This window comes from Lathyrus oleraceus, chromosome 6 (assembly GCF_024323335.1).
Source record: "Lathyrus oleraceus cultivar Zhongwan6 chromosome 6, CAAS_Psat_ZW6_1.0, whole genome shotgun sequence".
NCBI lineage: Eukaryota > Viridiplantae > Streptophyta > Magnoliopsida > Fabales > Fabaceae > Lathyrus > Lathyrus oleraceus.
Genome location: NC_066584.1, coordinates 513,409,790 through 513,481,878, shown reverse-complemented (window position 1 = coordinate 513,481,878; position 72,089 = coordinate 513,409,790). Strand labels below are relative to the sequence as shown.

At 36.1% G+C, this 72,089-nt stretch overlaps 4 protein-coding genes and 2 non-coding genes across 11 annotated transcripts; 3 read left to right on the top strand and 3 right to left on the bottom strand.

Moving 5' to 3' along the window:
* Positions 1 to 20,006: 20,006 nt before the first annotated feature.
* Positions 20,007 to 21,295, bottom strand: LOC127096500 (uncharacterized). The gene is made up of 3 exons (XM_051035061.1): positions 21,045 to 21,295; positions 20,506 to 20,915; positions 20,007 to 20,353 (listed from the first exon to the last, which is right to left on the bottom strand). Exons 1-3 carry the CDS (start codon positions 21,293 to 21,295, stop codon positions 20,007 to 20,009), a joined length of 1,008 nt encoding a protein of 335 aa, XP_050891018.1.
* Positions 21,296 to 31,479: 10,184 nt separating this feature from the next.
* Positions 31,480 to 32,226, bottom strand: LOC127096499 (uncharacterized). Its single transcript, XM_051035060.1, has 2 exons — positions 31,871 to 32,226; positions 31,480 to 31,741 (listed from the first exon to the last, which is right to left on the bottom strand). The coding sequence occupies exons 1-2, from the start codon at positions 32,224 to 32,226 to the stop codon at positions 31,480 to 31,482; spliced, it is 618 nt and encodes a 205-aa protein (XP_050891017.1).
* Positions 32,227 to 34,463: 2,237 nt separating this feature from the next.
* On the top strand, positions 34,464 to 35,363 carry LOC127096498 (uncharacterized). The gene has a single exon (XM_051035059.1). It carries the CDS (start codon positions 34,464 to 34,466, stop codon positions 35,361 to 35,363), a length of 900 nt encoding a protein of 299 aa, XP_050891016.1.
* A 163-nt stretch (positions 35,364 to 35,526) lies between these two features.
* On the bottom strand, positions 35,527 to 41,884 carry LOC127091739 (ribulose-1,5 bisphosphate carboxylase/oxygenase large subunit N-methyltransferase, chloroplastic). 6 transcript variants are annotated; one of them, XM_051030433.1, is made up of 13 exons: positions 41,549 to 41,883; positions 41,352 to 41,462; positions 41,212 to 41,271; positions 40,990 to 41,097; positions 40,223 to 40,292; positions 39,354 to 39,394; positions 39,195 to 39,275; positions 38,254 to 38,289; positions 37,300 to 37,383; positions 37,017 to 37,150; positions 36,418 to 36,506; positions 36,113 to 36,261; positions 35,527 to 35,915 (listed from the first exon to the last, which is right to left on the bottom strand). In XM_051030433.1, exons 1-13 carry the CDS (start codon positions 41,819 to 41,821, stop codon positions 35,772 to 35,774), a joined length of 1,380 nt encoding a protein of 459 aa, XP_050886390.1. In that variant the 5' UTR covers positions 41,822 to 41,883; the 3' UTR covers positions 35,527 to 35,771. The 6 variants fall into 6 exon arrangements, 3 of the variants coding, with proteins under 3 accessions (XP_050886390.1, XP_050886391.1, XP_050886392.1); XR_007791995.1 differs by lacking the exon at positions 35,527 to 35,915 and adding an exon at positions 36,754 to 36,846 and having other exon boundaries at positions 36,161 to 36,261; positions 36,418 to 36,540; positions 41,549 to 41,884; XM_051030434.1 differs by lacking the exon at positions 41,212 to 41,271.
* A 20,817-nt stretch (positions 41,885 to 62,701) lies between these two features.
* TRNAI-AAU (transfer RNA isoleucine (anticodon AAU)) lies at positions 62,702 to 62,775 on the top strand. The gene has a single exon. It is a non-coding gene; the product is annotated as a tRNA-Ile (tRNA).
* Positions 62,776 to 62,848: 73 nt separating this feature from the next.
* TRNAK-CUU (transfer RNA lysine (anticodon CUU)) lies at positions 62,849 to 62,921 on the top strand. Its single transcript has one exon. It is a non-coding gene; the product is annotated as a tRNA-Lys (tRNA).
* The last annotated feature ends 9,168 nt before the right edge of the window (positions 62,922 to 72,089 follow it).

Below are 72,089 nucleotides of genomic sequence, written 5' to 3'. Positions count from 1 at the left end.
TCCATGCTTTCATTGTCAAGTGTGATAGATGCCAACGCACAGGAAATATTTCAAGACGTAATGAAATGCCGTTAAGAAATATCCAAGAAGTAGAACTCTTCGACGTATGGGGTATAGACGTAATGAAATGTCCTTCACAGTCACACACCGCACCATCTTCCTCTAACCCTGTTGCAGGTACTGCTCCTGGATTCCATGTCACCGAGGAGATGTGGCGTGATATGACAGCTAGAGAAGAAAGGCGTGATGGCCTTCTCTCTACTATTTCACAGCAGCTGACGGACAATATGAGCTTCATGCAACAATCGCGATTGGTTTCGGATCGTGCCTATAGCAACGTTTGCCGTACCTTGAACGATATCTCATTAGAGCAGAACCGTCAGAGAGAGTTCAACAGCCAACACTACCAGCTTGTCGAGGCCACTCAGGGTTCCATCTTAGGTAACCTTCGAGAGGTTCGGAGTGCTCAGGCTGCTTTATCAGCACGACTCGACCGGAGGGACCAGCATCGTAGTAGATCCCGTCGTTCCAGACCATCACATCAGGACGGCGAAGGCACCAGTGCCCCTCCTCAGTAGTCTTTTTCAGGTTACCCCCCTTATCTTATTTCGAAACATTGGGGACAATGTTCGATCTAAGTGTGGGAGGGGATTTTATTGCTTTCTGTCATTTCCCTTTCTAGTTAATTATTTCCTTTCAGTTATTTCCTTTCAGTAATTTAATTTTCTTAGATAATGCATGAGTCTGACGAGTCACCAGTATAGTGTCTTTTTAGTTCATCTTCATTTTTTCCCATTTCCTTAGCCTTACCAGAAAATTTTTAAAAAAGAAAATGATGTTGTTTCACATGTTTTTTGGGCTTTGGGACAGGTTTAGATTAGGATGTAGTGACCTAGGTCAACTTTTTGAAACATCAGAACCATTTTAGCACCATAGACCTCTTGAATATAGGAATCACTCCTAAACCCCACCATCTTGGCCTTTACTATCATTTTAAAAATTGTCCTAAGTAGTTTATCTTAGCAGTCAGCTCCGGCTTAAGCATGCTCTACGTAGGGGGCCGATGAACATAAGTGAATGATCCAGTGCTAATACTAAAAAAAAAAAAAAAAAAAAAAAAAAAAAAAAAAAAAAAAATTTTGCAAGTCACCTATTGTTAGTTGGTTCAGAGGTATCTGGCACTGAACTTGGTAGGGCGGATTACGATCCGATCCCCCGCAGCTACATTTAGGCGAAATAAAACAGGTTTACACATGCTTATGTGCCAGAAACCTTATGTTATGGATCAGAATCACTAACCGGTCACTCTACTATGAAGCATGTACAGATAACGGGCTTAATGTGATTGCGCCTGAATGAAAAGGACACAAAAAGATGAGAAGATAGGCCTAGGTATTGTGGGATGATATGGAGTGGTTAATATAGGATTGAAGTTTGTGTTTGTGTTACTATGGTACCCTTGGTTCACTTAGTTAGTATCTGTCACTGCATCCTGACTTGAACTTAGAATCCCTTTAGCCCAAAGACAAGTGTTGACACCATATTTTCTTAAGCTTTAATGTTTGCTTGAGGACAAGCAAAGGTTTAAGTGTGGGAGAATTTGATCACACTAAAATTCACCGTATTTCTGACTCCGATTTCGCATGCATTCTTAGCTTTTATTGTTGTTTTGCTTTGTTATTTCTTTGTTTTCTTATGTTTTCAGGTTTTTATAATAATCGGAGCTGGAATCGGGAAAAGAAGCGAAAAAGGAGTGAAAACGGGCGAAAACCTAGAAATTCAGCGTTTTGCACTTACGGCACCCACCGTGGCGGGCGCCATGGGGTTAGCCATGACGTGGCCACGTCTCAAGACCACTCCTCAACCGTCAAGACCCACGATCCCCACTCCATCATCCCCTGTAGGGACCATGGCGGGCGCCATAGGCCTGTGGCGGGCGCCACAAGGCCAAAATCAGTAACCTCCACTTTTTAGTGGAGGGGCGTCCCTGTCATTTCATGCTTTCAGTTTTTACTATAAATAGGACCTTAGATTTTCGTTTTTCTTCATCCAGAATTAGAATTCTCTAGGCATATATCAGTTATAAAGCAGTTGCCATTCCACATCGGGGTGCCTCTGCAATCGAGTGATCGAGTCTGTAATCTGTCTGTGGTTCGAGTTTTTGGAGCACTCTGGAGGAAGTTAATCCTGCCGCCATTTTAATTCAAGTTCGTATTTTACTTTTATTTATTTCCTGCACTCGCACATTTACGTTGTTTATTTCCTGCACTCGCACTTTACGTTGTTTATTTCCTGCACTCGCACATTTACGTTGTTTATTTCCTGCACTCGCACATTTACGTTGTTTATTTCCTGCACTCGCACTTTACGTTGTTTATTTCCTGCACTCGCTTTAAATTACTTTTATGAAAAACTATAAAAAGAATATTTACTTTATCATGTCTAACTAATTCTATAAAGGTTAGAATGTAAGGATCGTAATTAAACCAGTAATCAGTATAATTGTTCGTGGAAACACCTAAGGGCTATTTTATCTTTCAATTCAAGTAATTGTTTTTAACTATTTCAAAAACAGCCAAAAGCGCTTTGTCTAGTTTATTAGGAGATTTTAGATTAAAAAGAAAAGAGATTTTAAAACGATTTTCGGACGCGTTAGGAAGTTTAAACTCTGGTTCGTAAGAACCTCTTTTTGCTAAGAAGTCCAGGTTAAAATACTTTTCAACTTAGTTAAGATACTATATTTCTTAAAATAGGTTTACTACTCTAACGCAGTACGCACCTTTTTATCCGTGACAATAGGAGGGGTTGATTAGAGAGTACAACTCGGTTCTGAATACGCGAAAGCGACAGTTCCTGTTAAATTAGTTCTTTTCAAAGGAGAAAACATTGCCCATAAGTAGTTCCACTAACAAGTACTGGATTATCATTGATTGCGTGAATTACATTCGAGCCTGTCTTTATTTATTATTTAAAATTATAATTTTATTTACCATTGCACCCTTATTAAAACCCTTAAAAATAGTTGCCTTAGATACACACCATAACAACAGGTTTGATAGATTGACACTTGGTCTCTGTGGATTCGATAATCTTTTATATTACTTTGACGTGATTCGTACACTTGCGAAAAACACGCATCAATAACTCAAGGGGAGCGGTTCCATCCAGATAACCAATTGGGGAGGGAACTGAAATAATAATCATCCTTGAGGAAATAACTCAGTGGGGAAAGGAGAAAGGTTAAAGTCTTTCTGTTTAAGGGGCTGACACTCTACAATTGAAGGAGGACAGACACCAAACTCGTATGGGGATGAAGTACCGCCATAATAGAGAATCAAAATCACAAGAGGATAAACACAATATCATATGGGAGACAACCACAAAGAGGATAAACATAAATAACTGCTCAGAAACCAGGAGGAAACTCTGACTAGGAGAGGATCTGATGGCGATTGGCAAGGAAAAACCGAAATTTTGTTGCAACCACGCGAGCTGCTGAGGAAACCTGCTCTTACTTCAGTGGAGACCAAAATCGGTTGGGGAATAAACACTCTGTAGGAGACTAAACAATCAACTTAGCTGGTTACTTCTCTAGGGAAATGGCAAACAAAATCGTCCGGAGAAATCAACAAACGCCGAGCGCTAAATAATGATGTCGGGGATGAAAAGAAAATGGGCCTACTGCTTGGGAAGAATCAAAGCACCACCTGAAAAGGCTCTCTTAACTGCATCTGTGTTCATAGGACGAGTGAACTCTTCACCATCCATAGTTGTAAGAATCAAAGCACCACCTGAAAAGGCTCTCTTAACAACATATCGGCCTTCATAATTAGGAGTCCATTTTCCCCTAGAATCTGGTTTGAAAGATAGAATCTTCTTGAGCACAAGGTCACCTTCTCTGAACACACGAGGTTTAACCTTCTTGTCAAAAGCTTTCTTCATTCTCTGCTGGTATAATTGTCCATGACACATGGCAGTCAACCTCTTCTCTTCAATCAAATTCAACTGACCAAATCTGGTCTGACACCACTCAACCTCAGTCAACTTGGCTTCCATCAACACAGGCAATGATGGTATCTCAACCTCTACTGGGAGCACAGCTTCCATACCATATACAAGAGAGAAAGGGGTTGCCCCTGTTGAAGTGCGGATGGATGTACGATACCCGTGCAAAGAAAATGGGAGCATCTCATGCCAATCCTTGTATGTTACAACCATCTTCTGAATAATCTTCTTGGTGTTCTTGTTTGCAGCTTCAACAGCCTCATTCATCTTAGGTCTGTAGGGAGAAGAATTATGATGTGCAATCTTGAAGTCTTTACAAAGAGCTTTCACCATGTTATTATTCAAGTTCAATCCATTATCAGTAATGATCTTACGTGGCACACCATAACGGCATATAATCTGATTCTTGATAAACCTTACAACAACTTTCTTGGTCACATTTGCATATGATGCCGCTTCAACCCATTTTGTGAAGTAGTTAATTGCCACCAAAATGAAATGATGTCTATTCGAAGCTTTGGGCTCAATCATGCCAATCATATTGATTCCCCACATGGAGAAGGGCCATGGGGAGGAAATGATGTTCAACAGTTTCGGAGGAACATGAATCTTATCTGCATATATTTGACACTTGTGGCATTTCTTCACAAACTTGCAACAGTCAGATTCCATTGTCAGCCAATAGTAACTTGCTCACAACATCTTCTTTGCGATTGCATGTCAGCCAAGACACTACCTTTGATCGCTTTCTGAGATCGGTATTCGATATCATACTCTGATAACAACATCTGCCAACGGGAAATCCTCCTAGTTAAAGCAGGCTTCTCAAATATATACTTGATTGGATCCATTTTGGATATCAACCAAGTGGTATGGTTCAGCAAATATTGACGCAGTCGCTTAGCAGCCCAAGCCAATGCACAACAAGTCTTCTCTAGCATAGAATACCGAGTCTCACAATCGGTGAATTTCTTACTGAGGTAGTAAATTGCAAATTCTTTCTTTCCAGTTTCATCTTGTTGACCAAGAACACAACCCATACTATCTTCAAGCACAGTCAAATACATGATCAACAATCTTCCTTTAACAGGTGGAGACAAAATCGGAGGCTCAAGCAGATATTCCTTGATATTATCAAAAGCTTTCTGGCAATCTTCGGTCCAATCACAAGACTGATCTTTCCGAAGAAGCTTGAATATAGGCGCACATGTGGAAGTCATGTGTGAAATGAATCTTGAGATATAATTCAAGCGGCCGAGAAAATCTCTGACTTGCTTCTCAGTTCTAGGCACAGGCATCTCTTGTATTGCTTTGACCTTGGCAGGATTAACTTCAATACCCTTCTCGCTGACAATAAAGCCCAACAACTTACCAGAATGAACACCAAAAGTACACTTATTGGGATTCAAGCGGAGTTTATACTTCCTCAAACACTGGAATAGCTTCAACAAATGCTCAACATGTTCCTCTTCATCAATGGATTTAGAAATCATGTCATCAACATAAACTTCAATCTCTTTGTGCATCATATCATGAAAAAGAGTAATCATTGCTCTTTGGTAAGTTGCACCAGCATTCTTCAAACCGAAAGGCATCACTCTATAACAGAATGTTCCCCAAGGTGTAATGAATATGGTCTTCTCCATATCTTCGGGTTCCATCTTGATCTGATTATATCCGGAAAATCCATCCATAAACGAAAAGACTTTGAATTTAGTTGTATTATCTACCAACATATCAATGTGTGGCATAGGGAAATCATCTTTCGGACTGGCTTTATTCAAATCTCTATAATTGATGCACATGCAGACTTTTCCATCTTTCTTTGGCACAAGCATAATATTAGCCACCCATTGAGAATACTCGGCAGTCACAAGGAAACCGACATCTATGCTTCTTCACTTCTCCTTTGATCTTCACTTTCATATCAGGATGCGTTCTCCTCAAATTTTACTTGACTGACGGGCATTCTGGCTTCAACGATAATCTATGCTCCACAATCTCAGAATCGAAACTAGGCATGTCTTGATAGGACCAAGCAAACACATCTAAATATTCTCTGAGAAGATCAACCAACCCCTTCTTAACATCAGGACACAATCGAGACCCAATCTTGACTTCCTTCACCTCATCTTCGGAACCCAAGTTGACTAGCTCAATCTACTCTTTGAATGGCTAAATGGTTTTTCCTTCATGCTCAAGAAGACAAGACAATTCATCACTCACTTCTTCATCACTTTCCTCCTCAGCCTCAAACACAGGGAATTCAAAATTTGGAGAAGGAGAAGGATCATTATATTCAATGGGGTTAGAAACCAACCTGTATAATGATTTGATATTTTGATTTTAGAGAAGGGAATTTGTGACCAAATATTATGCAGATGGAAAATTATATTGTTTATTTATGTTTTTTGTGATTACCATTTTCAGAATAAAGCAAAAAGTAAAAACAAAACATCATAGATGTGGATGAATAGAATTATATTTTATTAATGATCAATTTGAAATGCCCAAACAATGTTCACTTCTCCCTTAGGCATAGGAGAAGGATTTTCAAAAACAAATAAAAGCAATTACTTAGATCGATGCATAATAATAGGAATATCAACGGTAATCCAATTGTTGCAAGCCTTTCCATGCGTCACAAAATTGGTGCAGTCTTCCTCTTCATCATCCTCTACCACAGCAGCTAAGTGTTGTTCATTGCCAAGAATGAACCCTCCGCTACAGAACCTGAGTTGCACATCTTCTGATCTAGCAGTTGACGAACCTTGTTGAAAACCCAGACCGATTATGTTCTTGTTATCGGAGACCTCTACCATTCGCCCCCACTGATCAACATTTCCTTCTTCCACAATCTTCCTTACATCCTTAAATGAGGACATGGATGCCCCAACTTTCTTTTCAGCAACAATAAATAAGGCTTGGAACGGAGTTCTAACCTCATCCTCAGCTTTAACATAAGAGAACGATGACAGGTGGCTGACTAGCCGTGCCTTCTCCCCACCAACAATAACTAGCTTCCCATTCTTGGTAAACTTGAGTTTCTGATGCAACATGGAGGTAACAGCTCCTGCCTCATGGATCCATGGCCTTCCCAACAAATAACTGTAGGTCGGGTGGATATCCATTACTTGAAAAGTAATTTTGAAGTCACTCAGACCTATCTTCACTGGAAGGTCCACTTCACCAATCACTGTCTTGCGTGAACCATCAAAATCCTTGACGATCATGCCACTATATCTCACAGGCACTCCTTGATATGACAACTTCGACAATGTTGACTTTGGCAGCACATTCAACGAAGATCCGGTGTCAACTAGTACATTTGACAAAGCGTCACCTCTGCAATTCATAGAGATATGCAGAGCCAAGTTATGATTCCTACCCTTCTCAGGGAGTTCTTCATCATAGAAACTGAGATTATTACAGGAAGTGATGATAGCCACAATATGATCAAACTGATCCACCGTAACATCATGTTCCATGAAAGCTTGCTCTAGAACTCTCTGCAGTGCTTCTCTATGTGCTTCTGAATTCATCAACAGAGACAGTAATGAGATCTTCGAGGGGGTTTGGAGCAACTGCTCTACCATGTTTAACTCACTTTTCTTGATCAGTCTAAGCACCTCATCATCGTCATTAGGCTTCAAGCTGATGGATTCACCAGACTGACACCTTGGAGCACTAATAGATTCTACTATAGGCACTTCCATCTTCTTGTTAACAGATATATCCTCCATATTCTTTGGGAATACCGGCCCAAACACACGACCACTGCGGGTCACCTTAGTAACATCAGCAATGCTTACAATAGAAATGGTCGTAGGTAAAGGAACCTCTTGACCATCTTTCACCATAGTTGCATTATACTAATAAGGAACGGCTTTATCGGATGCATACGGCACTAGACCCGCCAACCGTATAACCAACGGCGATACCGATCTCTTGCTGATATTGTTACTACTGCTGCTATCAAATGAAATCACCACTCTCTATGGTGTCTTGAATACTGGCACTATTACATTGACATCATCATCTATGTGACGGGATTGAACAATCTGAATCAAGCCTTCATCCATCAACCGTTGGATGTCCCTTTTCACAATCACACAACCCCTCGGGTTGACACTGCATATAGCACAACCATCATGGTCATGCTCATAATCGCTCACCAAGCAAATATCCTTATGCATCGTCACCAAGGACCTTCTAATGAAGCATACATCAAATACCTTGAACTCCCTTAGACAATCGTCCACCATATTAACAGATGAATTTCCATGGGCAGGTAGTTGGTTTGCTTTCACATTTGGTGCACGGTCCTCAAAGGACATGATCCCACTATTTACCAGCTTCTAAACTTCATACTTGAGAGGGTAGCAGTTCTCGATATCATGACCGGGAGCTCCTTGGTGAAAGGCACAGTGAGGTTCTGGTTTGTACCACCACGGAAGTGGTTCGGGTATTTGCGGAGGATTTCTTGGTTGTAGTAGGTTCTTGAGAACCAACGAGGGATATAGTTCTGCATATGTCATAGGAATAAGGTCGAAAGAGACCTTCTTCCTCTCAAAATTTGATTGCTGGTGATTGTTGGTATTGTTGTTGTTGTAGGTGTTTGTACGTTGTTGTGGTTGTTGTTGTTGACGTTGTTGTTGTTGTTGAATTGGTGTTGACTGATTTGCTGAAAATACAGGAATTACGGAAGATACTTGATGATGATGTTGAAGGGGTGGTTGACTTCTTCTAATATGAGGCCTCCTTTGCCTCCCACTAGAAATTGCATTAGCTTTGTTGTCCTTCTTCTTGCTGAAACTGTTGTCGTGCCTCTTGTTGGACGACACCTCCTCTCTAGACAATCGTCCTTCTTGGACACCTTCTTCGAGCCTCATCCCCATGTTTACCATTTCGGTAAAGTCACCGGGGGCACTGGAAATCATCCACTCATAATAAAATGAGCTCAGGGTCTTCAAGAAAATCTTGGTCATCTCCTTTTCTTCTAAAGGAGGGGTAATCTGAGCAACGAGTTCTCTCCACCTCTGCACATACTCCTTAAATGTCTCCTTGTCCTTTTGGGACAACGATCTCAATTATTCCCTATCGGGAGCCATATCAACATTGTATTTATACTGCTTCACAAATGCTTCGCCTAAGTCGTTGAATATGCGGACGCTCGCACCATCCAACCCCATGTACCACCTCAGCATAGCACCGGTCAAATTGTCTTGAAAGTAGTGGATCAACAGTTGATCATTATCCGTTTGAGTAGACATCTTGCGGGCATACATCACCAGATGACTGAGTGGACATGTATTCCCCTTATATTTTTCAAAGTCAGGCACTTTGAACTTTATTGGAATCTTCACATTGGGAACCAAACACATTTCAGCAGCACTCTTTCCAAATAGGTATTTACCTCTCAAAGTTTTCAACTCCTTGTGCAGTTCAAGAAATTGATCTTTCATTTCATCCATCTTCTCATACACATCAGAGCCCTCAGACAGCTCGGAATGATAGATGGTGTCTTCCACTCGAGGCAAGCTATGCACCATGGGCGGCGGCACAGACATGATCAGGCTAGATGTCGGCATAGAAGCAAAGGTAGGCACAAAGCCTTCAGGCACGAAGTTCAGAGGCATTCCCCACGAGAATCCGGCAGGCATATTGGGTACGGAGTGAGCAACAGTTTCAGGAACAGTAGAGGTAGCCACCTCTGAAATAACGGTCCTCTGAGGAGGAGGAGTTGCAGGCATTAGCGAAGACTAGCTCTGTGCAGCTAACACTGACTCTATCATGGAAGTCAGGCGGGCGATCTCCTCTTTCAAGTCTCTATTCTCTTGCTCAAGATGTTCCATGATTCTGGAGTGATTGGTGCGAGTATTGTATCGATAAGTCAGCTTGGCTGACGCACAGAAGAAACACCAATGAGACATCTGGCAAAAGAGAAACCTGTTTATGCAAATGATGCATGAAATGCAAAGCTTGATTGTTTTTATTTTCAAGGAACTTACCATTTTATTTGCAAATATATATATATATATATATATATATATATATATATATATATATATATATATATATATATATTATATATATATATATATATATATATATTATATATATATATATATATATATATATATATATATATATATATATATATATATTTTAACAACAATTGCAACAATTTGATATGACCATAAAAATCTCTTTTATTTATATAATTGGAAGGATTACACTGAGTACAAATTCAGAAACCAAATAAAAATACAAGAGAAAATGAGACTAGTCATCCTAAGGATCCCTAACAACAATGTCAGAAGATCTGGATGTAGGCGCGTACTTCCTTCGAATGCGTCAGATCTCGGTCTCAAATTAAGCCTTCATCTGAGTCTTCTCGAGGATTAGCTAATCAACAATCTTCTTCCAAGCAACGGAAGGCTGAGGCATACTAGAGGAAGATGAAACCTCCGACTCTCTCTGTCACTTTGTCACTCGATCTTCAAGTAGATCAATAAGTTCATCTTTGTCCTTAGACTCAAGCTGCAACTCCTAATGCTTTTTCTTCAAAGCATGGAAATTCTCTTCCCACATATCCTTCTCTCGCTTCATCTTGGCGAGTGCGTCTTCCAACTCCTCTACATCTTGGTTAGGGAGAGTTAATGGCTCAACCACAACCATAGACATAGGTCTTTCACAAGGGTAAGGCATATTCAACTCCAAAGCTCTCTTCTTCACCCAAAGAGTGTAAACTTCCAAAGCTACACAATTGCGCGGACCAAGCTCGGATCTTCCTTTCCTATGCACATTATGCCAAGCATACACAATCTTCTGCTTCAAATGTTGGGGATCTTTACCCTCTTGATAGAAAAGACCTTCTAACAAAGTGTTATTAGGTTTGTCTCTCAAGGGGAACCCAAGTTGATGACGAGCCAAAGTAGGGTTGTAGTTAATTCCTCCTTGTGTACCAATGAGAGGCACATTAGAGAATTCACCACACCTATCAATAATCTTCAAACTGCTCAAAGAAGGATCATACCAAACTATATCATCATTAGTGAGAGACATGAATCTCAGGGACCACCGTAGACATTGTTTGTTCTCCATAAAAGCAGGTGTCTGAGGCAAGTGCAAAATAAACCACTTGTACAGAAGAGGAATGCAACAGACAATAGTTCCACCACCCTTAGAATTCCTCAAATGCAAAGAGAAGTACATATCACCCAACAAAGTAGGCACGGGATTCCCAATCAAGAAAATTCCAATGGCGTTAACATCAACAAAACCGTCAATGTTAGGGAACAAAGATAATCCATAGATGAGCAACACAAAGATAGATTCAAAAGCATCCACACTACCGGCTTGAGCAAAGACAGTAGCTTCCTTGATGAGGAAATCAGATGGCAATCCAAACAATCCTCCTTTCTTCACCCAATGAGCCTTTATCTCAGACTTCTTCAAGTGAAGAGCTTCAGCAATAAGATGAGATCTGGGAATCTCTTCCTATCCACTAAAAGGCACTTTGCTAGAAACAGGTATCCCCAAAAGATGGGCATACTCTTCCAACATGGGAACAAGCTGATAATCAGGAAAAGTGAAGCAACGGTAGAGAGGATCATAGAACTGAACCAACACACTCAGAAGTCCCTCAACTACATCAGCAGACAAGATAGACAGAAGCTTCCCATGGTGTTGTTTGAAGTCCAAGGGATCTAATACAAAAGATGCTAGCTTCCTTAACTGTTTCAAGTCGGGACATCTGAAACTGTACTTCTTAGTGTTCCTTCGTCCACAATCCATGGTCTGAAAATATTTGCAAATAATACCTTAGTTCCTTGAAATTTTCATGTGATGAATGTTATAATGCGCATGAATGCATGAATGCAACAATCACAAATAAGGGATCACACACAAGGCAAACAAACAAAGGTTAAGGGATGAATCAAATCATTGTTAAGATCAACCATCCATTTTGGTGGATTATAGTTTACACCTTATCAACACCCAAGTTCCATTGATATTGACAAGACTTGATTGGATCAACCAAGAATCAAGGGTTTGTTGTAAGTCACGAGCATGGAGTCTGGGTAAGAACCATCCCAAAGGAGTGAACTAAGGATAAAAACATGTAGATCATGTTCTAAAAAGTTCCCAGAGTCTTAATTCCATCTATCGGATATTACAGGTTAGGATGACTGACTCATCCATCCATAATATTCTCAAGAGAAACTCGTCTGAGTGTAGTATCACATAACAACTGTTATCAAGTCTACACTTGAACAGTCTCTGCAGTACGTCCTAAATAGGCACAAAGGGGTTAAATGTTCTACGGTCCTCAGCTTCTCGGACTCTAAATCAGAGATAGTAATGCCTAACCATAAATACTTGTGTGACATTTACAAATCCAAAAGGGTCTCCACTGAGTAGATGGGTCTCAAGCCAACTTGTTAAGGACTACTCCACACAAGTCGAACATGACTATTCCATCCTCTTATCTTAATTGCATTCAAGTTCGGGTTAGAACTTATCTCACCACTCAGAGATCACCAAGCACAACAAGCAGATTATATCACACAAACAAATATACATACATCAAATATACAGTTATATACATAAACAAAAAAAGTAGGCTAAACCCACTGGAGACTACTCCCCAGCAGAGTCGCCACTTAATTTCTGTAGTGGGAAATTCATGATCATCAAGCTATGGATAAGCAAGATATCAAATAACAAGAGTCGCCACCGCGCTATTAATGTTTCCAAGGGAAAAGGGAAAAAGAATGAACAAAACCCAAGAATAAGAAGTTTTCAAATCAAAACTAATAAAATGCCAGAGATTACAGGTAAGGGGGTTGGTTACACATAGGGAAGGTGTTAGCACCCAAAGTGTCCTAGGTACTCCTAGGGAGCCCTTTTTTGTGTGTGCATATGTGTTTTTGTACAAATGATGTTTCCAATAAAATAGAATGAGGGGATGAGAAAAGAATTCATTAATTATATTTTTTGGGTTTGACCAGACCTTCGGACTTGTGCCTACGTACCAACATAAAAATGAGGGATCAAAACCTCGTAGTTCGTGGTATAAATTTCAAAGTGGGTGCATTGCTTTTTTTAACAAAATTTTAAGTTTGAAAGGCAAAAAGGCCTAAAAAATGGTTTGAATGAGTTAGTTCTTTTTGGCTTTTTTTGAAAATTTTAAGTCAAGTATAGTTAAGTCTATTTACAAGTTTGATTAAGAAAAGAAGTTTGAAAATGCAATGGCATAAGGCCAAAGTTTCTAATTTGCAATATGGTCTAAGTTTAGAAAACAAGCACAAACAAAGAAGTTTTTAAAAGGAGGGAGAGATTTGAAATTTAAGAAGTGGGGAGAAGATGAAGAGACTAATCCTAAGCATAAATTTAAAAGTTAAGAGTTGAAAAGATCTGACCAATGGGCTGCAATCCAATAGACAAGAATGTCATATAGAAACCCAAATTCCCTTGGACAATAGAATCAAGCAACAAATAATGCACAACATATCAACTTGAAGAGAAAGGCATCAAATAAAGATAGCCACATCCAAGCTTAGCAACTCCATGATCTTCTTCAAATTTGTCTATGTAGCACATGAATTACACAATGCATAAATCACAGGTTCAAACTAACAGCTTCACAATGATCATGTTGCAGATGAACTTAAAATAGATCTTCAATGATGTATCAGGTGAAGTTTCAATTCTCAAGCACTTGGTTACATGAAAGTTGGCATTGGCCAAGTCCTTTGCATAGGGAGTGTTGCCTAAATTCTAAATCCAATTGTCTCAGATCAAACCAACAGTCCACACAAGATATTTTTTAGGGTTTTTGTTCTTGTTATGCACATTAAGGTCAAAAGACCACACAATCAAACAAATATATACAAACAAAATATATCACAAAATATGCTCCAAGTGGACAAAGTGAAAATGACATTAATATAAACAATTACAATGGTATGAATAATGACAAATGAATAGAGCTTAAAAATTAAATTGCATTGAAAGTAAAGGACTTGAAATTAAATGTTAGTTGTTAATGAGTTAGAAGTTAGTATTGCTTTTGCTTTTGTTTAAGTCATTCTTTGGAGAACACTCAACCCACTTATCACAAGCATGGATCCTTGAACCAAGACATCTTCCAACGGTAGGAAAAAAGGCCAATTTTCCACACAATACCATGAAAGATGGGAGACTTACAATCTCACTAACTAAAATGCTATGCCTTTTGTGTCAAAATTTAGCACTATGTTAAGCAATCATAATTGGACTTATGCAGAAGTCACAACTATTTGAGGTCGGGCAATAGAATTTTGGTGTTAATGCATGTTAGAGACATAGTATGATGAACTATGCTCATGAAACATACCACACACAAAAAGAATATGCAAAGTGGGGGACATAATCTCATCCATACTTATGTTGATTTTCCAATCAACTAGTCTTAGGATATTGACATATCATAGTTCCAATGACATGAATGCATAAAGAAGAGGAATGAGATGAAGAGGGAGGGGAAATAGATCAAACTCAAATTGGACAAAGGAGGACTTTTACCAAATTAAGATCATTCATTCATTTTGGGAGATAGAATGTACATTCCATCAATCCCCTAAATCCAATGATCTTAACCTAGCATAGTCAAATCAACCTTGACCAAGGCCCAACAATACAAGTTAAACTCACAAAGTCAATTAAAATGGCTATACACAATTAATTTGGCATTTAAACAATTAAAAATAATAAAAATAATGCATTAAATTAAATATTGTGGGTCAATTTCCTAAAACCTCATCAAAACACCAAAGAAATGGCCATGAGATTTATCATAGGTCAAACAAGGTCAAAGGACCTTGGAGAAAAAAATTCAGAATTTTTGGAGACTTAAAAGTATTTTTAAACAATTAAAAATATTCACAAAATCAATTAAATCATGAAAAATATTAATAATGACCCAAAAAATAATTCTAATTCAGAAAATGAAAGAGGATTTTATTTTTAAAAAAATTGGTGAAACTCTCATATTTTTTGGATCAATATTAAAATTAATATGAGTTAATGAAAATCAAAGGAATAAAAAATAAAATCAGATAATAAAAAAAACGTGGACCACTTGATCTGCCTCATTAATTTAGGTGGCAGATTAAGTGGTTGAGCGCGCGCGTTGCATGATACGCTTGAGTCAACATGTTGTACCAATGGTAATCACAATGTGCACTCATGATTAAAACAATTTAAATCAGATCAATGGCTCTGGATCACGCCACATCATTGTCGGAGCAAAGCGTCGGTCGTCTTCTCAGGCGACCTTGGCCAGACTGATCCACTCATCACCATCATAAAATGAAAAATGAGGACATGATCTGAAAGATAAAATGGCGTAGATCACGAATATCACCTCAATTTTAACTAATCTAAATATATAGAGAGATACGTGGAGTTCAATTTTGAGGTGTGTCAACTGAGTTGCTTCGATTTAACCTCAAAGCAACTCAATCTTCTTGCCTATATTGGTAGGACTTCAGACAACCAAGGATCCAAGAGAATTGATGAGTATTAAGAGAAAATCGAAGAGAAGAAAAATCTAGAAAATTACCTTTAATGTTGTGTAGAAATGGATCTCTCTTGCTTCAATTCGTGTTTGATCTTGCTTATGAAGCTTGTGGAAGTGGCATAAGAACAATGCAAAGCTTTGGATCCTGGAGTTTTTGAATCTCCAAACAGTGAGATTCAAACTCAATTTTCAAATGAAAATTCTCAGGTTTTCCTTTCAAATGTGAGGGTTTGAAGTGTGGAGGCAAAGCTGGCGCGCAAGGGTCCTTTAATTGATGCATGAAACCTCTATTTATAGCCAAGAGAAGTGTTATTTACACACTTGAAAAATTGTCCAAATTTGGTAATGCAATGCACATGCTTGCATGGGCATGTGCAGGCCTATGAAGCAATCCAATTAGATCCATAATCAACTGAAATAAGGTCTGCATGAGGCTTGAATGGACAGGCAAAGTTATTTGGACATTTGGATCATGAATCTTGCCAACTGATACAGGTTTGTTTACACCATGCGCAGACCTATCAAACTTAGTCCAAAATGAAAGAATTAGGACTCTTTGGAAAGCTTAGATCAATAGGAACAACTCTTATGTTGAACACTTTTCCATTTGGAACTTTTATCATGATTCATTTTGAGGTGTAAGTTTGGAAATTTCAACATGTTGAAAAATTTTCTAAGTGTCAAGTCACATATTCAATTATTCTACCTTGCTTAACTTTTTATGTGAGCTCCAAATGAGAAAAGTGCCTTTACAAAAGTTGCATATATTTCAAAGACCTTAAAAATGGTCACCCATTTGACATCATTTGGATTTATAATGAGTGAGTTATGCATTTTTGAAGTTGAGGAAAATCACTTGTTCAATGGTATTGGTCCAAAATGACCTATAATGTATCCTCATATCACATGCTCATAAATGATGATTTAGCTTTCACTCCAAACATCAAAGTTGAAGTAGACAACTTGAATTTGATTGCACAACTTGAAAAAAATTCATTTTATAAAAATTGAGCAAGTTATGGCCTTGGGAAGTTAACTTTCAAATTAGGGTTTAGACAAAATGACCTATAACGTTCCAACATAGAAAATGACTTTCCAAGCAAAATTATCTCTAGATCTCAACATGAAAGTTGTTTGGAATGTCTTTTAGAGTAACTTTTCTCTTGGAATCATTTTCATATGATGAAAATTGTAGGAGATAGGGTCTAGGGAGACCCAGTTTTGATTAGATGAATTCATCTGGGCAACCACCATCAACCAACTTGCTAACTTGCAATTCTCTTGACTTTTTAGGCTCATGGTATATAATATATGCATAAGATGATGAATTTTTAAGTGTCCATTGAGAAACTTGATCAATTGGTGAGGAAGCTTGTTAAAGAAGTTACACAAGATACCCATATGAACTAGGGTTTCCAAGGCAAACCAACTTCAAACTCTTGAAGAATACTTAATCAAAATAACATGTAGAGATCATTGGGACTCATATATGATGCTTAGAGCTATTGTGGATCATTCCTTGGTTGTGCTCTTAGCAATGAGGGTCTTAAACCCTAGATGTGGACTTGATAGATCAAGGTGATCATGCCCTACCTACAAAAGAGTTAGGCAAATGCAAAGACATATTTTTGGTATTTTGATTAGTAAAATGATAAAATACAAGTATGATACAATCACATGGTGCTTGGTGATCTCTCCCAAAACAAACCCAATGAAAGAGGGGTAAGGAGGATGCCAAGGTATGATCCCAATGCTAATGCTTATGATGAAATTGCATGAGGGATCTTAGGGTCAAAATTGGGGTCTTACAACTGCACCCATTATGAAACCACCTGATTGGAGTAAGCCATTTGAGATAATGTGTGACGCTGGTGATTATGTTGTTGGCGCTGTCTTAGGACAAAGAGAAGATAAAAAGCTTCATGCTATTTATTATGCAAGTAGAACCCTAGATGACGCGCGAATGAACTACGCCACCACAGAAAAAGAACTCTTATTTATTGTGTTCGCTTTAGATAAATTTCATTCCTATTTAGTAGGAGCAAAAATAATTGTCTATATCTACCACGCTGCAATTAGGTACCTTTTAATTAAGAAGGATGATAAGCCGATACTTTTAAGATGGATCCTACTCTTAAAAGAATTCGATCTAGAGATCAAAGATAAGAAAGGCACCGAGAACATGGTAGCAGATCATATCTCTAGGATTGAGGATCTAAAACCCGAACAAGTGCCCATCAATGATAATTTCCTTACGATCGACTTGTAGCCCAATTAGAAAACAAAAGCGAGACGATTGAATGCTCTTTAATGTATAATGACACAGATACTAATGAAGTTATGGAATCTATTAGCACCTATACCGTAATGCCATGGTATGCTGACTTTGTCAACTACTTAGCCGCTAAAGTGCTTCCACCAGACCTAACATACCAACAAAAGAAGAAATTTTTCCACGATCTTAAACATTACTATGGGATGAACCACTACTTTTCAAGAGAGCCACCGATGGCATTTTCCGTCGATGCATCCCTGAATCGGAAGTAAATGATATCATATCTCACTGCCACTATGCATCCTATGAAGGGAACGCAAGCACCTCGAAGACTTGTGCAAAGATCTTACAATTTGGCCTCTTTTGACTTAATCTATGGAAAGATATCCACATCGCGATTAAAAATTGTGACCAGTGCCAACACACTGGAAAAATCTCTAGGCGCGATGAGATGCCACTAAGAGCTATCTTAGAATTAGAAGTGTTTGATGTCTGGGGTATAGATTTCATGGGTCCTTTCCCATCTTCTTTTTATAACAAATACATCCTCGTTGTAGTTGATTACGTATCAAAATGGATCGAGGTTGTAGCCTCTCCCACTAATGATGCACGAGTAGTAATTAAACTTTTCAAGAATCAAATCTCCCTAGATTTGGTGTACCAAGACTTGTGATTAGCGACGAAGAATCTCACTTCATTTCCAGAATCTTCGAAAGATTGTTGTTGAAATATGGAGTCTGACACCGTGTAGCAACGTCGTATCACCCTCAAACAAGTGGACAAGTTGAAGTTTCCAATAGAGAAATCAAACTAATTTTAGATAAAACCGTTGCAACCTTAAGGAAAGATTGATCTGTAAAACTTCATGAAGCTATGTGGGCTTACAGGACAACTTACATAACCTCGATATGAATAACACCATTCAAACTAGTTTATGGTAAATCATGTCACCTACCTGTGGAACTCGAGCATAAAGCTTATTGGGCCATTAATACCCTTAACATGAATTACACAACTGCATGCGAGAGAAGAATTTTGGATATCCATGAATTAGAAGTACTTAGATTAGATGTCTATGAGAATGCCCGTATTTATAAGGAAAGAACCAAACAGTGGCATGATAAACAAATTACAAGGCGAGAATTCAATGAGGGTGACGTATTCCTTCTCTTTAATTCTCGACTCAAATTATTTCCAGGCAAACTTTGTTCTAGATGGTCTGGCCCTTTTGAGGTCGCGAGAGTTTTCCAAAGTGGAGTTGTGGAAATAAGAGGTAAAATCAATGAACCATTCGTTGTAAATGGGCAGCGAGTTAAGCACTACCATAATTTAGAGAATAAGGATTTCTGCATGAGTTACAAATTATAGGAGTTGCCTGCTCTTTCGAAAGATTAGCACAGTTCCAAATTGATGTCGAGCTCCCGACATTAAACGAAGCGATACATGGAAGGCAACCCACAACCTTTAATTTTTATCTTTTCTTTTTAGTTGTTTTCATTTTCATTTTCATTTTTATTCTATGTTTGTTATTATTATTATTACTAGCGTCCAAACGGGCACTCTGTGCCCGTTTATCCGCTTTTTTTTATTGCGCTAACGGGTGAGAATATTAACAGTGTCTCTTTTTATAAATTTGATTTTAATATAAACTATTTATATGATGAAACATATGATATTTATTCATATACATATTAAATTTTGTTTGCAATATGTAATATTCACGCATTAAATTTTGTTTGAATTGAGAAAACCGCATTGTGACGTGACTATATTCAACCAGTTTTTTCAAGAAAATCAATAATGTGAGTGGAATAATTTGATGGTTAGGAATACCGTATTATGGAAAATCAAAATAGGTTACACAAAAATTAAATTTTGTGTTTATATATTGTTATAGATTGTTCAGAACAATAAGAAGATTTAGATAAAATAAGAAGAAAAAAATATTTCTCACAGCTTATTAACCAAATAAACATAAACATTAACAAAGATATTAAGTGACATTGTTGCTTAATAGGAATGTCAACCATGAAACTGAAATCATAAATATCTCCCGTTTCACTGCAAAACAAATGAAGAAATTTTAGTAGTCAAAAATATAGTGTAATCTAGTGAGTACACACCAAGTGTGACATTGAAAAAGTATAGTTGAACGATTTAATAGATAAATACTTGAGGTTGTGACAACAAAATTTCTTTAAAAACTATATTTTTGGTAAAATCCCCTTCTTTCCCATCTACTTTTCCGTCTTTAATTAGCACTCTTGTTGCAGCCCGCGAAACACCTCTTGATAAAGCAACATACAATTGTCCGTGACTGAAAACATATCGTGGAAGATAAATTCCGACATTAGGAATTATTTGTCCTTGTGATTTATTTATAGTGATTGCAAAATTTAGTTTGACAGGAAACTGTTTTTTAATAAGCACAAAAGGAAGTCCCGCACCATCAGTGGTTTTGAGCTTAATTCTTGGCAAGAAAGATCTTTTGCCAACGTTGTGGCCTGTAAGTATTTCAACATCAAGCAAATTCATAAAAAAAAACCACGACATAACAATCTTGTCCCATTACACAACCCAAATTTAGGGTCTATGTTTCGCAACAACATCAGCAGAACCCCTATTTTTATCTTTAAAATATGTGGTGGTAAAGTACCAGGAGCAATTGTGTGTAAGTATTCATGTTGATATAGATTATGAGTATCACCCTCAACCTCATCAAAAGATAACAAAATATGTTCATCTCCAGGGAACTTATTAATAATCATGCCATTCAACATATGTACATCACAATTTTTGGGAGTAAGTATGCCTCTCTCCACCATATATGAAGCATCCCATCCATGGTTTTCTAATTGAGGAAATGTATGTTGTATAAGCTTTTTTATGGAGCTTTCTCCTTCCCATGGTATTACAATTTTAGCAGACATCTTGACCATGTCATCCTCTTTAGCAGATTCATTGCCATCTCCAATCCTCATCAGAAACTGTGGGAACTCGTGGTCATGAATTGATCGCATATTTTGGCGCAAATGTAGGATCTTTATGGTGGTCCATAATTGAGACCTAACAATACATGCTGAAATCATTTGTCCTTTACTTACTTTTTTAATAACAGGAAGCACTTAGAGAAAATATCCTCCCATGATCATTATTGTTCCACCAAATGGAGCATTGATATTCATAATATCTTACAGTGATGGATCTAATGCTTCCATGCAATATCTATTTATCATGGGTGCTTCATCCCAAGCGATTACATTGGTTATTCTAATAAGTTTTGCAAGGTCATAATTCTTTGTTATTTTGCAAATAGAAAGGGGCTCTATATCAATGGGGATCCCAAATCGAGAGTGTGTAGTTCTACCACCAAGTAATAATTTAGCAGTTATGCCTGAGGAAGCTGTTGCTAAGACAATTTCACTATTACGTCTCAAATTTGCCATTATAGTTTGATAAAGGAAAGTTTTACCTCTCCCTCCAGGACCATAAACAACAAAAATTGACTTTGTTTTTGGTGAATGGCATTCATAATTGTATTTTAAGCACTCATCTGGTCATTATTTAACTTCTCAACAAATTGAATATCTTCATTTGGAATTTGGACCGACAACTCTTCTTGAATAATTGTTGGCACTCCTCCGACTTCATTTGTTTCCATTGTCAACATTGGAAGATCATAGTTTTTGATTAGTTTTCCATGTAGCAGCAAAAGATCTCTCAATTCCCTCAATAACATATCTAAAAAGTTATCTCCCACAATAATAGTTGTCATTTGATAATCCTCCACCATGTAGGGATAAAACTCATTAAATAGGCCTCTAACATCAGTTGGTTCACAAAAAATTAAAACAGTCACAAACAACCTTCGTAAAGCATATGGCATACACATATTTGATGCTTCAAGCATACATTCACGAATACTATTGTCACTCTCTAATAACCCCCAATCCTCTGCTGCTTTTTTGAACGTGAAAAAACATGCACCATTATGTGTAAGAAGACATTCTCGGCTTGTTGGACCTCTTAAATGAGACAACAAAACACGTAAATAAAATTTCTCACCTTCTGAAGGAGATACTCTATAGATTCGACCAATAACTTTTTGTTTTGTCCGTCTTCGCTGCCATTTTTTGACCCCTTTTAGCCAACAATAATGCTCTATAATATCTCTCTACAAACAATTCCTAGAATTTGGATCCATTTGGTTTAGTGCAAAGAATTCAGTGAGCATGGTTACTACATTTTAGTTATCATTAAGTACATCTGTGATTCTTTGATGCTTATAGAACCACACTTGATGATGATTTGGCAAGTGGATTTATAGTCTTTCAACAGAGGGATATAACTTGTAAAGTGTGAATTTAAATATTTTTCACAATGCCTCTGGAGCACAAATCCATCTTGCATCAACATATTATTGAATCTCATCCATACATGTACCTCTGTGAACCTCCATTGCAACTTGATCAGGACCTTTGTAAACATATTTATTCAAATATTTAATACTTTTGATGTTGCTGCAAATCTCATCATTGATGTGACAATCGAACTTCAACAACAACCATGGATTATAAGGAACCATCCATCTATTATCAACATACTTATTTCTATTTAAAAAATGGGATCACTAAACCTTCTCCTATACTCAGGATATGAGTCATTTCCATGATGCGTCTCTTCACAAAAGTCCTTTGGGTATCTTTTTTTACAATGACCATTCTTCATACATGGAGAGCTTTGATTCAATACTCCACATGGCCCGTGGATCATGTGTTTTAACACAGCTTCATACAATTCTGGTTCAGATTCATGTCGTGGTATTTCTGCTTTCACCATATTATCATACTCTTCAGGTTCTCGTAACTTGTCATTAGTATCCAAGATGAGTAGCATATGCACATGTGGTAGTCCATGTTTCTGAAACTCGGTTACATACATATAACTTTTAACCCTCCCTAAGACTCCTTTGTTAATGACAGCATCCTTCAACTGCTCAAATTTTGATCGAAAAATTCTTGTTAGCAAATCAGGTCGATCTTGTGGGGTTTTATGGAAGCCTAGTTCGGAAGTTATCTCAATCCAAGAAGGATTGCATGTCATTGTAAGGAATATATTTGGTTTACCAGTGTTAAGAAAAATGGTTAAACCATCTTGGTATCTCTATGTCATATCTCGCTTACTGCCAATAAATGACGATAGCAGTATTGTTCTTTGTCCGACATTATCTATAGAAATATATGAAAAGTATAAAACTTAAATGTGTCGATAGTGGTAAACATAAAGTATACGCTCTTCATGTATAAATATAATATGTTATATTAAATACCTACGTTATTCTCCCCATTGTGCAATGCATCTTGTAACCCCTGATATACCTCAGATCGAATATTATTTTGATTTTTTCGAATCCATCTCAACCTTCCTGTTTCAATCCTTACATAATTGTCTACAACATATTATTGTAAAAGTTGACCCGATTTTAACAATACAGATAGATCATTACGACGAATCTACATTGAATAAAATAATCAATCTTGAATTATTTTTTCACATATTTAGAAGTATATTTATTAGAAAAATAGTTCAGCGTGTACCTGAAGCACATAACTGTAGTACTCTCGGCATGTGATCAGTCACCATTTTCACTATATTTTCGTTGCTTATCCGACAAGAAACCAAGGATTTTGAGACACTGTGTACGCATAAAGTTCATTTTCATTCCCTTAAGTTATTTAAGCAATTTTATTAATTGTCAGATTTATTTTATATTTTCGTGATTTTACGTGTAGGATATCTGTGTTTTTGTCCAACAGGTCCAGGTGGAAGAACCGAGGAACTCGGAGCGAGACAGTGTGGAATTCCGGCAAGCAAAGTAATGGAAAAATCCCGATACAAGAGGCCTGACACGGCCACCCGTGTCATGCAGAAGGAGAATGAAGCAAAAAAATAGTAGTCTGACACGGCCCGTGTCAGGCCTTATTCCATACCGTGTGGAGCCCCCATGGGCGTGTCAAGTGAAGCAGTGAGCTGACACGACCACCCGTGTCAGTTGACACGGGCCGTGTCATCCCAAACCCAAAATTTTCCCTTTTCATCGGGCTTTTGATTATCGGGCTTGCAGAGAGATTTTTGGACATGTCCACCTATTGCTTGGAATTTTCACTATATAAGAGAACCTTCTACCAAAGAAAATATCATCTTGGAACGAGGCAAAACACAGTATTGTCAAGCAGTCAAGGGTTTCAGAGAGCAAGACATTCAGAGAGCTGAAGGTTTTCTTGAGCGGAAACGATTGAAGATCAAAGGCATCCAAATACTTGTAATGTGTAATTTTCATCTTGCATTTGTTTTGAACAATATGAGTAGCTAAACCCCCCAATTCTAGGGGGTGTCCTTGATTTTGAATTATAACGAATTTGATTATACTTTTGCACTTATAATATTATTCTTACAGTAATCTTATGATGTGTTTAATACTTTCTCTTTCGGACCAATCGAGATTATTTTGTGGTTATCAATTAGGCTGGACCGCCATTGATAAGGTTTTCTTAAGGTTACTCTGCATTAGATATCACCTAGGACTAGGGATACCCTGTATGAACCAGAGTGTTCTTGATATAATAAAGTTTAACTTCACCTTAATTGCCCATGGACATAGAAATTAGGGTAGATTGATTAAAGGTTTTCTCACCAAGGACTTGGGAGAAAATACCCTTGAGAACTAGTAGTAATTGATATTTGTTGATGCAATAGTGACTCAGAGTTGTTACAGGGATAAATCATACACCTTCCCTGGCATTGTTCCTCTTACCCTGCAAACTCTTATTTTCATCCTTATTTGCCTTTGCCTTTGTTTTTATAATTTTGAATCTAAAAACCCAAATCATATTTTTTGTTTAATTTAATGATAATTTGAACTCGATATTAACGTGCAGTCCTTGAGATCGACATTCGGGGAATTTACCCGTTATTACTATAATAGACAAAATAGTACACTTGCTATTTTTTCGATCAAGTTTTTGGCGCCGTTGTCGGGGACTGCCAAAATATAGAGTTTAACTTTTAGTTCAATTAAAATTTTGTTGCTCTGCAATAAAATTAATTTTCTGTCATTTATATAATTTAATTCACTAATCTGTGTATGCGAGGAGAGCCCTCACCGGAATTTCTTTTTGACGCAGAAATCGAGAGAATCCTTCATCGGAGAAGCAGAAACGCTGGAGTGGATTCCAAAGAAGAAGTTCCCTCTGATCACTCAAATTCAGAAAAAGAAACCATGGTTGAAATTCCTCCAGTTCCACCGCTTCCACCTCCGGAAAGACTCCTAGGTGATTATAGAGGTGCAAATGCGTCGGGTGGTAGATTGACCATTGTCAACCAACCGGTGAATGTGACGAACTTTCAACTACATCCTAGCACAATCAATCAACTTGAGAGAAAATCTTTCACCGGAAAGGTTAATGAAGATGCCAACAAGCACCTGCAGAGATTCCTGACCATGAGTACTACTTTGAAAATTGGTGGTCATACTGATGAAGTAAAGAAGTTAAGAATGTTCTCGTTCACTTTATCTAAAGAGGCGGAAGAGTGGTTCTACTCTCTACCAGCTGGCAGTATCACATCATGGGAAGAGATGGAAACTACTTTCTTAAATGAGTGGTTTCCCGCATCAGTATTTCTAAGAAAAAAGGTATGAAATCTTGAACTTCAAACAGAAAGATGATGAGTCTTTGGGAGATACCTACAAAAGAATCAAAAGGGTCCTGGTAGCGTGCCCAACTCATAATATGGATCAGACTGAACAAATGCAGATGTTTGTGAATGGGCTGAAAATAAAGACAAAACAGTTAATTGATACAGCAGCCGGTGGCTCAACAAATTTCTCAACAACCATCGGTATTAAAAGGATCATTGAAGCGATAGCCGCAAATGAGCATCTGGAATCATATGATAGGTGTACAAGCAAACCAGAAGGAGTCATTGACCTGAAAGTAGAAGCAAATAAAATCCGTTTAGAAGATACAGTCGTTGCTGAAGTGGAGAAGAAATTGAAAGCGATGAATATAGGTACTCAACAGGTAGCCCAAATTCAACCTGCTCAGACCATCACTTGTGAAATCTGTAATGGACCTCACCACACTGTGTACTGCTTTGCAACTCCTTAACAAATTGAAGAGATAAAATTCTTAAAGCAGAATAACCCCTACTCTAACACTTACGATCTAGGTTGGAAGAATCATCCAAACTTCTCCTAGAAAGATCAACAACGGAATGTTCCACAACAGAGTCAAGGTCAATATCAAACTCAATATCAACAACAGCAAGCTCCAAGGAAAGCAGACTGGGAGATTTCCATTAAAAACATGGCAGCTCAAAATAGGCAATTTGAAGAAGAGACGAGAAACAATCAGAAAAACACCACCGCCTCTCTAAAGAATCTTGAAGTTCAACTGGGGCAGATAGCACAACAACTAGCAAGTTCTCGAACACCAGGTTCCTTACCAAGTGAAACAGTTCAAAATCCGAGAGGTCAAAAGAATATTAGTATTGTCACGACGAAAAAGAAAAAGGTTGCTAAAAAGAAAAAAGAAATATATCACCGGGCGAGCCGACTGAAGAGGAAATTACAAAGGAGACTAAACCGGCGATTAAGTTGCTCTACCCTCATAGAGTGACTAAGAAGGAACCAAGCGAGTCAGACTTGGAGAAATTCATGACAATGTTCAAAAAGGTTGAGGGTCATATGTCTTTGTTTGAAGCACTCAAAAGAATGCCCATGTACAAGAAATTCATGGAAGAGGTAATGGCTGAAAAGAAACCAACAGCAGGAGAACAGGTAGCCTGGAAGGAAAAGTATAGTGCAAACTCACTGGGGAAGAAAATTCATAACAAACAAAAGGATCCGGGAACGGTAACAGTACCATGCACAATTAAAGAAAGAACCTTCAAAAAGGTACTAATAGATTTGGGAGCTAGTGTGAGTCTGATGCCATTATCAATCTATCACAGGTTGGGTATTATAAATGTCAGTGATATAAAGACCAATTTGAAGTTGGCGGATCACTCAAGAAAGGATGCATATGGTATAGCAGAAGACGTATTAGTAACAATAGAGGACTTGATTTTTCCTGTTGATTTTGTAATCCTAGACATACCTGAAGATGATGAGGCACCCATCATTCTGGGTCAACCTTTCATGCAGACAAGTTGATGCAAACTTGATATGGACCAGGGCACGTTAACCTTGAAAGCTCACAACAAAGAGATAACATTGAATGCTATTGAAGACCAGGAGCTAGAGGAAGATATAGAATCTCACTATCAAGTAGGCTTAATCAGGACAGAGGCGAGAAGGCAGAGTAACATGCCAACATCAAAGAAAGATGCATGAAGGTCCTCTCGACTCTCATCACTGCCATTAGCCACCCTGAATGGAAATACTCCCATCTTTATTCCAAAAACCAAGAGAAAGAAGAAAAAACGAAAACATGGTAAGGAGATGAAGGTTAAAAAGGACTTGTGGCACAAAAGAATCCATGCGGATGAAAGAGACAGCTTCCTAGTTTTGGACAAGAGGTGCAACAAGGTTTGGAGGCTGAAGAACCCCCCGTAACAAGGGGAATGAATCATCGAGCCACGTGACGTTAAACGAAGCTCTTCGTGGGAGGCAACCCACGCATTACTAGTTTTAATTATTGTTTGTATTTGTTTGTTATTTTAGGTTTGCACAGTGCCTTGCATAAAAGAGCGAAGGTACTCACATGGAAAAGGTTGAAAATTTTGAATTTCGTGTGGGCATGTTGCACTTTCTGCCCCATCCCCCTTAGTGGGGCACTGTGACTCACCCTCCTTCTATACTATTCTAAAACATTGAGGTCAATGTTTAGTTCAAGTGTGGGGGAGGTTTTCATATGCTTTTTACATTTTTTTTCTGTTTTATGTTTTATTTGATTAGTTCCCAATTTTTACCGTTCATATTTAGTTTATTTTTACTGTCGGGTATCATCTGTTGCATGTATTTCAGGTTCTTGGTATTATAGTGGGATGAGGTAATGATCAATAGCTGTAGTGGATGAAATGATCACTTCACTTACTCTTGCTTGTTGTGAAGGATCTTCTCAGAAAGTCGATACTGCTGAAGAAAAGATCAGACGCAATTTCTAAAGCTCAACTAATGTAGGTTCCCTGTGCATTCCGAGTTGAGTAAGAAGTCGCACCATACTCGAAGTACTGTGGATGTTGTCAAGCTTTACCTAACATGGTAAATGCATAAAAGGCCAAACACATTTGTCATCATGAGTGATAGTCAGGTATGTCTTTATCACTCTAACTTTGCGTAGGTTCTCTGGGAGTTTCACTTCATGTATACACACACTGAGGCACGTTGTTTGATTATAGCTCTGAGCCTTTCTAGCCATCCCGTTAATGTTATCCTTTGTTAACCCCATTTGAGCATGTATCCATTGTTTGTTTAACCCCGTAAATGTACCCCGCGGCCAAAACACTTCCTTACCTTGTTCGGAGTCAAGTTGATATTATTAAAGTTGTGTTGAAATTCTAAGTTTGGGGTAAAACCCCATAAGTTTCAAAAGCCAAGGTGAGTGTGGAAAAAAAAGAGAATCATCGAGAAAATAAACTTGAGGGTTCAAAAGAGGCACGGGCCAAAGAAGGACACTCGATTGAAAAACAAGAATAGAAAAGAAAAACCCGAGCTATAAAAAAATATATAATAAAGGAAAAGAAAGAAAACGAACAAACACAGTAAAAATAATAGTAAAATTGACTCTGAACCAAAAACCACTTGTTTACCGTTTTGTTTGGAATATCCACACCATAACCCAAACCCCGTTACAACCCGAAAGACCTTAAAAAGCGTGTGTTATATGTAGTGGATATGAAAGGAGAAATTATTCAGATTTATGAGTTGATATTGCATATTCTGAATTGGGGGTGAAAACACTTAAACCCCGAGAGACTTGGTGAGAGTGTGATGTAAGCTGACAGGTGAAGTGGTATCTCGATGAGGAAATGCGACAGAAAACTCATTAGGAAAAGCAGGAACTATACAAGGGGGAGTGAAGGCGCTGGCGAAAGATCTCAGTAGTATCATGGTAAGAATACAAATGTTGGGAAGTGACACTTTGTCATATAGGACATTACTTGAGGACAAGCAATGAGCTAAGTTTGGGGTTGTGATCAGTCACCATTTTCACTATATTTTCGTTGCTTATCCGACAAGAAACCAAGGATTTTGAGACACTGTGTACGCATTATGGTACCTTTAAAGTTAATTTTCATTCCTGTAAGTTATTTAAGCAATTTTATTAATTGTCAGTTTTATTTTATATTTTCGTGATTTTATGCGTAGGATGTCTGTGTTTTTGTCCAACAGGTCCAGGTGGAAGAACCGAGGAACTTGGAGCGAGACAGTGTGGAATTCTAGCAAGCAAAGGAATGGAAAAATCCCGATACAGGAGGCCTGACACGGCCACCCGTGTCACCTGACACGGGTCATGTCAGGCAGAATGAGAATGAAGCAAGAAAACAGTAGCCTGACACGGCTCATGTCAGGCCTTATCCCATACCGTGTCAAGCCCCCATGGGTGTGTCAAGTGAAGCAGTGAGCTGACACAGCCACCCATGTCAGCTGACACGGGTCGTGTCGACCCAAGCCCAAAATTTTCCCTTTTCATCAGGCTTTTGGTTATCGGGTTGCAGAGAGATTTTTGGGCATGTCCACCTATTGCTTGGAATTTTCACTATATAAGAGAACCTTCTACCAAAGAAAATATCATCTTGGAACGAGGCAAAACACAGTATTGTCAAGCAATCAAGGATTTCAGAGAGCAAGGCATTCAGAGAGCTGAAGGTTTTCTTGAGCGGAAGCGATTGAAGATCAAAGTCATCCAAATACTTGTAATGTGTAATTTTTATCTTGCATTTGTTTTAAACAATATGAGTAGCTAAACCCCCCAATGCTAGGGGGTGTCCCTGATTTAGAATTGTAACGAATTTGAGTATACTTTTGCATTTATAATATTATTCTTACGGTAACATTTTGATGTGTTTAATGCTTTCTCTTTCGGACCAATCGAGATTGTTTTATGGCTATTGTTACCATGAAAAATCTCTAAGGCATGCTGAAAGCATAGGTAATGACAGAGTCCTGTGAATTTGGGGGCATACCCCATCAAAGGATGAAGAGGTGTTGGAGGCAAGCAAGAGTAGGAAAAACACAAGTCAAAGGATGAAGCCGACAAGAGAAGCTGGTCTGGTCGACAGGCCATTTTTGTCGACCAACGTGAAGTTTAGGACTTAAAGAATTAGAGCCAAATGTGCAGAAGACAGCATCGCACTAACGTCTGGGCGGGAGAAATTTGAAATTTAAAATAACCAGCGGTTACAAAAAGAATAAGAGCGCCAGAATCTAGAGCAGTTAGCAAGACATGGGTGCAACGGTTATGCAGATCGTGTGACATAACATCTGCTAGTTTCTAGGAGTTTTAGCTTATGAGCAGTTCCTTTAGTATTAGTATAAATAGAATGTCCCACGAGAAGCTCAGGGTGTTCACTTTGTACTGAAAATCACTTGTAAGAAAACTTCTCATTTCCAGCGCGAGGAAGCAAGAGTTTTTTTAGAGTGTTATGTACGTGAATCACCACATTTATTTCAATGCAACTTCCTTACTTTTCAATTGTTCCCGTTGAACATTTTATCTTAATTTCATTTACTTTTGAGTTATCATTTTACGTTGTCGTTTACGCTGTCGACACTGATTCTATTACGATAATAGAGTTTACCAAAAGCGTGTTCGTCGTATACCTCTTTTGAATGTTATAGCGTTGTCGATCACGAGTCACCTATAGGCGATAACATTATCTAAACCGTTCGTGTGGAAAAACCCTACGCTTGTTCGACACTTTGTTAGGAGTCGTTCCTCACAAAGTCATTATGTCGAGTTGGACAAGCCTCACTTGCACTAGCGCATGTCCTAGGATCAACTGGTCGATCCTGCAAGTAACCCTTTGTTTTAAAGCCTAGGGAGGACCAGCGGTTGTTTACCAATTTCCACAGTAAACAGCTATTAATTAGGTTGGACCGTCATTGATAAGGTTTTCATAAGGTTACTCTGGAGTAGATATCACCTAGGACTAGGGATACCCTGTATGAACCAGAGTGTTCTTGATATAATAAAGCTTAACTTCACCTTAATTGCCTATGGACATAGAAATTAGGGTAGATTGATTAAAGGTTTTCTCACCAAGGACTTGGGAGAAAATACCCTTGAGAACTGGTAGTAATTGATATTTGTTGATGCAATAGTGACTCAGTGTTGTTACAGGGATAAATCATACACCTACCCTGGCATTGTTCCTCTTACCCTGCAAACCCTTAGTTTCATCCTTATTTGCCTTTGCCTTTATTTTTATAATTTTGAATCTAAAAATCCAAATCATACTTTTTGTTTAATTGAATGATAATTTGAACTCGATATTAACGTGCAGTCCTTGAGATCGACATTCGGGAAATTTACCCGTTATTACTATAATAGGCAAAATAATACACTTGCTATTTTTCCGATCAGCATGTAACATTTTTTCCAACATTAGTTTTTGTTTCTATGTCTCAACCATATGTTCTAAACGGTAACAATATAGGATACTGTAAAGGATCATAATACCTCATTGTTTCTTGAACCTTTGTTAGCTTTCCATCACAGTTGATGACATTTATATCTCTTCCACGTTCTATTCTATCTTCATCACCACCGCCTATAACAATTGTTGCGACTTGGGAAGCTGAAGGGAGACTATATTGGGGTTGATTTGATGGATGTTCTTTAATGAGTAACCTACATTCTTCAATATTTGGCTCTAGTGCAAGCTGCCTAAACACAATAACAAACGGGTTGCATTGGTGGAGTAGTTTTTGCAATTTATACACTATGGCTTAGTTAAGTATTGGGTTTGCCCTCATCCTATTTTGAAGCTCATGATCGGTATCATAAATGCATAACTGCAAGTAATGTGGCCTTGAACCTTGATTCGGATGAAAACCTCCTATTTTGTGATAAATTGCGCCTTGAGCATAAAATGTGTGAATACCACGACCAATTGCAACCAAACTTTCGTCGACATGAACACCTAGTGAAGTAAACGAAATTACATGGTTATAACTTCTAATATGTTGTCTAAAATGTCTTCCTTCAGTAGAACTGTCTAAAAATAACTGTAACAACTCGTCAGGAGCAGTCACTTGTGAAATCGTCACCTTTCCACCTTTGCAACACATATCTTGAGATTCTCTATGAAACAATTTTGCATTGCATCGTCTACTCTCACTCAAAGTAGGAAGTAGGGATTTGATTGTCATAACAGTATTTCGAAAATTTCTAACAATGTTATGTCTTGCTTGAAAAATATATCGTGATTATGTGTTTTATTACATACAAAACATGCATTAAAAGAAATATACTTATTATATACATGGCGACTAACATGAAATAATATTTAAATAAAAACATACAATATATGGTATGGATTAAGAATACATAATCGTACCTTGATCAAAAATTGTTTGTGTTTCGTGAGTTTTAACATGTGAATTCATATTTTACGAATGTGATTCTATAAAAGAAAGTACTGACTTTAATATAGAGTTATAGTTGAAAAATAACAACAATATATAAATCTAAATGTGTGTTACTATCAATTTGAGTATAGACAGAATTATACTTACCACAATCAATATCATCAATATTTCTTATAAATGGTCTTGCTTCGTGGTTATCATTTTGTTGGAAAATCGGGTATGTAAAATTTTGATCTGTAAATTAGTATTGAATTAACATTTCAACCAATTATTTTTGCATAATTAATTGATATCTTTTTAACATGAAGTATTAAAGTATAATCTATACAATAATTTAAAGTTTCTAACCCGCGGATGGAACGCAGTTGGCATATGTGGTATTCGGTCCAACTTCACTGTCATGTGCTCTTTGATAAAATCGAGAAGCAAGATTGGCATTTGTCAAGTCTTGAAATGGTATCATGGTTCTCATATCAGAAAGATCACATGTTTGAACTTGTTTTCCTTTGTCTTTATTTTGTCTGTAATTCGAACGCCTTATAGTCAATTCTTGTTGTCTTTGCTCAACACTCATCCGCTGTCTTCGATGTCTTGCATTTTGTGTCCGTCTTTCTCTTTGACGTTCTCTTAAATGAAAGCACCGTCGTAGATTACATGTTTCTTTCAATTTGCCATAAAGATCTCTACTCTAAAAGAAAAAAAGAACATTATGTAAATATAAACTTGTGCAAGCAATTCACTTATAATTAAATATCAAAAATAAAAATTGGGAATAAAAAATTATATATAAAAATATAATTAATCAGAATCAAAATTAAATTGAATGCAAAAAAAATATAGAATAAAAATATATCAATTGAAAAGAAGAAATTAAGATAGCTCAAAAAGAGATGGAAAAAGAGAAGAAATAGAATATAGTTTTTGCCCCCATACGATTTTCTAATGTAAGTTTCTGCGATGACAACATGTATTCTTGTATTCATTTTGATCTACTTCTCTTGCATGGAGTCACATGTTTGATGGAGTATATAGATTTTGTTTTTTAATGAGGCGGTTATTTTGAAGGACGCAAATTAACTTTTCTTTATAGTGGAAACCCATGGAAGTTAGGTACCATAACCATCAATTTTATGGATTGTATTTTGTTATTATTTATTTAAAAAGGAAAATAAGAGTATTTTTGGAAAATCACTCACTGTGGCATATCTATTTTTAGAGGAATAATGAAATATGAATAGACCATTCAAGACTTAAATATAATTCGAGAGTCATTGTCTCCTTTTTAATTCATATTCATTTTATTATTGCTTTTCATGGTAAATTTTCATTTTCATCCGTTAGTTTACAAAATTAAAAGTACATATAAGACAGATTGAATATTGCATCCAAGACCATACGTAACAGTGTTGGAGGCAAAATCATTTCTTCTTCTACCTTTTAATTTTTCTCTTTATGTTCTTGATGGAAGCACCATGGACCCAACTCCCTCTCATTTATCATTCTTCTGTTGTGTCTTAACCTTCTAATTGCATTTGAATAAAAGGGAAGAAGTGAAGTATAATATAATTTATAAATTATAAATGGTTGTTCAATCATTATAAAAAAAAAAAAATAAAGAAGAATGACAATATTATTTCAATCAAAAGATATCTATTAAATCAAATGAAATTAATTAGATGCTGGTGTGAATTAAACACCTCTTACACGACACAATGTCATCGGTTTAGCATGTCACTCTTTTTTAAACACCTCTTATTATAATTTTGTTTAAAAAAATAATTTGAATAAAAAAAGATAAAACAGGAAAAAAAAATAGGCTACACTGAAAAGAAAATAAAAAGTTTTCATAGATAAATAAATTAATACTTGTATTTAACGAGTGAGAGAGAGAGAAACTGAAGCACTTTTTATAACGTGACAAGTTGCAGAGTGGAACGAACGACAATCCTCCTCCGTAATAAATAGATGTTATAATTGAACCCGCAACATCATTAATAGCAACAACAAGAAGAAAAGAAATGTTGGGAAAATCAAAAGATGTTTGGGTTGTGTTAGAGCCACTTCGAGTGATTCACAACAACAAACTCATCTTCCTTTACATCGCTTCATTCACAACACTCCCTCTCTCTTTTCTCCTCTTCACTCTCTCCTTCACCACTCACACACTCCGTTATCATATCTACCATCTCGAAGCCCTAGCCACTCTCACATCCACTCTCATGGAAGCGCGTCACGTATGGCACGAGTCTCGAGACAACGCCGTCTACCTCCTCCGCGTCAGATCACTCTTTTTCCTTCTCTGTTTCCCGCTCTCACTCGCCGCCGTTCTCTCCTCCGTCCACACAACAATCTCCTCCCTCCAAGGCAAAACTGTTACCGTTAACTCAACCGTTAACGCCGTGAAAGATAACTGGAAGCGCCCGTTGGTTACCGCTATTTTTGTTTACGTCGTCTTGTTGATGTTCTCCCCCGTGCCACGTGTCGTTGCTTCGGTATTCGTGTCGCGAGAATCGCGGTTTGTTGTTATGGCGATTGGTGCGGGGTTTGAGGTTTATCTGATGGCGGTTATGGGGTTGGGCCTGGTGGTTTCCGTTGCGGAAGAGAGATCCGGATGGAATGCGATAACTGTCGGGTCGGGTTTGATGCGAGGGAAGAGATTGGTATTCGGGTGGTTAATTTCAGTTTTGTTTGTTATGGTTTCGGGTTTTATAAACCGAAAAATGGAAGGGTTGTTGGAGGGTTCGAATTTGGGTGTTTGGGATAAAACGGTTTTGATCTGTTCTTATGGGTTAACGGTGGTTTTTAGTTATGTTGTTACAACTGTTTTTTACTTTGATAGTAGAATGCCCTATGCCGTTAGAGAACGCGAAACGACGGATCAAGATGTTGAGTGTATTTCGCTTTCGTCGTCTTTGTAAATGATTTCTCTATAGATCAAATGTAATTACTCTTTTCTGATTGTAATACAACAAAGCACAATGATTGGGGTTGATATGTTTATTATTTTAGCTTGAATTTATTTAATTTCCTTTCTGTGATTACATTAATGGAGCTAGTCATTGAATTGAACAAGATATGATGTACGGGATTGTAAACTCCAACAATTCCAAGTTGGTTGCCACATGCATTAATAAGGAAGAAAATGAAAGTTTTGTCCGCAAGCACTTTTGTTGACTTAAAGGCGTTATATCCCAAGATACATTATGTAACATTCCAAAAAAATACTACTGTAAAAGAATTTCTGGCATGCCTAGATCTCATCTTCCATTTGTTTTTATTCCGGCATTCTTGGGTTTAGTTTTGTAGCTCTAGCCATTTACTGATCATCAAGTCAAAGAAAAACAGTAGTTCTCCAGCCAGGCGGAGGCGGATTTGAGAATGCGAAGCTCTCCGTGTAAGAGATCTTGAGCCATTTGTTTTCTAACAGGAAGTCTTTCACACAAAGAAGAAGAATCGCGAGAATCTAATGACTGCACACAAGTGTTTTTTATGTCTGTTAGAACAATGAGGTCTCTGAAGTAATTGAAATACATTTTAAAATTCTTATATTTTGATTGTCCACCTTAATACACACTTGTCTCAATCTGCTATCAATTCAGTTACCAGGGTGTTTAATCAGTAAGCAGTAATAAACAACAAATTAGACCAAGTCCCTGAAAATAGTTACCATAAGAGTTGTATTGCGCTCCTCGATTAATCGGATGAATAATGAAGACAACATCTGGTGTGCTTGGATCTCTTTGTTCATATCCTGTAAAGGGCGTCTAGCAAGCCTACCATCAGTTTGTCCAGCCTCTGTGACCAGATGGTCGAGATCTGATATTCCATCAATAAAAATTCCAAAACTGAATGTTGTTAGTCGGTTAGGTATAGGTGATACAACAAGTTTAACCTTTTCTCTTGTTTGGAAAGATTTGTAACCATTACCACAAAACAAAAAAGGACTAAAAGATAATAAGAATTTTTACACACCCTGAGGTGTGGTGCATGAAAGAATACGAGCAAGTGCACGAAGTGATTGTGGCACTCCCTTCCCTTTTCCTCTAGCAGACTTCACCTCCCTATGTGATCACAGCTCCATCAGATTGCCAAATACTGACAAGTATGTAAGCAACACTTTAGAGAAACACCACATCATAAAGTGCGTGATATCCAATATAAAAAATATTCTAAGGGTTAAAACTATTTAACATTCACGTTGCATGCGTGAAGACGAGGATAAAGCCCAGTCTAGATAGCAGAGGGTATCTGGTGCATATAAATGTGAACAGTGATAGAGCGAGACATCAAAAACAGATCAAAAGTTACATTGCAATTTAACCACCGAGATTCGTAGCTCTGGGGTCATTGGACAAGCCAAATGTTGATTGAAAGGGGAAGCAATTGATATCAAATACTTTGCTGAAAGAACAACATTCATGAGCATGAGCATTACGGACAATTTGTACTCAATGGAATCTTAACATCACATTAGCCAAAAGACCCACAGTCAAGAATCAGTAAACAAAAATCATGGTATACTAGCTAAATTATTCATCAAGATAAACATAAAATTAAGAATAAGTGCAAACTTGATTGTGAAGGAATTCACGGAACACTTCAAGCTTTTTGCATCGTTGGCCTGTGGAACAAAGTATTGCTGTAAGAGGTCCAATTTCATGCCATGCAGAGGATCATGCTTAGGTATATCAAGCTGGATCTGAACCTGAGAAGTGAGAAAGATTAGCATTATTATCAATAAAGAGATAGTTGGTGCAATCTATTAACAATAAAAACAACAAGCCAGAGGAGAAAACGTGTCAGCCTGAATTGTATGATACTTGAAAGTTGAAATTCATTTGCAAGGAATTTAACCTGATCATAAATGTTGTGGGGAATTGTAAAACCAAAGTCCAGCATCAATGTAGCATTTGAAAACTTTCCATATCTTATAAGTACCTGAAACAAGAAAATGCACAGAATTGTCAACCAGGCAAGAAATTTTATAAATTGATAATCAAAACAATGACAGGTAATTTGAATATCATATTGCTGGTTAAAAATAAAATAACAGGAGGCATAGTTGGATGAAAATTGTTTTTTTTAATGGCAAATATAATATATTAAAAAAGAAGTCAAGATAAAATATCACTACCATTCCTCTACTTCCATATCACCTATCCACCTGCTTTTGTAGGCGGCTGTAAAGAAAGAAAAAATATATTTCCAAATCCAAAACTCGTTGAATCTAGGAACCTCATTTAGGTTGAAGTAAGAACAAAGTTTTTGAAGCTCAGTTCGAAGCTTGAGGCCCAAACTGGTGATGAAATTTAGCTTTCTTCTTTTAAGTTTCCAGTTTTAACATGAAAACGACATTCACTCCTAAACCACTATTATTGAGCTACAATCCTTGTTCGGTTGAGCTTCTATAATCAGCTTATGCAAGAGTATGTCTCAAAAGTCTCCATCATACTTGGAGTGACAGACGAGTTGTTGATATTTTAGCTTGGCGTGCAATATTTTACATTAATATCTTCTTTTTTATAATACAGCTCAAAATTTAATGCAGTGCTACTGTTTATTCAACCAATAAACACAAGTAATCAACTGACTTTTTCAGGAACGATTTACTGGTTAATTTCACTGAGAAAAAGTAAGGAAAAGACAAACAAGAGGATGTCTAAATCTTAATGCTAAATTATCCACCAAAGATTCAAGCATGCAGAATAGAAAGAAAAAAAGTGCAATTTTATTACACAATTACTACTACAAACGAAGCAAGAGAAACATACAATATATATAGTGTTCAATAAAAAAATAGTATTTGACCTGTTCACCAGGAACATAATCCCGATCAGCAGTAACCTGCACATAATTGCAAAATAAAAAATTGCAAGTTATGGAATATCGTCACAAGATCATATCACATAAATCTATTTGGCATTTAATTGAGCAATATTGATGTGGGCAAAAGTTGCTCCCACATGAGATGAAAACCCAATTGATTTCTTCCAACAAAGTAACAAACCAAAGGGTAAAAATAACAAATAGATGGATTTGGGGAATGAGATGAAAAGGAAGGCGCCACAATCATAGAGATTGATAAGCCAAGAGGAATCGCCACAATGATAAGGAAGTCATTGATAAGGTTCAAGCAAGTTCTAATCCAAGAACTCAAAGAGGAGACAAGGCTCACTCACCATTCTCATAAAATAGAAAACTTAATTCATTTCAAACTTGTCCAGAAGAGGTTATAAAATGCTTACTTATAGTAACAGTTCTCATAAAACTAAATGAGCCATAAACACCACTTTCTAAGCCCATATTGGGTTATATCATATTTTCTTAAAATAAGTGCAAGGAAGCAAAAACCAACTAATTATATATTAAAACCATTACAATCCCAAATTAAAACTAAATAGAATTATTACAAAAATAAATTAAAATAAAATACTTAATTCTCTTCTTCATGTTCTTTATTTGTCTTCATCAAATATCATGTGTACTTTCCTTATTTGATTAGGCTCAAGAGTCTATTCTAGCTAGCTTAGCTTGTACTGGTGGTATTACAATAATACTTTACCTATGTTATAGAACAAGAATAATTGTGTAACACGAGATTTAATTTGACAACAGTGAAATATTAATATTAATGTACATGGCCATAACAATGGAATTTGGTTTGTATGTAGTAGGAAAAAATGTTAACCAGTTAATGAGGCTCCAATAGCCATTGATAGATTTAATGAAAGGCAGGGGAGAGAAATTACTTCTGAGCATTGTTTGTCATCATCACTCATTACAATGGCTTCTGAAATCCCATCATGATTTAAGAAATCTGCAAATGGAATCTATAAAATAGTTTTAGCAAATTAATTGATAGAGATTAAACATAAAAAATAAAAGAAATCTCCATTCAGTAGTAATACCAGAGATAAACCCTTTGTGCCTCCCCATGCTCTAGAGCCAACTGGTCATTTGAAATTGAAGTGATCAAATAGAAGTTAGAACTAAACAAACTTTTGTTCTCAACTAAACATTATAATAAATCATGTTTATAAGCACCTTTTAGAACCCAGCCCGTGTAAAGGTATACATACAACAGAGCCAAAAATATGGAATTAGCATAGGATCAGGAAGGTCAGATACCACCATACAAAGCCATGACATAAAATATCAAAAGACCGACAAGTAGGAAAACTAGGAATCCCTAGTCTGCATCTGTTAAATGAATTCTCTATGAAATCTCAACCAGAGTTCCAAAGAGAAGGTATGTAGACTATACTACCCCATTTTGAATTCTAGATTTACCCAACACCACATTTTGGCTTTTGGAAACTCCTCCTGGAGACTCCATGTTTATGTGGTTGAAAATTCAATGCTCAAGAAAAAGTCCTGAGAGCCAACACGGGACTATGAGATTCAGAACTACTGAATTTCATAATCTATGAAGATTCAAGATACTTAACCTTGTTTGACTTTTGGAGCGACAAGAAGAAATCATTACTGTTAATCATATTCATCAATGAATACCAAATAAGCCATCTAAAACTTGAGTTCTAAAACAACTTTTAGTTTTTGTTTGATGCTAGAAAACTCACGTTTTAGGTGGTAAAATAGACTTGCACAGTGACATAAACGGTTTGTTGATGGTCAAATTGATAAAACAATGTTGCAGGTAGTAGAATTTGTTTTCAATGAAGTGCAAACTTTTAAGTTTTTCGTTGAATAAAAATTTATTAAATTATTTTAAAAAGCATAGTAGTCTGACATACAAGTTTTTAAGTGCTTGTCTTACCTAGTGTACATGCGTGCATGAAGTCCTTGCAAGTAAAATCTCCAAAACTTTGACAAAATGATTTAAGAACCTGAAATTAAAGGAAAATTTTGGTCATAACCAGAATTCAAAAGCTAGAATAGAACATAGGATTACCATCCTTAAACTCGCATAGAATAAAACAAACAACAGCTGAGCTTTTTTCCCGTTAGCTGAGCTTGGCTACATGGATCCAAATAACGTGATAATACCCTGCAGTGACTCAATTTCAAACTCCCAAACGATAAACCAACATATATGATCTGCAACATGTGCAAGAGTGAGATAAATATCTCACTAAAAAGATCTTTAGGGAGATAGAAACAGAGAGATCAAAACGTAAAACTATAAATGGAGGAAACATTGCTTTATCCCAAAATAGGTATAGGTAATAAGATTACTCTAGCCAACTGTATAACTATAACTACAAATGTAAATACAGGCAGACATGGGCAAATTATGCTTTGACCACGACAGATACATACAGATAGAGGAAACATTGTCTTCACACACTATAATAATCTCCGTGGCACCGACACCTCTGAAAAAAGGTGTGTATGTGTATGTGTCGGACACCAACATAACACTTATGATTATGTTCAATTTATTCATTTTTTCAAGTTATTACTAGTGTCAGTGTCGTGTCCAGTAACCGTGTTTCGTAGACTATAATATTATAAGATAGAACAAAAATTGATCAAACCAACTTATGCATTGAAGAGAGAAAGGTAAGTATGCAAAGTACTCACAGGCCTGATTGCCAGAAAGTCCTTCTCAATTTGAGACTTATGATAAACAGTTTCCTGATAAACTGAACTTCCGTGAATCATCTCCAACTCACTTTCATTCCAAAATATCTAAAACACAATCACAAAAAAAAAAAACAAGTTGGTATGAAAATAGCTTATAATAACTGCTTTTGCCATACATTACAAAACAAATGAAGAAAGAAATAGAAAAAAAAAACTTGCAGTATTATGCATCTTCCCCTGTGGTGGAAGACAGCTGATATAAGGATGCCATTCAGAATCCTGTTATACATGCAAAGATATTACAATGGCGCGTTGTTTTGTAAATTTTCAAGATGATAGAGAGAAGAAAACAAGAGTACCTGGCCGAAATTCTTGTGAATTAGAAGAACAGTGGCAAGTTTTGCAATATTTCCAACGTCTTCACCGATCAAAGTTGTGATTTCAGGAGGGAGATTATCAGCGGTTATTTGCTGCAAAATCAATTACAAAGAAATTAATCATTGTGTAATAATAAGCAGTGAAAATGATGAAAGTGATGTGATAACAAGAAGCTTACGACAGAGTAAGGAACTTGTAAAATGCAATCCCCGGTTTGAATTGAGTTGGAAGTGAACAAGGAGTTTCCGTATGAAGAATTGGCGATGGAGAGTGATGAAGAAATAGTGGAAGAAGCTTTTTTCTCCAACCATGGTAGAAAATTGTGGAGGATTTGGGATTGAGGAGAAAGGTGGGGTTGGTATTGGGGGAGAGAAGAGAAGGTGAGGGAAATGGAAAAACGGTGTTGCGAGCAGCGAGTGAAGGTTGCAACGCGATATGCTCGAAATGGCATTGCAGTCACAATGAAAGGGAGTGGAATTGTGTGTGGGCTTTGTTTGTGTGGAAGAGATGTTTGATTTACAATCTCTTATAAAGATTTTATTAATTCATACTATATTAAATTTAATCACTCAAACAAAAATTCAACTATATCCTTATTGAGTCAAATTATGACCCTAATACTATTTGTTGGAGAGTCTTCGAGAAAAACAAAAACAATAAGTCATGATTTTTGAAGACCACGGGAGATACTACATCTTTATTAAAAATTTAAGATCTTAGGTATATGTCTTTTATCTCTTATAAATTCAATATTTTACTGGTTAATAGTTGATGTGAGACTTAACTGCTCACATTTGAATTGAATTATGTTGGAACAAAAAGATTTTTAAAAAAGATGAAAGAAGAAGAGAGATAAGAGATAGAAACTGAATTGTAAAAGAGAAATATTATTGAGTGAAATTTTTCTATTGATTTATATCATACAATGTCTTTATACAAACAACTAAAGCTCATGATTAAAACTTACAATCCAAGCCCATAACATACAAAGTGTAAAATACAAAACTGTAAGTTACACTTCGACATAACAACCATATGTTGTATTCGACTTAGTCGAACACAGTTGAGTCCTAAACCTCGACTAGCTACTTCGACTTAGTCGAATGCTAGCTTTTAGCGGAACATTGAATTACAACTTCTAACACATCCCTTAATTCATGTTCTCGATACTTCTCATCGCGATATTTTTCTTCAATTCGTTGAATCTGACTTTCTTCAAGGATTTAGTGAGTATGTGGTTAGTTGTCATTCCGTCTTTCTTCATGGGTTTGATCCCTAAGAAAATGACAGATCATTTCTATGTGTTTACTTCGACCATGAGACGCTGGATGATTCTCCATATCGATAGCTAACTTGTTATCGACAAATAACTTTATTATCTTAGATTCCATTATCTTGAGCTCTTTGAGCAACATCTCTATCCATGCTACTTGACATGCTACATATGATGCAGTCACGTACTCCGCTTCACAAGATGATAAAACCACATAAATACTTTGGATCCATAAACCTATAAACTAAAACTTTATCGTTCAGCATAAAAAACGGTTAATTATTCCACGTAATTCAGCGATAATGGCAACATCTTCAACAACAGAGGGCGTCATGGTGATTGGTAGCTTTGAGGAGATGATTACAAAAGACGATTTATTGTGTGTAATCTACCAATACAGTCTCGAGAAACCGTCAGTGATTCAACAGTGTGCCATTGTGCCTATTGTTTATGGTTGTGACGTCATCGCTCAAGCTCAATCTGGTATCGAAAAGACCTCCATGATCGCTCTAAGATTTGCCAGGTTGTCGATACCTCGGTCAAAGAGTGAGTTTCTTTCATCTTCATTCTCTTTGTTGATATCTTAGTTTGTTTGGATTAACATTCTGATGCGAAAAATATAAATGGAGAGTAATTTTAGGTTTAGTTTATCAATTAGGATTTTCCTATGGTTGGAGTTAGGGTTTTTAGGTTTGATTGGTATTTGTGTAATACTGAAAAAGGTGGATATAAGAATTCTGCAGTGAAAAGATAACGTTTAACAAGGGTTAGAAGAACCATGATTTTAAATTGCAATCGTGGTTGTGGTTGTTATGATTACAGTCGCATGGCGGCCGTTTGTGGCGTGAGTTTTGACTGAGAAAAGTTTAAAATACAACGTTAAGAAAGATTTGATGTTAAGATTTTTCAAAAGTAAATTGAGTTTTGAGGAAAATACTTGAAGAAATATGTGCGAAGTTGTTTGATGTGGTTTCTAACATGGAGGAACACATGATTTCCAATTTAAAACCATGAGAAGAAGCTCTAAAAGGATGAACATATGTTTGGATATGATTTGGATGAGTATTTTTTTAGGGTGAAAATTTTGAACTTGTTCAATCAATAGTTGATATTTCAAGACACATGATTTGTTAGGTGATATATTATTGATTTCATCTTTTGTTTTGTTTACGAATGATTAAAAATACTCACTTTACTCTATATTGTTGTTTTATTTTGACTTCATTCCGCTATAAAAAAAAATTTACAGCATTTCTCTTTTTAATTTCCTTTTTCTAACAGAATTACCTATATATAGCTTAATGTATTCTTTTTTATCAAATAGTTTGCTATATTCTTCTCTAAGTCATTATTTTATTTTGTTTTTGTTTTTGAATTCTTCTGTTGTACTTAGTGCTGCTTGGTAGCTAGTGTGATTTTGCAAAAGCTACATTAAGGTTGGTCATGTCATTTTGCCACGTTGAACTTGAATTTGATGGATTTCTTTTATTAATGTTTTTATTTTAAAATATGAATTAATATTCCTTAACTAAGTAATAAGTCTGATTATCAATTTATATTACTCATTAAGTTTGGTCCTAATCATGATTTTTGCAGGGTGTTGCAATCAATTTTGTGAAAAGCGATGATACAAAGATTGATGATCTTCCAATGAATTTTGGTGATCTTATATGAAAAACTACTTTTTATAAACTACTTGAAGTACTAATTATCATCATCATAATCTTAGAAGTTCTTTCCTACAAAATTTCCCGCCAAATACTATAATAATTAATTAAATAAAAATAAAAATTACTTAATCAAATAAAAAAGGTTTCCTTTAACTCCACTAAACTCATTACTTATTAATTAAGTAAAGTTTAATTAAAATTAAAATTAAAATAATTACTTAATTAACTAAAGAAAAATTAAAAGAAAAAATTACATTCCATGTTATTTGGTAAATTATAATCCTACAAATTCTTCCACAAAAAATTAATTAAACAAAAATATCAAAATTTATAAAATAACAATTAATTAGTTAACTAATTAAATAAAAATTAATAACACAAAAAATTGATAACTTTCATTTTTACGGTAACATTAAAACTTCTTTTAACCCCATACACCAATTTCTAATTAATTAAGTAAATCCTAATTAAAATTAAATTAAAATAATTCTAAAATAGTTACAACTTCCTATTACCAAGGTTGGCCTAACACATTTTGAATTAAATATATGATATAATAAAAACATTTTTTTATCTTATATTAATATATAGAATTTAATTAAAATACATTGACACTGTACAATTACACTGTCAGTTAATCATAGTCGTTGGATATTGAAACAAATTTGATTTTTATTTTAAAAATCTATAAAGTAATACAAACAGGTGATAGTGATAATAGTATAAAAAATCTTACACAGACGGTGCATAATAATTAATCTCTAATATATATTAATTTTAGGGTTTTTAGAATGTAAAATCATTAAATTATTCTAATCAATTTTATCTAATATTTTCTTTTAATTGATAATAAAATTAATTCATCTAAACAGTCTTCTTATCATTTAAGAAAATCAAAAAACATTATCAAAGTTCTTTAAAAAAACTTAAATTTCAAGTAATTTATTATTTATAATTATGACTTTTATATAGAGAGATGAAAATGTGGAAAGTGGAATAGGGATAGTGAATGTGTTTTGAAGTTGTGAATTGAAGCTCCACGTGACACAATTTAATAGAATGGGATGGAAAATGGAAACATTACTTGATTATTTTAATGTCATTTTCATAGTGTAAGTAATTTGAATTTGAAGTTCAATTTAGGGAGTTAATGCACTTGATTTATAATGGATTGATAATTGAAGGGGACATAAACTATGTAACTTAAAGAAAAACACATTTCACGCTGCCTAAAAAACCATACACGCCATTTATAAGACACCATATATGTTTCTGAAAAAGAAAAAGATATGTGTTTAATAATAGAGAAAAAAATGTATTTTGAGTTAAGCTTTATAAATTGAGTCAATATTCTTTGTGCAATTCTCGATCTTCTTATTCATGGACGGATTCTTTGGTTATAATCAGTTATAAGGTAATGCCTTTCGGATTAAAGAACGTTGGGGCAACATACCAAAGGGCAATGATGACTCTCTTCCACTATATGGTCCATAAAGAAATAGAGGTTTATGTCGACGATATGATTGACAAATCACAAACTGAAGAGGATCACATAGTCAACCTATAAAAGTTATTTGATCGTTTGAGGAAGTTCAAGTTACGTCTCAATCTAGCAAAATGCACTTTTGGAGTTAGATCAGGAAAGTTATTAGGGTTCATAGTCATCCAGAGGGGAATTGAAGTCGATCCCGACAAAGTGAAAGTCATCCAAGAAATGTCAGCTCCATGGACGAAAAAAGAAGTTCGTGGATTCCTAGGGAGACTGAATTATATTGCTAGGCTCATCTCACACTTAACATCCATGTGTAAACCGATCTTCAAGTTTCTTATGAAAGATCAAGCCATCGAGTGGAATGAAGGTGTCAAAATGCCTTCGACAAAATCAAGGAATATTTGCAAGAGTCACCTATCTTGGTGCCACCAGTTCTAAGGAGACCACTTATAATGTACCTGACGGTACTTGCCAATTCTATGGGTTGCGTATTGGGGCAACAAGATGAGACCGGAAGAAAAGAGCATGCAATCTACTATCTAAGAAAGAAATTCACTGATTATGAATCTGATATTCGCTCTTGGAGAAAATTTATTGAGACAATACATGGTGTGTCATACTACTCTGTCAATATCTAGAATGGATCCTATCAAATATATCTGCAAAAATCCGGAAGTAACTGGAAGAATAGCACGATGGCAGATGCTACTAACAGAGTACGACATCCAGTATGTCACACAAAAAGCTATAAAAAGGAGTGTGCTAGAAGATCATCTCGTTCATCAATCGATGTAAGATTATCAACCTATGCAGTTTGACTTTACTGACGAAGTTGTGATGGTTATCAGGGATTGTGAGACCTCAGGTCCCGATGAGGGACCCGAACCGGGATCACGATGGAAACTTGTGTTTGATGGTGCTTTAAACACAATTGGCACGAAATCGGAGATATCATAACTTCCCTAATAAGGTATCACATTCCCTTCACGACTAGGTTATGCTTCACTTGTACTAATAACATGGCAGAATACGAAGCATGTATCTTGGGAGTTGACGAAGCTATTAACTTAAGAATCAAGATTCTATAAGTATATGGAGACTCAATCCTCATTATCAATCAAATCGAGAGAGAATAAGGAACACATAATGCTAGGTTAATTCGGTACCAAGATCATATCCAGAAATTGATCACCAACTTTGACGATATTACCTTCCACTATATTCCTCGGGAGGAGAATCAACTAGCAGACACCTTGGCCACTTTGTCATCCATGTTTAAGGTCAAGTGGCATAATGAAGCACCGAATATAAGAATTCAACGATTAGATGAGACAACCTATTGTGTAGCAGTACATGCAGAAGTTGATAATAAACCATGGTTTCATGACACCAAACAATTCCTCCAGAAACAAGAGTATCCTGCAAATACCTTAAGTGGGGACAAGAAAACACTCAGAAGATTGGCCTCCCAATTCTTCCTCAATAGGGATTTACTTTACAAAAGAATCATAATATGGTCTTACTCAGATGTCTAGATGGATACGAAGCAGACATACTTATCAAAGAAATTCACGAAGGATCATTTGGCACTCACGCCAATAGAAACTCCATGGCTAAGAAAATTTTCAGAGCGGGGTACTACTGGTTGACTATGGAGACTGATTGCTTTAAATACGTCAAGAAATGTCACAAGTGTCAGACCTATGTAGATAAAGTACATGTGCCACCTACTCCTTTGAATGTCCTGATTGTTCCATGGCCTTTCTCCATGTGGGGTATAAACATAACCGGATGATCGAGCCAAAAGTTATGAATGGACACATATTCATTCTAGCTGTATTGCTTACTTCACCAAGTGGGTAGAAGTTGCTTATTACACCAATGTGACGAGACAAGTGATCACATGTTTCATCAATAAGGATATTATTTGTCGTTGTGGGCTTCCTTACAAAATTATCACGGATAATGGGTTAAATCTAAACAACAAAGTGATGGATGAGTTATGCAAAAGTTTCAAAACTGAACACCATAACTCATCACCCTATCGACCGAAGATGAAAGACGCGGTAGAGGCAACCAATAAAAATATCAAAATGATCATCCAGAAGATGTTTAAAACCTATAAGGATTGGCACGAGATGCTCCATTTCGCACTACATGGATATAGGACTTCAGTTCGCACTTCGACAGGAGCAATCCATTTCTCTCTGGTATATGGCACTGAAGTGGTACTTCCTATCGAAGTCGAGATCCCCTATTTGAGAGTCTTAATGGAGACTAAACTAGACGAGGCAGAATGAATGCAAACTAAATTCGATCAATTGAACCTCATAAAAGAGAAGCGCATGGTTGCAGTATGCCACAAGCAATTTTATTAGCGGAGGCTCGAGAAAGCGTTCGACAAGAAAGTTTGTCCTCGGCTATGAGAAAAAGGTGACCTAATGCTAAGAAAAATCTTACCCATCCATAAAGATCCCCGCGGAAAATGGACCCCAAACTACAAAGGACCATATGTCGTGAAGAAGGTCTTCTTTGGCGGAGCCTTAATTCTCACAACCATGGATGGAGCGGAGTTACCACGACCTATGAACTTCGTCGTAGTCAAAAAATACTATGCCTAGAAAAAGAGGATAAAAGCATGCTAAGTCGAAAATCCTAAAGGGTGACTTAAGGGAAAATTAGGGCGTCCCGGTGGATTAAAAACTTGAAAGAGCAATCCAGGCAAAAATTAGGGACTTGTATAAAAAACAAATCTCGATAAGTCAAAAACCCAAAAGGGAGGCTTAGAAAAAAAAGGGTATATCATCTCGGAGGATTAAGACTCGAAAAGAGCGGTCCATGTAAAAATTAGGGATATCCAAAAGGCATATGACTGCAGCATCTGGGTCATACTACAACAAGAATCCGGATAGGAGCAATCAATCCAATCATCATCGTCAAAAGCAATGTATTGTGACCTCAAAGACATGGGGATAATAGCATGTGTTGGGTTCAATAGGGACATGAATAAATATGTTTTCATTGCCACTTTTCATTTCTTACATGTTTTCAGTATTCTCCTCTTGCAGGAATTACTTCCTTATGTACTCTCGCCAATTTAAGGGACAATTTTAATAAATAAAAGCTTTTTTTTTCAAATCTTATTTATGTTAACTCTTCCTGCTTGATTACAAAATGTCAATTATATTTTTATAATGCATTGAAACATAGGTATAATAAAAAGCTTTCAAAAACATATTTTGCTTTGATCTTAAAACATCGAAGGGACTCTAATCTTCCAGTACTATATCCCGAGAAAGGCACAGGGTCCATAAATCAATAATCGCAACTTAACTAACACAAAAATTTCTTCCATTCAAATCATATGACATAGTCCCAGACATCAAGGATATCATGGCCTGGTCCATGGACATATCAAAATCTCAAGGGGTCAGAGAGTCAGAATATCACTAAAACACTGGATTTCACAAAAATATTTCAAACACACATCATAAAAGAGGCATCAACCCAAATACTGCATCATGCATAAAACATACATCAATTCAAAATATGCATACACACGAACATGCATATATAATACATGGCATAGGAGTTGTGACCACTACTAGGGGTCCAATCCCCAATTATACCAATACATTTCCCCAAGTAGGGATGCTTATCGGCCTTCCCCGATAAGTAACACTCCCGTAAGCACCTTTTAAACGAAGGACTTCCCCAATAAGCTCATTCACCGTGAGTCATCAAAGGAATTTATCCAGTAGTAGATCATCCTAAATGGTTGTTATCAACTAGTGAGCAAGTCTTCACCTCTCACATCCTCAGCTTATCAACCTATCATACACATGGGATACATTCTATTGAATACACTAGGGTTTTATCAAGGGCTTTTATCAAAATAGGGTTTTATCAAGAAATTTTATCAAAAAGGGTTTTATCAAGGGATTTCATCAAAAAGGTTCTATCAAAAGGTTTTCACCAGAACCATTATTCAGGGGTTTCACCAGAGTTTTTTTTAGTAAAAGGGGTTTTCTAGAGTGATCATGGAATCACTAAAGTCCAGCCCGATTCCAGTATATGATCGGATGATCACAAGAATCATATACAAGTTTCACCTGGAGAGATTGAAACTAATCATGGATTTTTCAAAGGGGTGTCACCAGGGTTCTATCCTCAAGGATTCCATCAGATGTTATATCAAGGGGTGTTTAATCAAAAGTTGTACCAACATTTTTATTAGGATTTGCATTAGGGGTTATACCGGGATTTATCAAATAACAACCGGAGGTTCGTCAGAGTCCTACCCAAAAACATGATCATGGAGATCGTACGCAAACTTCACTCAGATGGGATGAAGTTAATCAATGGGATACTACCCAAGTTCCACCATAGGTTGGTTTGGATGCCAACAAAGCTAAGGATTATTTAGTCCTTGCTTATTCCCAGGATTTTCTTACTCCATGATCAAAATTAGGGTTCCTCTCTATATTTAATCATCTTCCCAAGAAGATAAAGACTCGTCGTCATCATCATCTTAGTTTAGAGCTGGTTAAATAGAGGCATTTGTCGTACCCCAAAATTTGACCACTTGTTATTTCTTTTTAGTTGATACTAATCTATCTGGTAAATCATATAAGTTATTTGGTCAACCCCAATGACCTAAAAAGTCAAAGGGATACCATTTTGACTTTTCAAGGACTTTAATCATATCCTGTTCAATTGTTAGTTTTGTTAATTAGGTCAACACTATCAAGTGAATTGGACTTTGGTTAGTAAATTTAGTTGGTTTTTTGTTTAAATATTGAAGATATTAGGTTGAGGATATTAGTTTAATTAGGTTGATAAAATATGGGCTAATCTTATTGATTAAGTTAATTATATCTTTTAACCATCTATTTGGATTAATAAAATAATCTAAGTTACTAAAACTAATTAGTTTTTAACTTATAATTAAGTTTAGATTAATATGCAAATTACTTTATTATTAGTGGATGTGAGTTAATTTATGGGTTTAAATAAATAATCAATTTATTATTGAATCAGGTTTTTTATTTTTTCGGGACTTTGCTTATTATTGGGCTTGTGCTTAAGTTGGGAGTTGAAGCTGACCTAAGCCCCCCACACCATATTCAGTTGGGTCAAAGGGGTGACCCAAAGTTCAATTGGGTCAAACCCAGTATCCATCACTTGAACTGGGTCAAGCGCGACCCGTGTTCATCACCAGAATTCCCCAATCCTAACTGACTGTCAAACCTAGTCTCTCACCCTTGGTTATTAGGTTTTGTCATTATTTCCATATTCCTTAGGAACAAATAAAGGATGATGGCAACTCTGTAATTTTCCAACCGCGACAGCTGGAGACTCTATTGGGGAGTTCTCATACTTTCCCTAAAGATAGTCCATCATAACCTTGGGTTTTAGGGTTATGCTTGTTTGCTTTATGTATTTTCTTTCCTTTATTTATGTTTTTTATTTATTTATTTTATTTATTCTTTATTATATAATTATTCCTGTCATATCATATTGGTTGGGATTTTCAAAGGTGTGAAGCTAAAACTCAGGCTTGAGGAAAGACAATAAGTTAAGTAAGGGGTCGTCCTGTTTTGGCCACTATGGATATTATCCTATTGGGTGTTTAATGATGATTCTGCCTATAATATATCAATTCAAAGAGTTTGTGATGAGTTGTCTAGCACTTCTTCATGATGAAACCTTGGTCCACGACTATAGGGACCTCTTCTAGAACCCCTTCAACTCATGGTGACCTTATGTTATTAACTTGCAAGGATCGTTACTAAGGTCTCGCCTAGATGAGACTTATCCTGAAGGATTGCCGTAGGAAGGCTTGCTCATTCCCATGTTAAAACAAGGGTATAATCCATGACTCTAGGGCTATCGTCCTACAAAAAACTTTTATCCTATAAGTGAGGGGATTAGGTAGTCTAAACCTATATTTGACCAATCATATGAAGCCTACCATAGCTAGGTCATGCTTTCATGATATCTCAACCTTAAAACCTTATTAACTAAAAAAGGGTATTCATGTCATCATACCATTTTCATTAAAACCAACTTTGCATATATTTATTATTTTTGTGGGGACATTCAAAATTTGTTGTAGCAACCTTGGGAAGATGAACTCAGATAAAAGGATAACCATCCTCATTAAGGTACAAATGCCTGATATGCAAAGTCTAAAGGTTCTCCAAGGCCTAATGTCTAACTCCATTCAAAGGAAATTCATACTGAATCATGGAAGCATTCTTGATCTCTTGAGAATCCCGGTAAAGGTGGAGGTTATCACTGATATGGCCCAGTTTTATGATCCATCCCTACGATGCTTCTTGTTACAAGATTTTATACTAGCTCCCACGCCAGAAGAATTTGGGTTATATTTGGACCTTCCTAAAGATAGAAAAGGACCCTACATGGGTATGGGAAAAAAGGAACCTCCATTGTTAGAGCTTAAATGTGATTTTGCTGGAAATTTCGTTTTGGTGTGATGGTATGGATTCAAGAGTGAGTATCTAGTTCTGGATGGGAATTGGTGAAGAGTTACTAAAGGTCTTAGTAGAAATTTGGTGTGCTATAGTTCTATAGTGGGAATTTAGGAGCGAGACATACATATGTTATACATAATGGTATCGCATGCATGTAGAGTCTTGGTGTTTAGTACATTGCATCCATTAATTGCATATGTATTTGAATGATTATATTTATATTGGTGGTTGATAATACTTATGTGGTGAATATGAATGAATTGTGTTGGAATGATGTGTATGAAGATATGTGATTGTTGATGTTTGCTTAGGCTACCTTTGTATAATTTTGCACTGATATATATTTTGAGCGTATTCTCACCTCTTTGTTATTTGTGTGGTTTTGTGCTCATTCTTGGGGTACAAACGAGCAGATAAATGAGTAGTTTCTTAGAAGCTGAAGGATGGCATTGAGGTTATTCTTCTTTTTCCAGTTTTATGCGATGTTTTAGATTTTGTTGCTCTGATTTATAACGCTGGGCGGGAGAATATTATGTCTATATTGTTTATTATTATGTTATGCATTGTTGATGTTGAAGTCATATTTCTATATCCAAGTATTATGCTTAAAATGATGTGTTATGAGACTTAATTGTGTGTCGAGTACTTTATTTAATTTATTATCCTCTGCTATGAGCCTATCTTAAGGTAAGTATATTATGATAGATCTTTGAATTATTACATGTTTTATCTAACCTGTGTTACACAACAAGTTTATGTTATGTTCATGTAACACCCTATATGGGTAGTTGTTTTAAATTCGTATTATTTTTCGCGTTTGGGTTTTTAGGGTGTTAGATAGTGGTATCAGAGTCGGTTAGTCCATACATATAGGTTTTTATAATGTTGTTTGTTCTCTAGTATGCGACATGTGTATGAATATTACTTATGCATTATTTCTTCTAATATTTATTTTCTAGTGTGCATAATGGTTGAGAATATCCCAAGCATCTTCTCCTTTATTACATGTGTTGATCAATCTAAAAATGTTCTTGTCAACCCCATATAAAATAACACTCAAAGCCTTAGAGTATCCAAGAGCTTCATTATCTCCAGCATCAGTCCATTCTAAAGGTGTGAAAAATACAAGAAGGGGGGTTGAATTTGGTTTTAAAAACAAAATCTTTTTACCAACTCAGAAAATCCACACAATCAAAAGAAAAGAGAGAGAAAGACACAAGGATTTTTATCCTGGTTCACTTGAAATCAAAGTTACTCCAGTTCACCTGCCAAGGTGATTCCTCCTTATACACAATGAGTTAATCCACTATAATCAAACATATCACAGAAATCACAAAGAACAACTTTCTTTGTCTTCTCAAGGATCCGACTACAACTTAGTATCCTTAAGGAAATCACAAAGAACTACTTTCTTTGTCTTCTCAAGGATCCGACTATAACTTAGTCTCCTTAAGGAAATCACAAAGAACAATTTTCTTTGTCTTCTCAAGGATCCGACTATAACTTAGTCTCCTTAACAAAATCAAACAAACAAGTTTGAATATAGATTTTGTGTTACAAGTTGCTTCTACACAAGCAGATTGTACACAAATGAAATACAATCACTTAATAAAAGTATGCACAAATCTAAGAGCTTTTCACTTAGAAACAGTCTTGTAAAATGTTGTAGCAATAGTAGCATTTTCTCCAAGTATCCAAGTCCTACTTATATAACATAAGAAAGAGACCATTGGAGGGAAAATCAGGGGTACCAAACGAGCAGTTGTCCACTAACGGATTAGTGGTAGGTGTGATGAATAGTATTGTCTTTCGCCCATGTTTTCAGGAGTGGAAGGAATATTTTTTATTTGTACTATATACTATTTAATCATGTACCCACTTAGATCTTATCTTAAAATTCATTGGCTTCTGATGAAAAGTTGATGAAGCATGAAGAGAAGAAACACAAAGCTGAAATTAAAATCTCCAGTCAGAACCTTAACCATGTCTGCATTTGGCTTGAGATCTTCAGAGTCTTCAACTAAGTAACAAAACTTCAGAATCTTCAGTCATAACCTTGACAGCATCAGCGTTTGGCTTGAGATCTTTAGAGTCTTTAACTAAGTAACAAAACTTCAGAAGCTTGCCATTCTTCAGAACTTTGATAATCAGTCACATATAGAAGTAGAAACTGAGAGATCATTGGAGAATCAACATAACACATTTCCATAAATTCTCAAGAGTGAATCAATGCAAAAGTAGAAAGAACATTGCAGCAGCAACATAGCGTCTTTTGAAACTTCTTAAGAGTGAATCAGCATAGAAGCAGAAAGAACATTATCACCGCAGCATAGTATCTTTCAGAACTTCTCAATATTGATTCAATGCATAAGCGAATTTCAAAAAAAATGTTCAAAAACTGATCACATTGCACGTCATAAATTCAGAATCAGAACTAGTTGTTAATGATACATAATAACAAACTGTTAGAGTACAAAAACTATTCTCACACAAATACTACATTGTTATCATCAAAACTCAAAGTTATAGATGCAGAACCAAATCTTATTCTAACAATGTCCCCCTTTTTAATGATGACAAAACCATGTATTTTAATGAATAATTTTTATATAGGGTAATCACGGAAAGATACATCATACAGAAGCATAAATCTCCCACTGAGATGTACAATCCCAAAAAGATAAAATCAAAATGAAAGACACTTTCCTAATTAAGCTTTTTGCAGAACCAAAATGATCTTCTAACAGAATCTAGTTTGTCTTCAGAAGTTGTTTGACCTTATCCAGAACATTGGTTGTTAAAGTCGACACTCTAATGAAATTTACTTTAGAAGCTTGATTCTTTTTTAAAGAGCTTCAAAGCCTAGTTAAAAACCTTTTTAAAATAGCTTCAAGAGCTTATGATGTTCTTGACTTTCCTTTAAAACAACTAACAAAATATGCTTCGAAGTAGTTGTTAGCAGAAACATTAAAAATATTTGGGTTCTGATCCACGAACATAGGTATATCAAAATCAAATATGTTTCCCCCCTTTGTCATCTATCAAAAGACATAGACAAAATAAAATAAGGAAACAACATGATTTTATTGATACCAAATTCTAGAAGGCACAACATTACAAAAATACTTAGACAAAATAACATAAAAGTGCATAAAATTTTGAAAAACTAAGGATTTAGGTTCTAAGGCGGAGGAGGCGGCAGTCTGGAGAGAATTTTGAACAGAAGATCCTGCTTGTCCATGCGTTGTCTGACAAGAGCACTTTTTTCCTTCATTTTAGCAAGAGTCTTCAGAATTGCTTTAGGAATTATCCCAGAAGAAATTCCGGCAGGATTTTGATTCTCATAAACAACAATTTGTTATTCTGGCTCATTGTCTTGAGCTTGCTATTGATCTTCAGAAGAAACTTTCTTTCCTCTGTCAAGATGAGCAGAAACATCTTCCATGACTACCTCTGGATGTTCATAAGCTTCCCCAGCCTCCTTTGCTTCTTCCTCAATTTCAGGAGCAGGAAGACATAATGGAGAATGTTGTAACTATAAGGCTTCCATTGTAGGTTCAAACCTTGAACGAAAATTCCTTTCAGAAACTTTGTATCCAAAGTTCTCCATTTTTTAAATCTTGGAATTAACCCATCTCTGATAAGCTTCCCAGATAGTATCATTCTCTGCTGGATTAGTGGATAGAACACTAGTTCACATAGCAGTCAGAAGACAATTTTTTTAATCTGATTCAAGTTTCTTCATAATCTTACCAACATTGGGCTGTTTAGGCTTAGGTTAACTAGGATATCAGAAGTGGGTGCATCAGATGCCTTGGATGACTGTTGGGAAACACTAGAAGTATCCTTCAGAATCGTTGCTTTCTGGAGCTCACTAAGAGGCGCATCATCCATAACCATTTCCACTTTCTTCTTCTTCCTATTCTTCTTCTTAGGTGGTTTAGAAGTTCTAGGTTGGTGGTTTGAAAGAGAAAAAGTGTGGGGATATTATGAGCGTGGTGCGAAATATGAGTGAAGTGGGTTTATATAAATATTTTAGTATGATGAAAACAAGAGATACACCGCCATAGGGGGAAATTAAAAGTTTTAACTTAGTTCCAAGAAGGAGAAACCCAATGTGTCACGCCATCATCACGCATGCTCAAAAAGTGGGACAATTGTCACCATTAAGAACCACATGATATCAAACGAAATGAAAATCATTAAATGGGATAATTGTGAAGACAAATCGATAAGATTTCTTCTGATCAGAACCTTTCTGATTCATGAAGCTTCCTCACTTCAGAAAGCTCATGTATCAGAATCAAACAACACTAAATTCTCATAACCTAATCAAGAGTTCTGGAAGCTTAACATTATGATAACATCTTTTCATTTTGGACAAGAGTCCATATATAAATTTTTCAGAATGAAAACGAATATATCCTCAACAAGGGGTTTTGTAAAGATATCAACCCATTGATGGTCTGTATAAACAAATTTTAAATCGAAAATACCCTTCTGAACATAGTCACGTAAAAAAATGATGTTTAATCTTAATATGTTTAGCCATATAATGCAAGATAGAATTCTTGGATAAACAAATAACAGAAGTCCACCCGCCAAGGTGATCCCGCCTTATACACAGGACTTAATCCACTATAATCAAACAAATTACATAAATCACAAAGAACAACTTTCTTTGTCTTCTTAAGGATCCAACTACAACTTAGTCTCCTTAAGGAAATCACAAAGAACAACTTTCTTTGTCTTCTCAAGGATCCGATTATAACTTAGTCTCCTTAAGGAAATCAAAAAGGACAACTTTCTTTATATTCTCAAGGATCCAACTATAACTTAGTCTCCTTAAGGAAATCAAACAAACAAGTTTGAATATAGATTTTGTGTTACAAATTGCTTCCACACAATCAGATTTTACACAAATGAAATACAATCACTTAAACAAAAGTATGCACAAATCTAAGAGATTTTCACGTAGAAACAGTCTTGTAAAATGTTGTAGTAGCATTAGCATTTTCTTCAAGTATCCAAGTCCTACTTATATAGTATAAGAAAGAGATCACTGTAGGAAAAATCAGGGATACCAAAAGAGCAGTTGTCCACTAATGGATTAGTGACAGGTGTGATGAATAATAATGTTCTTCACCCGTGTTTTTAGGAGTGGAAGGGATATTTTTTATTTGTACTATGTACTATTTGATCACGTATCCACTTTGATCTTATCTTCAAATTTATTGGCTTTTGATGAAAAGATGGTAAAGCATGAAGAGAAGAAACACAGAGTTGAAATCATAATCTTCATAATCTTTTAGTCATAACCTTGACTATGCCAGCGTTTGGCTTGAGATCTTCGGAGTCTTCATGTAAGTAACAAAACTTCAGAATCTTCAGTGAGAACCTTGACGGCATCAACGTCTAGCTTGAGATCTTCATAGTCTTCAGCTAAGTAATAAAACTTCAGAAGCTTTCCATTCTTCAAAAGCTTGATAATCAGAGTCACATCCAGAAGCAGAAGTGGAAAGATCATTGCAGCAACAACATATCGTCTTTCTAGGACTTCTTAGGAGTGAATCAGCGCAGAAGCAGAAAGAACATTACAACATCAACATAACATCTTCCAGAACTTCTTAAGAGTGAATTAACACAGAAGCAAAAAAAATATTGTAGTAGCAACATTGTCTTTCAGAACTTCTCAAGAGTGATTCAATGTACAAGTGAATTTTAGAAGAAATTTATAGAAATTGATGATGTTGCGCGTCATAAATTCAGAATCAGAATTGGCTATTAAAGTTACACAATAATAATCCATTAGAGTACTAAAATTATTCTCACATAAATACTACATTGTTATCATAAAAACTCAAAGGTATAGATGCATATTCAACTCTTGTTCTAGCACATTCTGCTTCTTACTTTAAACTTGATGTACCATCTTGAGAAATAGTCACATGGTGTTTCCACCCTTTTACCATAACTTTCTAATAATATTAATTAGTGTCATCCAAAAAAAGTGGTTTGTTGATAGACCATCCATCCTTTGTGTTGTCCATACGAATAAAAAATTTCTTCCCTGGAGCTCACCGAAACAAAACAGGGTGTCTGCTCTGATGCCAATTGAAATTATGCTCCCAAGGGACAGATGTTGATCCAGATGTCTAGGACAACTTGTCCAACTTGTTATACCAAAATAAAAAAACTATGACAATAATGATAATTCAAGATGAAAACAATAAATAATCCAAGAAAAATTGTAACTCAGTTCAGTGCGAACAACACCTACGTCTGGAGGGCAGTCTACCCAAAAAAGGAAATCCACTATTTAATAGAATTAATACGAAGTGTCTTAGATGAACAGACCCCTTATTTAATGCTCTTCTTCTTAATTTTACCCTTAGCGTCTTTCTATTTAGGACTCCCCCTAAAATGAGAACCCTATCTCACTTTCTCTCAATCACTAATTATGAGTGATAAACAACAATAAACATAATTATTCAATGTTGAATACAACTCCACTAAACAAACCAATTTTATGCCTTAAGATATGTGTTTAAGGAATATTGTGGTATACAAGAAAGACTCAACAAAAACCATAACACAAAGAACTAATCCTAGGGTACACCCTTAAACATGAGGTGAGAGTCTCCTTAAATAACAATGTAATTCAGGGATTTTCTCCTTTGGATTTCTAATTTAATTTCTTCAAGAATAATATTTTATATTATTGGATTTGATTTGCTCCATAAAAATCTACAACAAAATATATGATTTGTTATTAATTCAAAATAAATTTTAAATCTTAATTTAAACTGATTTGCTCTTCAAACAACTGTCAAACAAATCAGACAAATATTTCTAAAAGATAGCAATAAATCTTGTTGCATAATACTGTAGAAAATACACACCAGAACATCAACAACTAGTTCTACAAACATGTGCCACATGCTGAGACATCTGTTCCAACATGTGTCTTTTTTTCACCAAAAGCAGTTGGGGCCAGATGTGCAACGACATCTAGAACATCGTGTCTAACATGTGTTCGTACAATATTTTGGATAATGTAGCCAATCCAAAAAGGAACAACAAAAATATATAAAAAGGGAAGAAACTTCACCTTTTTAACTATTTCAAACATCAACACCAATTTTTGTTGCTGGTAGTTCAAATTTGGGTAAACGAAACGAAAAATGATTTAATTTTTCAAACTGGGAGACTGCTACTTTTGACCAGTTTATCCTAATTTTCATCCGGTTTTTCGGTACCTTTTCCGTTTTTTATTAAGGACCGTCAAATGAATTGGACATGGGTCTGATTCCTGGTTCAACCGACTGAACCGACCGATCTGGTCCGGTTTTGATTACCATGGTTAAGTGGATTCCCTCATGAGAGTTTGTTAACTTGAGTTCCTCAAACGAGACTTCTAGGTCGAGTCCTTCGGGAGATACTTTTAAGTTGAGTTCATTTGAAGTTATGTTTGTTATTTGTATTCGCTCCCTTTATGGGCTCATTTGACACCATGCCCATCATGGTTTTTCTTTAATGAATATATCAATGTCTTTGGCAGTTTGTTTATGAAATTCTTAATGTTGTGACTTTTCTATGATTCATAGTATTAGCGTTAAATGAGTAGCCTATTAAGGATCCAACAATGTATCGCCTCTTAGGGCAATAAATATTCCTCCTTGAGGTTCCAATGTTCATATAGCATATAAGGGCACAAATATTCCTCTTTGAGGATCCAACATTCATATTTCCTCTAAAGACGACAAGGATTCCTCTTTGAAGATCCAACATTCATATTGCCTCTGAGGGAGACAAGAATTCCTCTTTAAGGATCCAATATTTATAGTGTCTGAGAGCGGAAAGGAGTTCTCTTGGAGGTCCAACATTCATATTTCCTCAAAGGCTGATAAAAACTCTTCTTCAAGGATTCATCATTAATATTGAATATAAGAGCGATAAGGATTCCTCTTTAAGGATCCAACATTTTTATTGCCTCTAAGGGCGACAATAATTCCTCTTTAAGGATCCAATATTCGTATTGTTAATCTCATCATTCATCAGTTTTTAAAATAGGGTGCCCCTCTTAAGTAGGCATGGCAACATAACCCGTACCCACGGGTACTAACCCGAAACCGCCCCGAAGTTGACGGGGAAAACCTGCTTTGACTGGGTTTGGGTTCGGGTTTGAGTTTTCCCCGATTTTAAAATATGGGGACGGGTCGGGTAATGGGGACACTAGTACCCACCCCGAACCCGTCCCCGAACCCGCCCCGTTTATTTCATTATGTACATTATTATTTATTTTTGATAATTTAGAATATTAAATATGTGGTCAATATTTTGATATTTTAATTTGAATTTATTATTTAAAATATTTTAAATGTATGTATGGAATTTTTTTAGATTGTTTTATTTTATTATTTGTAATGTAATTTTATTTTGGAAAAATAAATATTTCTATTAAAAAAATTGATTTCACTAAATGAATGGTGGCGGGGCGGGGATACCCGAACCCGTTTGGGACGAGTTTGGATTTTGATTCTCCATCGTTGTTTGGGTTTGGGGCGAGGAATGGGGATTGCTTGGGGATTCGAGTTTGGGTTTGGGGGAGGTAAAAACCGTCCCCGACCCGCCTCGTTGCCATGCCTACTCTTAAGGGCTTTCTGCTTTATGGAAATATTTTACCTTATTTCTAGTGTTTAAAGCAAGACCTTTTTAAGAAAGTTTACATTTGCGGGCTAAATGCCTCTCACTTTATTTAATAAAAAATATTAAATGACTAATTATGATAATATATTAAGTTAACTGAGTTCCACTTCTTAAGGATGAGTCTTCCATTCAACTTCTCAAGTTTGTAGGTGCCATGAGATAACATTTGACATACACAATATGGAACTTCCGAGTTAGGCTGCAGTTTTCCAAGTGAGCTAGTGTGACAAACTGCTTGAGCAAAAGGTTGACCTTCGACATTTCCCTTAAGAAAGTTATTCCTTTTGACGACCCTCTATTTGGCAGAAAATTCTTTGATACGAGCGAAATTATGAGTTTTTTCGATCAGGTCAGTTGCAAATCTAAGTCTTGTCTCATTTTCCTATTTATTAAACTAAGTGTGCCTCCATATGGGCATGTCAATTTCAACTGGCAGCACGGAGTCGGTCCATATACAACGGTGAACAAATTTTCTTTTGTGGTTGAGTTACGAGTGGTGTGATACGACCATAGTACTTTGTGGAGTCATTCAACCTACAATCCCTTCGAATCATCCAACTTTTTATTTATCCAATCCAATATCACCTTACTCGTCAACTCGGTCTTCATGTTCGCCTGCGGGTGAAGAACTGAGATAAACTTCGTTTGTATCCCAAGGTCTTGGCAGAAATTGATCATAACTAAGTTGGAGAATCACATTCCATTATCTGAGATTATGACTCTTAGTAACTGAACATGCATATGATTCGTTGTCCATAGAAGCGACGAACTCTTTCTGGAGTGATTTTGGAAACAAATTTCAATTATATCCACTTTGTGAGATAGTCTACTCTGACGGTTAGGAACTTTAGTTGGCCAAGGGCTAGTGGGAAATGACCTAATATGTCCATTTCTATTGGTGAAATGGCCATAGCGACACAACATAATAAAAAATTTGGTTGTCGCATGGTGAAGGTTAGAACGTTTATGACACTTGTCATATCGTTTAACATTTATGCACTATCTTTCATTATAGTATGGTAATAATAACCCGCCATGAGTAGCTTATGAGCAAGAATTTACCCATCAATATGACAACCGTGTGTTCCTTGGTGGACATCTATGATAACCAAGGCGATATCGCTCTTCCTTAGACACTTTAGCATGAGGGAGGCCTTTCTTATCTTATATAGCTTTCCGGACATCATGATGTGTTTCATTATGTGTTTCTAGACCTTTTTTGCCCCTAATTTTTCTGATAGGAGTTCGTCTGAAATCATATATGTATATGTCATCCAAAGGATGTAAACATTTATAAGGACAAATATAAGTGTTCGAATCTTTCAACAAAAAGATTATACAATGAAATCACCCATTTGTATGGTTGTTTTGTTTAATAGAGTTCATTCTATATATACATTCTTTCTTTGAAAGTTTATATATATATATATATATATATATATATATATATATATATATATTGTTTCAATACGTGATTCAATATGGTGAATAAAATAATAAGAAGTTAACTCTGTATATATCTTCATTTTTATTGATCATTGGATTATCTTGATCTTTTCATAAAAGAACTTTTGTAATTTGTTTTTGCATCAGGAAATTTCACATCATTTAAGCTTATAATAGGTCTTTTCACTTCATTTATACCCATGATACATGATTTATGATCTATCAAAATAATTTTACATCAATTGGCCCATTAGCTCAGTTGGTTAGAGCGTCGTGCTAATAACGCGAAGGTCACAGGTTCGAGACCTGCATGGGCCAAATTATTTTTTATTTAAAAGAAAATGTTAAATAATAACAAACGTTAATTACGTGAAATAAAATCTTTCAAAAGGCCCGTCTAGCTCAGTTGGTAGAGCGCAAGGCTCTTAACCTTGTGGTCGTGGGTTCGAGCCCCACGGTGGGCGTTTTATTTTAAATAGTAAATAGTTTGAATTAATATCCCGAATTTGAATTAATAGTCATTAAAATTTGGAGATCCTGTAGGAAAAAATTGCAAACCTTGCTGGATGAATGTAACTGAAATTGGTTCTTTGCTAGGAAAAAATTGCAAAGACGACATGACATAAATATTCCTATTATCATTTTGTAAATATTCACATCGATAAAATTTGTAAGATAAACTTCAAAAACATACTTGAAGTACCTTACAATTTTTCTATTTTCATTCATTGATATGCTATAATATCATATACTTCATAATATTGAGACTTCTGCCTAAAAACAAAAAATAAATTCAATAAAAGATATGTTAATAGTAAAATATAGCAAATATTTGATTAAAGAAAAGAGAATGGTGAGGAGTTTTGAGAATTATATATTGCTTCGGACTATTTTGATTTTTATATTAATAAAAGAGAGAAGGTGTACAGAGATTAAGGCAGAGTGATAGATGTTGGGGTTTGTTGAAAATATAGATGTTGATGTTCTTTATGATGAAGTATGATTGTCGGTGAAGACAATGAAAATTTATGTATTATTTTTAATTAAGGTGAAGATTGTCGGAGTTGGTTGAAAATATACATGTTGAAGAAGTCCTACATCGCTTAGTTTTGTGAAGGAAGAGGGAGTCCAAGACTATATATAGAATTCAAGTTCTTCATTCCAATATGCATCAGTCAAATGCATTTTAGCTTGATTATTTTTCTCTTTTTTCTCTATGCTCTACTTTGTTTTTTTCTAACAACTGGTATAAGAGCTTTTGATTTGATCCAGGGATAAGTGTTTTTAGTATGCTTTGTGGTTGCAGTTTTATCTGATCTTCCATATCAGATTAGAAGGATAATGTTGTCTGCAGTCACAAATTCCGCTGTGTTGGGCTAAAGAAAATTGATGGAATTTTTTTTTGACTCGTGAAAAGTTCAAGTCAAAGATGTGTTGATAAAATCAAGATTACACAAGATGCAATATTATGTCGGTGGTTGAAGAACTTCCAGTCAACAAGGAAGTTGCACCATAATATTTCAACCAAAATTTTGACATGTGAAAATTCTTGAAGTGGTTTAGCTTCAAGTGAAGTATATTCTTCTTTAGGTGGAATATGATAGTTTTAAAAACTATGATTGTCGGTGAAGGCAATGTGGAATTATTGGAGTGATTAAACTTAAAGTGAAATTTATTCTTCATAATAAAGTATATGATTGACGGTGATGATAATATGAAACTCTTGAAGTGGTTTATCTTCAAGTGAAATATATTTTTCATGAGAGCATAATAGTTTCTAAAACTATGATTGTCGGTGAAGACAATGTGAAAATTCTTGAAGTGGGTAGCTTCAAGTGACTATAATTTTTATGGTGGAGTATGATTGTCGGCGAAGATAATGAAAGTTTATGTATTATTTTCAATCAAGGTGAATATTATTGGGGTTGGATGAAAATATATGTTGTGAAAAACGATGCTGGAATTACAAAGTATAATTGGTTTCTTGATCGGTAAGAAACCCGCAAGGGTTGAAAAGAAGAAAAACAATAAGAACATAATGAAATTGGTTATAAACTGATATTCTTTACTTTCTCTTTGAAACAAGATTACAAGTGTTACAGAATAGAAAATAACCTCTCTCACCCTAATTAGGATTTACATTATTCAACAATGAGAGACTAGTATGCTATTTATAAGAAAACTAACATACTAAACTAATGAGCTTTTACACACAGACCCATTACACAAGCTAACTTAGAGAACAAGCTAACTTAAATAATTAGGCATAACAAACAGGCCCAACTCGACATGCTAACAATCCTAACATACTTCGACTACAACATGTGAGCATACTTCAACGACATGGTAAGGTCCTTCTGAATTGTCGAACCAAAAAGCTATCATTCGACTATACTAGAGTTCGATCCAATATCTCACAAATCTCCACCTTAGAACAAACTCTGTAACATCACAAGAACAAACTAGCTTTCTTCATGCAACTTTATCAACTGCATACAGTGGAAAAACTTATAACTTAGTAATATATTGGTGATCATATCAGAAGCCTTGTGATATGTCAAAACCTTCAGCACTTGGACTTCTCCACGCTTGATTACCCCTATGACGAGATGCAACCTCACATTGATGTGCCTTGTTCGCTCATGATAGGCTGGATTCTTCGACAAGTGTATAACACTTTGACTATCACATTTAACAGTGATAACTCTACCTTGAAGTTTTAGTTCCTTATCAAAACCTTCAAGCCATAATGCTTCTTTCACAACTTTAGTGAGGGCGATATATTCCGCTTCAGTAGTTGATAAGGAAACAACCTTCTAAAATGTTGCTTTCTAACCGATTGATATGTCAAACATAGTGAACACATATTCAGAAATAGATTTTCTGGAATCCATACAACCTGCATAATGAGAGTCGGCATACCCTTAGATTTATGTTTTACTATTTTCACCATATGATCCACCACAAATCAGGACTCTATTCAGAGACCCGTTTATGTACCTTAGAATCCACTTTAATGCTTGCTAGTGAGCCTTTCTAGGATTCATCATGTACCTACTTACAAGACTTACTACATATGCTATGTCGGGTCTAGTACATACCATAACATACATCAAAGAACTTGCTATGTTAGAATATGGAATGCTATTCATATAAGCTATTTTGATCTCATTATTAGGACACTGATCTGTACTTAGCTTGAGTTGAGGATTTTTCGGAGTCACAACAGGCTTTGAATTCGACATACCAAACTTGTCGAGAATCTTCCGTAGGTATGTCTCTTGAGATAAGAATAGTTTTGACTACTTTCTGTCTCTTCAGATGTCAATCCCAAGAATCCTGGATGCTGCTCCCAGATCCTTCATATCGAACTCCTTATTGAGTTTAGCCTTCACCTTCATTACATCCTCAATATTGTTGCTTGCTGTGAGAATATCATCCACATAAAGCAACAAAATAAAAAATGAATTTCCAGGTCAAAATCTGAAGTAAACACAGTGGTCGAACTGACATCTAATGAAACCTATGTGTGTCATGAACTTATCGAATCTCATATTCCACTATCGGGAGATTTTTCCAGTCCATATAAATATTTATTCAACTTGCACACATAATCTTACTTACCCTTGAAATTACACTTACAATTGACTAACCTGGCTCCAACAGGTTTCTTGATCAGCTCCTAAGTGTGGTTATCATGAAGAGACTTCATCTCATCATCCACGGCCTTGAGCCATTCTGTCTTATTTTGACTCCTCACAACTTCCATATAGTCTCTAGGTTCTTCATCTAGAACCTGACTTATAGAGATTAAGGCATAAGCCATGAGATCTGCATACCCAAGTCTTTGAGGTGGCTTGATGACTCTTCTCGGCCTATCTTTTGCCAACAGGTAGTCATCGATAGTTTCCTCATCTTCCTTAGTATCTTCAGCATCTTTTGATTTTTCTTCAACTTGATTTAGGATACACAATTCAACATCGACATGATCCACCTGAACATGAATCTCTTATTGTTCCATCTCTTCTTTAGATATATGTGTGCACTTCAACTAACGTCATTAGTTTTTTTGAAAGCCATCTCAGCTTCATTGAAAACTACATCTCAACTGGTGATACACCTCCTATGACTTGGCTCTAGGCACCATAACCTATAGTCTTTGACTCATTCAGGGTATCCCATGAACATGAATCTTAGAGCTCTAGGTCCGACCTTGTCCTGCCTAATGTGAGCATAGGTTATGCATCCAAATACTATAAGTTTTTCGAGATCTGGTGGATGTCCCGAAAAAATTTCTTCAGGTGTCTTCATATCTAACACAGTCGAAGGACATTTGTTTATCAAATATGTTGTTATCAAAATAGGCTCTGCCCAAAACACCTTCTTTAACCCCAACACTAGCCAACATGCATTTAACTCTTTCTAAAATGGTTTGATTAAACCTTTCAGCTAAAACATTTTGTTAGGGAGTACCTGCAGTGGTTATGTGCCTTGCAATACCAGAGGCTGCATAAAAATTGTCGAACGCCTCATTGAAAAATTCAAGGTCATTGTCAGTTCTCAACCTCTTGACCTTCTTGCCAGTCTAATTTTCGACCAGAGTCTTCCAACTTTTGAAGTTCTCAAAAGTTTCATTCTTAGTATTTTGGATGAATACCCATAACTTTCCTGGAATAATCATCAACTATGGTTAGAATATACATTGCTCCTGAATGTGATGAACACCTTGCAGGCCCCTAGAGATCAACATGGATGTAATAAGGGATCCATGTGTTATTTGTTTGCTTTTATTGAACTTCACTCTGCAAGCTTTTCTAAGTACATAAGATTCACAAAACTTCAGCTTTTCGACTTTGTCTCTACCAAATTGGATTTTGTTTCCCCAATTCGACTAGACCCCTTTCACTGACATGGCCTAAACTCATGTGCCAAATTTTTGTCTTCGATAAAGGTTATGTCGATGCAACATCTGTAGAACCACTGACAACTTCAGCCTCAAGGATATACACACCTTGATTCTTTACGCCTCTTAAGACTTCCTCCGACCCCTTTATGACTTTTAGAATACTTTTATCTCCTTAGAAAACATATCCTTTCTTGTTGAATTGACTAAGAGAAATCAAATTTCTCTTCAAATCAGGTACATACCTGACTTCAGTCAACAACCTTATTGACTCATTATAGAGCTTGAATCTTAGAGATCCAACACTTGTAATCTTGCAAGCTTTATTGTTTCCAAGCAATACATATCCACCATCTTGACCACATAGTTCCTCGATCAAGTCTTTGTTTAGAGTCATGTGCCAAGTGTAACCTGAATCCATAATCCACTCTTTACTTGAGTCGCTGCTTGAAACCATAAGAACATGAGACAAGTCAAAACAATTTTGAACAATGGTTGTGTTGCCATTATCTACCTCCATGATCTTTCAGACATTCAAGGCATAATTTTCTTGTATGACCTTCCTTCTTACAGTGATAACATCGAATACTAGATGCATCACCACTATAAGACTTTTGCTGAGTGATCAGAAAAATAGCAAGTGTACTATTTTGCATGTTATAGAAATAAAGGGCAAATTCCTCGAATGTCGATCTCAAGGACTACAAGTTAATATTGAGTTCAATTCATCGTTCAATTAAACAAAAATTATAATTGGGGTTTTTTAATTCAAAATTATAAAAATAAAAGCAAATGAAAATAATAATAAAAAAATAAGGGTTTTCAAGGTATGAGGAACAATGCCAGGGAAGGTGTATGATCTATCCCTGTAACAACTCTGAGTCACTGTTACATCAACAAATATCAATTACTATTAGTTCTCAAGGGTATTTTCTCCCAAGTCCTTGGTGAGAAAACCTTTAATCATTCTACCCTAATTTCTATGTCTATAGGCAATTAGGGTGAAGTTAAGCTTTATTATATCAAGAATGCCCTGACTCATACAGGGTATCCCTAGTCCTATGCGATATCTAATGCAGAGTAATATAATGAAAACCTTATCAATGGCGGTCCAACCTTATTGATAACTATACAACAATCTCGATTGGTCCGAAAGAGAAAGCATTAAACACATCAGAAGATTACCGTAAAAACAATATTATAAATGCAATCATAAACTCATAGTCATTACAATTCTAAATCAGGGACACCCCCTAACATTGGGGGGTTTAGCTACTCATATTGTTCAAAACAAATTCAAGATAAAAAATACACATTACAAGTAATTGGATGACTTGGATCTTCAATCGCTTCGGCTCATGAAAACCTTCTGTTATATAAATTCCTTGATCTCTGTAATCCTTGATCGTCTGACAATTATGTGTTCGCCTCGTTGCAAGATGATCTTTTCTCTTGTAGAAACTCTGCTAATATAGTGAAAATCCCTTGGCAGAAGGTGGAAATCTCCAAAACGTCCCTGCAGCTTAAGCCCAGTGAAAAAGCCCGAAAACAGGAAAATTAGCGTTTTGGGCTGACACTAGTCATGTCAGGCTTACACGGGCGACCGTATCAGGCCACTGTCTTGGGCATTACTTCTTCTTTCTTGGCCTTCCTCCTGACACGACCCATGTCAAGTGACACGGGTGACCGTGTCAGGCCTCATGAACTGTGAAATCTTCTTTTTTCGACCGCCAGAACTTTCCACTTTCTCACATTGAGTCCGTTGGATCTTCTCCGTGGACATGGAGGGCATAAACACGAAAACCAAAGCGTAAAATCACGAAAACACAAAATAAATCTGACAATTAATAAAATTGCTTAAATAACTTACGGGAATGAGAATTAACTTTAAAGGTACCATTATGCATACACAGCGTCGCAAAATCCTTGGTTTCTTGTCGGATAAGCAACGAAAATATAATGAAAATGGTGACCAATCATAACCACAAACTTAGCTCATTGCTTGTCCTCAAGTAATGTCCTATACGACACAGTGTGTCACTTCCCAAAATTTGTATTCTTACCATGATACTGCTGAGATCTTTCGTCAAAGCCTTCACTCTCTCTTTTATAGTTCATGCTTTTCCTAATGAGTTTTCTGCCGCACTTCCACATCGAGGTACCGCTTCACCTGTCAACTTATATCACACTCTCACTAAGTCTCTCGGGGTTAAAGTGTTTTCACTCACAATTCAGAATATGCAATATCAACTCATAAGTTTGAATAATTTTTCCTTTCATATCAACTACACACAACACACATTTTTTGAGGTCTTTCGGGTTGTAACGGGGCTTGGGTTATGGTGTGGTAAATACAAACAAAAGGGGAAACAAGTGGTTTTGGGTTCAGAGCCAATGTCATTATTCTTTTCACTATGTTTGTTCATTTTACTTCTTTTCTTTTCCAATTACCCAGTTTTTTTATCTTCTTTTTTTTTCAACTGAGTGCTCTTCCTTCAGTGAGTGCTTCTTTCGAACCATCGACTATATTTCATTTTCTCATTTTTCGATGTTCATTTTTCTTCTTCTTAATTTTTTTCGCACTCACCTTGGTTTTTTATACTTATGGGGTTTATGAAGAAGGATAGCGATCCAAAACGCAACGGAATTTTAAAAAAAATCTCCTTTAGTGATCCTTACGAATGGGCATGATCAGTGATAAAATCGTTACCTTTTGTGACGATTGAAACCTTTGATGCAGATCTACGGAGCGATCACACGTTGAATGGTGACACCGCCTCTACTCAGTCCACACGAACGGCTTCCTTCAATCTCAGTGCTAGCTACTACGAATGAAGGATTTGAGTGAGAGAGAGAGAGAGAGAGAGAGAGAGAGAGAGAGAGAGAGAGAGAGACGAAATTACAACTGCACAAATGCTTCAGCACAAGGGTTCTATTTATAAAACCACTTGTGTGGGCTGTAAGCTACAAACTCACTTAAGTGTATGTGGCCCATATCTTATGATATACCAAAATCACTTAAGCACATGGTACCTTACCATATTTCGTATTCTACTTAAGTGCACCGTACCTTACGATGTTCTACAATTTACTTAAGTGCATTGTACGTTACGGTGTTCCTTATTTACTTTATCTCTCATCAATCCGTCATTTTGTGTGTGACTCTGTAGGTTCTCGCGATATTGGTAATTATATTAAATCACGTATTTAACATAATAAACAGTGAGCGGTATCTAGAAACACATCACTTCTACCCAAGACACGAAAATGTCATGTGATCTGACAAATTCTTTTGTGATAATACTGATGTGTATAATTACCCTTTTGCCCTTATATCTATATTGAATACAAGACATAGATTGTGTCATCCTTGTCCAATTCAATATTGGGCCCGTAGACATTTATCCTGTTACGCAGGATAGGCAAATTCCATATAGGTCACTCATGTCCCTCAACATGCTTCGTGGAGTACCCATCAACTGTTTTTATGGTCATCCAGTTACGGACAATGTTTGATCAGCAATAAGGCACTCGACTCTACATCTAGGATACATAGTAGTTTCAGGTCAAAGAGTGGTATACACCATTATCACCATGAGAATAACTTATGACACTTAGCATAACATTCTATATAGTATTCTCAGAGCGGGTCAATCCAGTATAAATATTACTCTCAATATTCATACTTATGTTTAAGACTTGATAACTCCTTATCCATGATCCATGAGATGTGATCATTAGTCTATATATATAATAGTCTTAAGGATTTAATATTATCCCACTTCATAATAAATCTCGACTACGGATACTTTAAGAATAGTATTCTTATGTTTAATGGGATCTCATGATTAAGTCACACTTGATACATTAAACGGACTACCTATTCTAGGGACTTTATTAAACAAACATAATAAAGAAAAAACCTTTTATTATTAATAAATAATTCGATACGAGTACCAAAAGTATCGGCCTTTAGGGCTTACACCAACATTTTACCCCAAATTTAGAATTTAACACAACTTAATGACATCACATTGACTCTGAACAGGGTAAGGAAGTGTTTTGGGCTGCATGTTACATTTATATGGTTAGACAAACAAAGAGTACAATCTCAAATGGGTTAACAAAGGATAACATTAATGGAGTGGCTATAAAGGTTCAGGGCTATAATCAAACAACATGCCTCAGTGTGTGTATACATGCAGTGAAATTCCCAGAGATCCTACACAAAGTCAGAGTGATAAAGACATACCTGAATATCGCTCATGATGACAAATGTGTTTGGCTTTTTATGCACTCACCATGTTAGGTAAAGTTTGACAACATCCACAATACTTCGAGTATGGTGCGGCTTCTTACTCAACTCGGAATGCACAAGGAACCTACGTTGGTTGAGCTTTAGAAGTTGCGTCCGATCTTTTCTTCAGCAGTATCAACTTTCTCAGAAGATCCTTCACAACTAGTAATAATAAGTGGAGTGATCATTTCATCCACTACCGCTATTGATCATTACCTCATCCAACTATAATACCAAGAACCTGAAATACATGCAGCACATGATACCCGACAGTAAAATAAACCAAATGTGAACGGTAAAAATTGGGAACTAATCAAATAAAACATAAAACAAAACAAAAATAAAGGCAAAAATCATAGGAAAACCTTTCCCACACTTGAACTAAACATTGACCTCAATGTTTTAGAACATGATAGAAGGAGGGTGACTCAC

Coding starts and splice junctions, on each gene's coding strand:
- LOC127096500 (XM_051035061.1), bottom strand. CDS start 21,295: ATGGCAAATTTGAGACGTAATAGTGAAATTGTCTTAGCAACAGCTTCC. Junction 20,916..21,044: donor GAAGCATTAGATCCATCACT/GTAAGATATTAT, acceptor ATGTATTGTTAG/GTCTCAATTATGGACCACCA. Junction 20,354..20,505: donor CTTACACACAATTGCTCCTG/GTACTTTACCAC, acceptor AAATACTTACAG/GCCACAACGTTGGCAAAAGA.
- LOC127096499 (XM_051035060.1), bottom strand. CDS start 32,226: ATGACAATCAAATCCCTACTTCCTACTTTGAGTGAGAGTAGACGATGC. Junction 31,742..31,870: donor TCAAGGCCACATTACTTGCA/GTTATGCATTTA, acceptor TATTGTGTTTAG/GCAGCTTGCACTAGAGCCAA.
- LOC127096498 (XM_051035059.1), top strand. CDS start 34,464: ATGTTGGGAAAATCAAAAGATGTTTGGGTTGTGTTAGAGCCACTTCGA.
- LOC127091739 (XM_051030433.1), bottom strand. CDS start 41,821: ATGCCATTTCGAGCATATCGCGTTGCAACCTTCACTCGCTGCTCGCAA. Junction 36,507..37,016: donor GTGAATTCCTTCACAATCAA/GTTTGCACTTAT, acceptor GTGATCACATAG/GGAGGTGAAGTCTGCTAGAG. Junction 35,916..36,112: donor AGCGCAATACAACTCTTATG/GTAACTATTTTC, acceptor ACTTGTGTGCAG/TCATTAGATTCTCGCGATTC.